The 72,089-nt window shown below is 36.4% G+C and overlaps 2 protein-coding genes and 1 long non-coding RNA gene across 3 annotated transcripts; all 3 read left to right on the top strand.

The window, feature by feature from the left end:
* Positions 1-18,745: 18,745 nt before the first annotated feature.
* LOC147525197 (uncharacterized) lies at positions 18,746-19,873 on the top strand. Its single transcript, XM_086578565.1, has one exon. It carries the CDS (start codon positions 18,746-18,748, stop codon positions 19,871-19,873), a length of 1,128 nt encoding a protein of 375 aa, XP_086434691.1.
* Positions 19,874-44,660: 24,787 nt separating this feature from the next.
* On the top strand, positions 44,661-45,051 carry LOC147525196 (uncharacterized). Its single transcript, XR_015197820.1, has 3 exons — positions 44,661-44,711; positions 44,807-44,911; positions 44,998-45,051. It is a non-coding gene; the product is annotated as an uncharacterized LOC147525196 (long non-coding RNA).
* A 14,688-nt stretch (positions 45,052-59,739) lies between these two features.
* On the top strand, positions 59,740-60,315 carry LOC147525195 (uncharacterized). The gene is made up of 2 exons (XM_086578545.1): positions 59,740-59,985; positions 60,100-60,315. The coding sequence occupies exons 1-2, from the start codon at positions 59,740-59,742 to the stop codon at positions 60,313-60,315; spliced, it is 462 nt and encodes a 153-aa protein (XP_086434671.1).
* Positions 60,316-72,089: the final 11,774 nt, after the last annotated feature.

Raw genomic sequence — 72,089 nt, 5'->3', positions numbered from 1 at the left:
GAAAGCATAATAAAGGAACTTGAAGTAAGAGGAGAATTGGATATGATAACTAAAGTTTTTTATTGAATGGTTTAATGGAGGCTATAAACTAAATCTAAACTAAACTAAAAAGGAGAGAGAGAGAATCCTAATTTATTCTATACTAATGAGGGAGTAGCCAATCTTTGTTTTAGCCTTAACCCTCTTTATATAAGAGAGGGTTAGATTACTGCATGGGTTTTTAGTCTAGGTTATGGACCCATAAATCAAGTCCATAACCCAATTGGGTAAATCCAAGACTTCTAATTCTGGTTGTGTTATTATAGTATGCAATTTCACCAACTTATACTACTATGATCGAGTGAAGGCCTGGACCATTGGAAAGAGCATTCTGCGCCAGTCATTTTGATATAAAAAGGACCTAATTCCAAGGCCTGAGTCTAAAGATATGGCCATTTGAAGTTTTGGTGATTTTTCTTCAGCTTTCTAATCCGATTTGACTTTTACTAAACAACTTTGACTTGGACTTTTTAAGGGCTTTTTCTCCATGAAACTTGGGCTTTCTTCATAGCACTTTGATAGCAATCACTTTAGCTTCCTTTTAGCACATAATTAGTAACGAATTTACATTTATTCAACTCCGAAGCCTGAAATACTCAAAAGCACGTAATTAGTGATAAACCTATATTATTAATAACATAATTGGCTAAATAGAAATACTATTAAAGGGTTAAAACTACAGTTTTGGGCTCTTATCAACCACTTTCTGTTATTTATTGCAAACGTCAACGCACACACTTATCTAGAATACCACATATTACACCTACACCAATGGTTGATGAAACAGAGACTCCTCTCTTTGATTTTTACAAGGCCCTTAATGATAGCCCTACGTCTTGCATCTTTCTTAGGGCTATCATTCTTTCATGAGTTAGACCATGAGAAGCTTTATCAGCATATGTGTAGGATAGAACAAGTTCTTACCACATTTCACATCCTACTGCTGGTTCGGAGAAAATTAAATTGAGGGTGTTTCATTTTACCCTTGCCGATAAGGCGGCATCTTGGTTAACTACCCAAGCGCCTAATTATGTGGACTCATGGGCAAAACTTGTTCAATTATTCATGGAACAGTTTTACCCACCGCTAAAGACAGATGAAATGCTTCAAAAGATTCATTTCTTCTGCCAGAATCCTTATGAATCCTTTTCAGAGGACTGGAATCAGTTTACTGATTTTCTCATCGAGTGTCCACATCACAACCTTGCGAAAGACACGCTTGTTCGTGCTTGTTTCGAAGGGCTTTTACATCACCATAAAGAAGTTCTTAGCATAATGACTGGGGGTAGTTTTCTTAGTAAAGGTGCCTCTGACGCTTATAGGTTTTTGGAAGATCAATCTAAACGTCAGGATAACTGGTGGGTAATGACATCCCCGCTCCAGTAATTTTTCTTCTACAGTTAAGGCTGACATTATGTTTGAGGTTAAATCTGATCCTGAGCTTAAAACTTTAATCGAATCTCTCACTAAAAATATAGAAGCCATTTCTATCCAACAACAGCCTACTCTTGTCATGAACGTCAACACTTTTCCATGTAATTTATGTTACAGCCTTGAGCATCCCGACTCCTATTGTCCTCTTGTCTATGAACAACCATCCGCTCAACCGGACAATGCTTGTTCCATTAATAGCGAAACTAACGCACCTTGGAGACAACATCCCAACTTCGGTTGGAGAAATAATCATCAAGTTACACCTCCAGGGTTTAATAATCAAAATGTTAGGCCAGCAAACAATTACAACCAAGATCCAGCACGACAAGGACAATGACAAGTTAATTATAATAATTATAACAATAATAATTATAATGCTAATAGAGTATCGTTCTAGTTAATAATAACTATCACAACCCACCCGTTATTAATCAGCGTGAGATAGTTCCTGTCACACCACCGGTAACAACTACCCATCCACAACCAGATCGTTTCGACGCTGTAACTATGCTCATTGTTACACCACCAGTGGTCATACCAAATGAAAACTTATTAGATACCGAAATAGAAACTGAAGATCCTACCCTTGTAGAGGTACTAGTTAAACCACAACCTAAAAATAAAAAGGCCAAGGTTAAACATCATGTTGATCCATATGCTAAATATAGAGAGAAACCACCATTTCCCTAGCGATTAGCCATGTTAAACAAAGATACCAATTTTGATGAGATTAGGGAAGTTTTTAAAAATCTAACGATAAACCTACATTTTCTTGAAGTTATTAAAAAGTTACCACAACATGCTAAGTTTCTAAAAGGGTTATGCACTACTGGGAGTAAAACAAATATTCCTAAAGACGCCTTTTTAATTGAACAGTTTCCAACTTTATCCGAACATATAGGAATCGTTAAGTACAAGGACCGTGGTCTTCCTACTATACAATGCACCTTAGGGGATACTCACACGACAACTGCTCTATTATACTTGGGGCGAGTGTTAACTTACTCCCTTATTATCTGATAAGAGCCCAAAACTGTAGTTTTAACCCTATAATAATCATACTTTTAGACCAATTATGTGAATAATAAGTAAGAATTAATACTGATTACGTGTTTTTATGCATTTCAGGCTTCAAAGTCCATTATGTGCAGAAATGTACCACTTTAGCGAGATAAAGGAACAATGGTTGGTTGCTAAGGAGTTCTATGATTAAAGGCCAAGATTCAAGAAGACAAAGCCTTTCTAAAGCCCGGTCAAAGCTGAAAAGTCAAAGTCAACGCGGGCAGAAACAACACACAAAGTCAGCAGAACTTCCGCAGACTATATCTTTGGACTCAGCCTCAGAATTGGGCCTACCTTATGTCAAAACAACCAGCTCGGAAAGCTTTCTTATGGTCCAAGCCTTGACCCAATCAGAGGAGCAGAAGTAGACGAAACATCTGTCGAAGCTAACTGCAGCTGAAGAGCCCATTTTGGACTAAAGAAATTGGGTTTTGGGCCTGATTCTCTGGCCCAAAACATGGCTCCAAGCCCATGCACGATTTTTGGATCTTAAAGTATAAAAACAAAAGCTTAGCTCTTTGTTAATGGTAAATAGTTAGACCTAGATTAGAATAAGATTAGTTAGCCTCCATTAATGAGTTTTAGAACTTAGTTTTAGAATTTCATTTCTTGTTTTAGATTAATTTCTTGAATCATTGAATATCATTCATTAGATAAATAAAATAGTTATTATTCTTGTCATTTCGATTTTTGTTATTTCAATCTATTAGATCTAGTTTTAATTATTGTTGGTTACCATTTCTTAGTTGGTAATTAGATTTTCATTATTGTTTAATTTATATTAGTAAATTTCGAATCTTGATATTATGTTTAGTTTAGATTCATATGGAAATAATTGCGGAATGATTCTCAGCTAAACCTCCATTAGAGGGGGTTGAGAAGCCTTGATGAAAGCTTGATTCCGATTATCGTAGAGTCGTCGTAATTTCTATTCCACTCTAGAAACGATTAATTCGCCATGAGAATGGGTTTAATCATTCACATGCTAGTTATGAATTGGTAGAAATGTCATGTGTAATTAGGGATTAGGAAGAACCAATTGTTCTGCGTAGCGACTTCAATTCAGATTCTGACGATTAATTTGTTAGTGAGTTAAGTTGAGTTAAGGTGGAATCAATCCCCCTTAATTCCTTATTATAGAATCAACGTAGTATTTCCGTAGTTGAATCAATTATAGTTTGTATCTTGTGGGTAGTTGCATCGTAGTATAATTCCCCCTCGTAAAACTCTCATTAGACTTAAGACCGATTAGTTAACTAGAAAACATCACATGCTAAAGAACTAGGAGTGGAACGAATTTGTTACTCCACTCTATTTCGATAGATTTAAGAGTAGAAAACTTGATAGCTTCCCGTAAAATTAGTTTAGTTTACTTACGTTTTGAGTTCATCGTTCATTTCGTAGGTAAACTTTTACATTTTTATGTTTATCAAATGGCGCCGCTGCCGTCTTAGTTTCACTTTAGCATTGTTTTCATAGTATAATTAGTCATTTTTAAGTCCCATTAAACCCACCCACCCTTGTTTGATTCATACTGTGGTTGTCCGTTTCAGCATTGAAAAGTTTCGCGAAAAATTACACTGAGCCCGACTGCGCCCTAACCGAATGCACCTGCGCCCAAACGCCTGGAACCTTGGGCACGACCCGCCCTAAAACACTGTAACTTGGAGTTACACGGAGCGCGACCGTGCCCTAAGCTAAATTTTTCGGATTTCTACAGGTTTGTTTCGAACTTCGATTTTTAAATTTTTCAGTGTTCTAACTTGTTATTTACACTGAACACGCGTAAACAAGACGCTATTCATAAGCGAAGCAAGGACGCTATCAGGTATTCCTTTCTTCCATACCTCGCATCTCCAGTTAGAGGTTTATACTAAAATATCAAGACTGTTTGGAGTGTTGTCGTGTTTAGACTTAGACTTGCATGAGATTAAGGTCTGGTCGAAGAAAAACAACTAACGTAATTACACGGCAATGTCAACAAACAAGTCTATCTAGTTTCCCACCCACTACACCTCTAGCTACTACTTCACACACACCACTTGATATTATGGCTGAAGAAAGAGAGACTCCTCTCTCTGACTTTTATAAAGCCTTGAGCGATAGCCCTAAATCTTACATCATTCTAGCAGACCCAGTGGGGGATTTCCGCATCCCCCCAAATATATTTAGACCATGAAAAACCTTATCAGCACATGTGTAGGATTGAACAAGTCCTTACAACATTCCACCATCCTACGGTTGGTGCGGAACAAATTAAATTGAGGGTATTCCCTTTCACCTTAGTTGATAAAGGCGCCTTGGTTAACTCCCAAAAGCGCCTAATTCTATGGACTTCGTGGGCCAAACTTGTTCAGCTGTTTATGGAACATTTTTACCCACCCCTAAAAACGGATGAAATGCTTTCCAAGATTCACTTCTTTCGCAAATCCTCATGAATCATTTTCGAGGCTTGGAATCGTTTCACCGATCTCCTTATAGAGTGTCCACACCATCACCTAGCAAAAGACACGTTAGTTTGTGCCTTTTTCAAAGGACTTCTACACCACCATAAAATGGAAGTCCTAGACATAATGAATGGGGTTAGTTTCCTAAAGTAAAGGAGCCTCGAGGCATATAAAATTTTGGAAGATCGGACTAAATATGTAATAATAATTGGGGTAGTGACGATTACTCTACTCCGACTAGTTCTTTTATCTTCAACAGGTTAAAGGCTACCAATATGTTTGAGGTTAAAATTTTGGAAGATCCTAAGCTTAAAACTTTAATTGAATCCTTCACAAGAAAGGTAGAGGCCATTTCACAAGAAAGGTAGAGGCAACAAAAGCCTATCCCCATCATGAATGTAAATTCAAATCAATGTAGTTTCATTTGAGTCCCGGCATCCCGACTTCCAATCGTCCCCATAGCCTATGAACATTCTTTTTCTATTAATAGTGAACCTAACGCCCTTTGAGACAAAATCCCAACTTCGGTTGAGAAATAACCAACAAGTCACACCTACGAGTAATAATAATCAATATATTAGGCCAACGCACAGTTATAACCAAGCTCCACCACAACAAGGACAGGGTCAGGGTAATTATAATAATTATAACAACCAAGCGCAACCTCGACAAGGTCAAGCACAAGGTCAATGTAGTTATAATAATTATAATGCTAATAGAGGTATCGTTCCTAAATAATAACTATCACAATCTGCCCATAAATAATCAACGAGAGATAGTTCCAAATACACCACCCGTGACTACTACACCCACACAACCGGATCGTCTTGACACCTTCATACAAGTGAGCCAACAACTTTTCCAAACCATGGCTCAATCTAACCAACACATTCTACAATCTGTTAATAATTTAAACCAACAGTTAGCCCAAGAGAAAGCCAACCAAAAGGCGTTTTCGGGCCAAACGATACCCAACCCTAGAACGGCAAACACAGCCTTTGAGGTAAACGGTAATACTAGTAATGGAAACTACAACCGAAGGTGAAGCTAAATGCCATCACCACTCTCCGTTCGGAAGAGTGGTTGATAACAAAGTAACTATGCCTATAGTTACCCCATCGATACTCTACACCGGATATCGAACTAGATACCAAAATAGAAACTCAAGAACCTACCACCGTAGAGGTACCGTTAAACCACAACCTAAGAAACGTAAAGCCAAGGTTACACATCAAGTCGAGCCATACACTAAATATAGAGCTTAAACCACCGCTCCTCGAAAATTAGCCATGCTAACCGGGGATACTAACTTTGAGGAGATTAGGAACGCGTTTTCAAAAATCTAACGATAAACCTTCCTTTTTTTCTCGAGCTATAAAAAGCTACCTAACCACGCTTAAGTTTCTTAAGGAGTTGTGCACTACTAGGCGAAGAGCAACATACCTAAAGACTTTCTAACTAAACAGCTTCCCAACTTTATCCGAAAATAATGGAATTGTTAAGTATAAGGACCCTGGTTGTCCTACTGTACAATGCACCTTAGGAGATTCTCACACGACGACCACGCTACTAGACCTGGGGGCTAGTGTTAACTTACTCCCGTTTTATTTGTATAAACAAATAGGTCTAGAGGAGATGCAACCTAGTAAAAGGACATTGCAATTAGTTGATCGGTCTATTAAGTATCCTAAGGGTGTGGTTGAAAACGTGTTGGTTAAAGTCTAAAATTTTTACTACCCAGCCGACTTCATTATCATCGACACAGAAGTCACTAACGACTCTGTACCTATCATTTTAGGGCGTCCCTTCTTGGCTACTGCCAACGCGCTCATAAACTGCCGCGATGGTTCGATGTCCTTGTCCTTTAGCCATCTTTCTGTTGAGGTAAATGTTTTCAAAACGAGGACCGCGATATCGATTCATCTACAAATGGAGAGGTTAGTATGATCGAGAGCTTAGCTCAAGATTACTTCAAAAACATGTTTCCGGAGAAATAGATTAACAAATTCCTTTCCTTTGGAAATTCCGACTTTAACAATGACTCCCTGGTAGTACATGAAATCGAAGAAGAATTCCTACAACTCTTTTGCACCGCTTCTTTACCACTTTACGAGTCCCCCCTTGACAACAACCATTCATCCCTTGATGCTATGACGGAAGATGAATTTTTCAATCTCTATCCCAGTGATCCTTTTGACCCACCTATTGAGGAATGTCTTGCATATATCAAGATTTCTGATGATATGGACTTGAGAGCTCTAGCTGAGAATCATTCACCTTCCATCACCAATATTCCCCACCCTCCATCTTTTCAAAGGAACCTCGAGTTTGCACTCGATCCTTTAGTTTCTCCTGTGCTTCATGATTTTTAAATCCACCTAGTAAACAAATACTTCCCAAGGATAAACCACTTGACACCTTCATTTTCAGACTTGAGACAGTCCCTAACTACACCATGAATGAGTTTTGTGCTAAACCCACATCCTCATTTTTTCCATGTTTTCCCTCTAAAACTTATCCCAATCCATCATATCTTCCACAACCATTCACTTTTCCACACTTATTCACTAGGACACCCTCTCGTTCAAAAATGAAACATAAGGTGCATGCTCGGTTATGTTATAGGTCTATCCGACTTTGCTTTCATTCCACTAGGTTGCGTCGTAGGAAATCTTGGTGCTTGATTGTGTTTGGATATATTTTCTGTGATATTTATTTATGGAACGATCCACAACTATTTCGATTGTTGATATATGATAAACTGCATATTCATATATATGTTTAGATAAAGTCTCGAGTATCTGACTATAAACGACTCAATTTTTGTGTTTGGTGCATTTCCTTTCATTTCCATATATTGGTGAATGGACCATTCAGGTAACCGGGCCCTCCCTATGGAGTGTGTGGCTGTAAGTACCGGATCCTAAGTCCACATTTCACATAATTCACGTTTTCCACTCTTGCATGTTTTCTTGGTTTTTGATTCATGTTTCTCTATGGTGTGAATTATGTCTTTACTACTTATTGTTTTCCTTTATATTAAACCTAATTCATAAAAAGTAAAAAAGTTTAAAGCTATAAAAATAGTAATCTAGCAAGTTTCGGGATCTGACTTTAAAAGACCCACGTTTTAAAACAAATTTTTACAAACCTGTTTTCAAAAATTTGTTTGGGGTGTGTTTTTTTCCATTCTTGATCACTCAAATTCCTATTCTTACCCCCACCTCACTCCCTTGAAGAGTAGCTAGATTTCTTCTTGTTTGTTGTTTTGATGTTGTTTTTTATTATATTTAGTAGATAGGATGTTACGTTGTTAAATTCCGTAGTTAATTTTGATTTTTGTACTGAAATGTTGTTTGAATGACAATATTAACAAAATATGGTTATTTTCATTGTGCGTGGTTGTTTAATGTTGATCCCACTTTCCCAAATTGTTTGGGGGTGGTATTATGTAGTCTAGCATGATTTTTATATGACCTCCTTTTTTTTTTTTTAGAAGTTATTTCGGAGTTAGGGTGAGAATATTGCCGAATAGGCATATCTATGAATAAATATCATGGTAAGATGAAATCTCGATAAAATAGCACCTCGGAGCGCACTCGCGCCCTACACATTTGTCAGAATTTTGTACAGAGCGCACTCGTGTCCAAGGTGAGCGCGACTCGCGTTCAAACACTGGAATTCCAAATCAGTCGAGGAGCGACTTCAGCGCTTCAAACAGAGCGCTTCGCGCACCCCAAATAGAGAGCACTCGCGACTTCGACTTCCGTGGACCAGAAAAATTCCAGTTTTCTGCGGGGTTGTTCGGGTCATTCGCAGCTATTCCAGGCGTAATTTTGAGATGACATCTCCTACATTGATACCGAACAGTCTTTTGAAGATTTGTTCCAAAGCACTACTTATGGTGCTTGGTTTCATGGGCGATCACATCGTTAGGCTGGGAACCGCTTATGGTAAGACCCAATGCACTTTATTCTCCAACACTAGCATCTTATTTTTATGATAACTGCATTTTTTTTGAGAGACCGGATGGAGAACAAGTGTTCTCCATCAACATTGATGATGAACCAATAGAAATTACCGTGTTCTTGCTAGCATTTGTTCTTGGACTTGCTATGCCCGCTAAAATACAAGACCCATGGTGCTATTGGGTAGATAATATGTATGTCTACACTTATGAGTTTTGCATGAGTCCTATGGGGCAGGTATTTTCCGTGATCGAGGACCAAGGGGAATATAACGTCCGCTTTGGTAGCGTCCATGAACATAGGAACTGTTATGTTTTGGATCATGCTAAATATTTTAGGGAATGACGTTTTCTTACGTGAATGATGCCACTTGCAGCCGTCTTCCTTGCTTTAGCCACTCGGGACGTATGTGCCATGACCTTCCCCGAACCTTGATGTCTAGTTTAGCACGAGCCCATAGCATGAGGCATAAGTATCTTCTTATGCCCGTTCTAATTTCCCCGTATTATGTTATGTTTCTTTCCCTGTTTTTGTACACATTTCACGGATTGGATTACGATTCGCATTTATGCGACCCACCAATAATATTATTCGATCTTTCCGTGCAATGACTTGGCAAGGGTGGAGGATACAACCTCATCAGGTTGCACCCTACACCCCGTTAGACCAAGTGGTGCTTAATAGGTTAGCAATAATAGATGATAAATGGCGGGAAGCCTGGCAAATTATCATTGCATGGCAGGACGCGAAGGAACCTCACTTCTTTATAGAAGAAGATGATGAGCAGGATGACGAATAAAGCGGGAGATAAGGTAAGTTTTAATTTTACTTAGTGTCTGCTTATGTCCCAAGCAATTTGATTCTTGTTAACCCCATAATGGGTGGAACTCTTATAGAGTTAAGTCAGTTTTTATTTTCTATATTAGTACGTTCTAACTTTGTTTTGCAAATATTCCTGAATTTCACGCGTTTCAATGGTATTTTTCCTACCCTTTTTATTTAAAATACTTTGAGGACAAAGCATGCTTCTTGTTTGGGGGCATAGAAACACGTGTAATTAAGGCATCTGCTAGGATATAAAAATGTATAATATGCATTTGTTTTCTAGTTAAAATTTCAAAAATTCAAAAATATAAATAAATAAGTTATGCTATACACTTAGGAATATTGGTATTGTTTTCTTTCTCTATGCTCTTAACAATCTAGAAGTCTCAATGTAGCTTTTGCATTAGAATAATTTTTAGAAACTTAGGTTAATATGTAGGTAATAATCTTTGCATCTATCTATAAATATATTACATGAGTATCTATGATTGTTAGCGATAAGTTTAAAATCTAGGCTAGAGTACTTATTCTACAAATCCCGGTGAGAATATAGCCTAAAGCCTTATAAGAGTGAAACATTTGAGAAATGACACAAGGGAGAAGTAAAAAATCCGGATAGGAAATCACACGTCCACTTGCTTGATCACTAAACCATATCCTAAGCGAGAATTTAGGCCCTCTTTGGATCGATATAGCCAAATTCAAACCTATGAATTATTTTTCGCTAGTCAGCCCCTCTGAGCCTTTCTTTAGCCTTTCATAAACCACAAATCCTTTACCCTATTACAAAAACAAAACAAAATAAAAAAAATCAACCTACCCAATTTAAAATAAGTCTGAGAATAGAATGAGGAAGAAAGAAGAAGAGAAAAACCTGTGTAAACAAAAATTAGTTAGTTGCTTTAGAAAATAAAGAAAAGAAGTTTCCATCCAAAGAAAATAAAAATAAAAATAGAAATAAAATAAAAACTCCAAAAAAATAGAATAAAAGGAGTCAAAAGCCAAAGAAAAAGAAAAAAAATATGGCTAAGGATGGAAACAAAGTGTAGAAGCAAAAGTAAATAACAAGGTTTTCTCTAGTTACATATTATGAAGACTCTATTATCTCAGACTTGTCCTTTTTGAATATCCATTTCCTTCCTTCTTAAACCATCTCCTAATCCCCGAAACACCTAATAAAGACCTCTAGCTCAATTAGGAATAGGTTAGTGTGATAGTAAGTGGCAGATGTGTTTGATCGACTCGGCTTCCTTGTGTGTCATTGAGATTGTAAGGTAAAGTGTGCATCACTAGCACTAGAGTAAATAAACTTGAGTGGAAAAATCAGAGTGTTGTATCTTGACTATTATTGTGAGAACCTACTTAAGGACGCTATTCCGAGATTCAGAAATGGACCTGCTATTGCATTTCATAGTATTACTCATTGTATATATGTTTATTGTAGATGATTGATTATTATGCATATATTAGCTTAGGTTTTTGACTTGGTTATTCTTGTTCATAGCTAGTGAGATGTATAGATAATTTGGAGCATGAATAAGAAAACAATAGTTTTCTTCCTTAGTCGTTATAGTATAGATGAAGTTTGTGAGTACCTTCACTGAAAAACTCTCACGAGGCTATAACTCGTCCACTAGGGAATTCCTAGTGGTTTAAGGCCTTGTTGCATATGGTCAATGCAATCGCACTCAGCGAAATGAGAGTAGATAGAACTCCATTTTTGGTCACTTATGCTAATTTCTCATATTTTCTTGAGGACAAGCAAAATGCTGTTTGGGGGTTGTTGATAAGAGCCCAAAACTGTAGTTTTAACCCTATAATAATCATACTTTTAGACCAATTATGTGAATAATAAGTAAGAGTTAATACTGATTACGTGTTTTTATGCATTTCAGGCTTCAAAGTCCATTATGTGCAGAAATGTGCCACTTTAGCGAGATAAAGGAGCAATGGTTGGTTGCTAAGGAGTTCTGTGATTAAAGGCCAAGATTCAAGAAGACAAAGCCTTTCTAAAGCCCGGTCAAAGCTGAAAAGTCAAAGTCAACGCGGGCAGAAACAGCATACAAAGTCAGCAGAACTTCCGCAGACTATATCTTTGGACTCAGACCTCGAAATTGGGCCTACCTTATGTCAAAACGACCAGCTCGGAAAGAGCTTTCTAATGGTCTAAGCCTTGACCCAATCAGAGGAGCAGAAGTAGACGAAAAATCTGTTGAAGCCAACTATAGCTGAAGAGCCCATTTTGGACTAAAGAAATTGGGTTTTGGGCCTGATTTCTGGCCCAAAACATGGCTCCAAGCCCATGCACGATTTTTGGATCTGAAAGTATAAAAACAAAAGCTTAGCTCTTTGTTAATGGTAGATAGTTAGACCTAGATTAGAATAAGATTAGTTAGCCTCCATTAATGAGTTTTAGAACTTAGTTTTAGAATTTCATTTCTTGTTTTAGATTAATTTCTTGAATCATTGAATATCATTTATTAGATGAATAAAATAGTTATTATTCTTGTCATTTTGATTTTTGTTATTTCAATCTATTAGATCTAGTTTTAATTATTGTTGGTTACCATTTCTTAGTTGTTAATTAGATTTTAATTATTGTTTAATTTAGATTAGTAAATTTTGAATCTTGATATTATGTTTAGTTTATATTCATATGGAAATGATTGCGGAATGATTCTCGGCTAAACCTCCATTAGAGGGGGTTGAGACTTGAGAAGCCTTGATGAAAGCTTGATTTAAATTATTGTAGAGTCATCGTAATTTCTATTCCACTCTAGAAACAATTAATTCGCCATGAGAATGGGTTTAATCGTTCACATGCTAGTTATGAATTGGTAGAAATGTCATGTGTAATTAGGGATTAGGAAGAACCAATTGTTCTGCGTAGTAGTTCAATTCGGATTACGACGATTCGTCGTTAGTAAGTTAAGTTGAGTTAAGGTGGAATCAATCCCCCCTAATTCTTTATTATAGAATCAACGTAGTATTTCCATAGTTGAATCAATTATAGTTTGTATCTTGTGGGTAGTTACATCGTGGTATAATTCCCCCTCTTAAAACTCTCATTAGACTTAAGACCGATTAGTTAACTAGAAAACATCACATGTTAAAGAATTAGGATTGGAACGAATTTGTTACTCCACTCTATTTCGATAGATTTGAGAGTAGAAAACTTGATAGCTTCCCATAAAATTAGTTTAGTTTACTTACGTTTTGAGTTCATCGTTCATTTCGTAGGTAAACTTTTACATTTTTATGTTTATCATTATCCCTATAAATAAATAGGTCTACAAGAGATGCAACCAACTAAAATGACGTTACAATTAGCTGGTTGTTCTATTAAGTATCCTAAGGGTGTGGTTGAAAATGTGTTGGTTAAGGTTAAAAAATTTTATTACCCAGCCGACTTTGTTATCCTCGACACAGAAGTCGTTAACGACTCTGTTCTTATCAGTTTAGGGTGTCCCTTCTTTGCTACTACCAACGCACTCATAAACTGCCGCGATGGTTCGATGCCCTTGTCCTTTGGCCATCTTTCGGTTGAGATAAATGTTTTTAAAACGATGAAATAGTTCCCAGATACGACTATCGATGGAGAGGTTAGCATGATCGAGAGCTTAGCTCAATAATATTTCGACAACATGTTTCTTGATAATCAGATGCCCAAATTTCTTTCCTTTGGAAGTTCCGACTCCCGCTTGTGTCCCTACACTTGTTGATACCCATTTTATGGACGAGGACGAAAATCATAATTTTGACTCCTTTGACGAGATTGATGACTTTCTCAAAGATGCAGAGGTATACCATAATCATGTGGATGCAACTAAGCTAGATTTAGGAATTCACCGAGTTTCTTAGAGCATGTGACGATGCACCCTCTCAAGAACTACCTAGCACACCACCCACCTCGATTCCCCGCCCTCCACCCTTTCAAAAGGCCCTTGAGTTTGCACTTGACCCTCTTCTTTCTCCTGTGCTTCATGATTTTCTAAATTCTCCTAGTACGAAATTACTACCTACAGAGCCACCTGATACTTTCATTTTCAGTTGTGTGATTATACTAACCCACTCCACCAATGAATTTTGTGATAAACCCACTCTCTCATTTCTTCCATTTCTTACATCTACAATTTATCCATATCCACCATATCTTCCACAACCATCTATTTTCTCACAATCATTCACTTTCCCACCCTTTCGTTGGAAAAACAAGAAGACTTTGCATGCTAGGTTAGGTTCTAGAATCGACAGTATTCACTCTCATTCCGTTATGCCACGTCATGGGAAATCATGGTGCTTGATTGTGTTTGGATGTGTTTTTTGTGATAATTATTTATGGCAAGATCCACAACTATTTCGGTTGTTGATATATGGTAAACTGTAGGGTATGTATATATATCTATTTATTTGTTAAAGTCTTGAGTATCTGACTATAAACGACTCATTTTATTCTTCGGTGTACTCCATTCCACTCTTATATTTTTGTAAGTGCACCATTCAGGTAACTGGGCCCTCCCTTTGGAGTATGTGGCTGTAAGTACCGGATCATAAGTCCATGTTTAACATAATTCACGTTTTCCACTCTTGCATGTTTTCTCAGTTTTTGAGTCATGTTTCTCTATGGTGTGAATTATATCTTTATTGCTTTATTGTTTTCCTTTATATTAAAACTTATTCATAAAAAAATAGAAAATGTTCAAACCATATAAAATTATAATCTAGCAAGTCTCGGGAATCTTACTTTAAAAGACCCACGTGTTTAAACAAATTTTCTAAACCATGTTTTCAAAATTTGTTTGGGGGTGGGGTGCTGGTCTTTCCATTTTTGCTCGCTTAACTTCCTATTCTTGTTGTTTATGCCGTTAAGTCATATTTTGATTCGGGTTGACACTATCTATGAATTTAGATTCATTTTGCTCACATAATTTATGTTATGCACGCATTATGAGGCATTTTCCATTTTCTTATATGTTAACCACAGTTAGATTTGAGTTTTTTATAGATCATTGGATTGTACTCTCTGTGCTGATCGTTTTCATAACTTTTTCACAAAAATCAGACCGTTAACGAATCGAGGATTTTAGTTTTAAGTTTACGAGGCATAGGACAGGATCGGAAATTTGGAATTTGTTTTGGGCTTGGGCCAAAAGGGTTACCGCACGTGTCTTGCACGTGCGTCTCCAAAAACCAAAAGAGGATAAAAACCCTTCGCAAGTCATCTTCTTCACGCCTCGACCAGCTCAAGAACACCAAACCTAAAAATAATAAATAAAATAAAAATAAACCACCGCGTCATAGCTTCCCCCCCTCCCCACTCCAATTTCATTATTTACTTATTCCAAATCATCTTCTCCATCTCCACACCTCCATTAAACCACCAAAAAAATAAAAAAAAAAAAAATATATATATCCTACTGTTTCAATTCAAATTCAATGTGGGAAAAAGTTACCTCCAAATTCTCGAAAAAGCTTCAATTCAAACTCGTTTCCCACATTGCATTAAAAACCAAATTCGACTTCCACACCTCAATGGCTCAAACCCAGAAAATTCTACCAGAACAAGCTTTCACTTTAGACCATTTTACACCCTTTTACAGTGATGAGATGATTAGTAGGAAGTGGCAGAAGTAGTGATATTTGATGAATGATTTTTATCACACCAATTTGGTGTTGAATTTCTATAAGAAGAGGGAGATTGAGGATCGGAAGATTTTTGTGAAGGTGAATGGTACGAGGAGAGAAGTCTGTATACAACTATGTTGTCTAGGATTCTGGACGTTGAAGCAAGACACAACCTCGTAATCACAATGCAAGAATCGCAGTAGGGTGGGATAGAGGTATTGATGAAAGAGACTATATTGGAAGGACAATACAATGTGAAATTGCATTGTGTTCGACAGTCGTCTTTGAGAACCAACCAGCTGGCTGTAGCTCAGTGGCTTGTTAAGAACATCATTGGCACCTCGAAAGTCAGTGACATCGGCTCATCTTGTCTGCATGTTCTTTGGGTCCTTCAGGAGAAGAGGTATGATTTTTGCATCCTCGACTTTTTGATTGCTGAGCTTAGAGGCGTTGGCAAATATATTGCACCCTTCACTATTTTGATTACTAAGATCATGCTGAATTTTGGGGCTGTTCTGAAAACTCAGTGGATTATGTTGAAGTTGCATGCAAATGCAAAGATTTATATGGATTGTATTCAGAAGACGTGGCGGTTGCCTGAGGATAGGGGTGTTGAGATGGAATCAAATGAGGAGGATGAGGAAGACACGACATGTTTTGAGGTCGATGGCATTGCTTCATCATGGCCTACGTTCTCTTAATACCATTTGTGAGGATCTACAGACTAGATAGGTTAATATCCATTAGAATTTTGAGGAGCTCAATGCTAGTATTCGGGAGCTCTAAGCTAACATGAAGACCCTAGTCTAGCGTGATAAGGAGAGTGAGGACTCCATGAATGTACATATAGAGGGACAGTCGAAGTTCCAAGTAGAAGTTTTACGACGCTTGCCACCTTATTAGAGTTCTACTTCTGACGACTATGAGAGGCATGAGCGTCGTCAACGTAGGATTGATGACTCTGGCCCATCCTCATCTCGTGGCTAGTAGTTTAGTTATATTATGTTAAGGAAATTTCCCTATTTTTAGTAGAATTTTATTTTTTAGTTGTTTAGTTAAGTAGTTAATTGTGGATTATGTAATTGTTTTCGAATATTTGGTTGTTAGTTGAATTTTAAGTTTAATTAAATTTTTGTCCAGGCATGCTATTGTTTTTCATGAATTCCACCTTCCCGATTTGTTTGGGGGTGGCATTAATTGTTCAACATTGTTTTTTTACTCTATCCACCGTTTTGGAAGTTCTCGTTGCAAGATTGTGAGAATATGATTATGGGAGCATGTTACTAATTTGGTGTAGCTAGGATTAGCTATTGTCAAATTTAGGCAACTTGTGGAATTAGATTGATAAACTAATCCTCTATAAATCATTGGTTCACTCTAAACTTAACACCACACCTCTCCCTTTGCACCTCTCATTGTTATCTCTTACTTTTATTTTTCACTTTTCAATTCAGAGCACTCAAAGTACTCGGAGTGCGCACGCCCTCTGTTTTGCATATACTCAGAGCACGCGCGCCCTCAAATCATTGGACTTTGAGCAAGGCAAGAGCGTGCTCGCACCCTTCACAGGCAATTCATGAACGCGCCTCGCGCCTTGGCATTTGCAGCACTTCCACTTCTGATTTTTTGTGTGGGTTTTTCTAGGGTTGTTCCAGCAATTCTAGAGTGTGTTTGTTTGATATGAAGTCTCCTCCGATCATACCAGAGTAGTCTTTTGAAGATTTGTTGCAAGTAACACCTATGGGTCTTGTTTCCGCGACTTGATCATAAAGGCATGGTGGCAGCCTCTAATGGTAAGCTCTAATGAACTTTATTCTCATGAGCTTACTTTGTATTTTTATGACCATTGTAAGTTTTTCTATCACATGGATGGAGAACAAGTGTTCTCCGTCACTATTGAGGATGAAATAATGGATATAACCAAGTTCTTATTGGTGTTTTCCCTTGGACTTTCTATGCCTGCTGAAATTCAGGACTCATGGGGCTATTTGGTTGATAATTTCTATGCCTACAACTATGATTTTTATATCTTACATGAGACCTATGGGGACGGAATTTTCCGTGTAGAGGACTAAAGGCAATATAACGTAGCCCTTGGTAGCTTGTCCCTAAACGTGGGCACGGTGATGTTTTTTATCATGCTAAACATATTAGGGGAATGGAATTTTTCTTCTGCGAATGATGCCACTTGTGACGTTTTCCTTTCTCTAGTTGAGGGACGTATGCTCTATGACCTTCCCCAGACCTTAGTGTCTAGTTTAGCCCGAGCTAATAGTATAAGGCATAATTATCTTCTTATGCCTGTCTTAGTTTGTCATATCATGCTATGTTTCTTTCCTACATTTTGTGCCTGTTTCACGGATTGGATTAGGGTTGACATTGTGAGACCCACCAACTGCATTATAAACTTATTCCGTGCAATGACTTGGTCGGGGTGGAGGATAAAACCTAATTAGGCTGCCCCTTACACCCCATTCGACCAAGTGGCGCTTAACCGGTTAGCAAATGTAGATGATAAATGGCGTGAGGCCTAGCAAATCATTATGGCGTGGCAGGATGCGAAGGAACCTCAATTCTTTATTGAGGAGGAGGACAACGAGTAAATACTGGATATGTGGTGTTCTTCAATTTTCATGCATTTCTATGGTATTTTCTACCCTTCTTATTTTAATAATTTGAGGACAAAGCATGTGCTTGTTTAGGGTTGGCATAGAAACACGCGTAATTTAAGGCACCTATTAGGATAATATAGGTATAATATGCACTTGTTTTATAGTAAAAATTTTAAAAAATTCATAAATATAAATAAAAGTTTATGCTATACACTTAGGAATATTTGTATTATTTCTTTCTCTATGATGATAATAGTCTAGATATTTTACATTAGCTCTTATATTATAATAGTTTTTAGAAATTTAGGTTAATATGTAGGTAATAATCATTCCATCTTTCTATAAATATATTGCATGAGTATCTATGATTGTTTGGCAGTAAGTTTCTAAAATCTAGGCTAGAGTACTTATTCTACAAATCCAGTGAGAATATAGTCTAAAGCCTTATATGAGTGAAATATTTGAGAAATGACACAAGGGAGAAGTAAATTTCGAATAACGAAATAACACGTCCACTTGCTTGATCACTATATCATATCCTAAGCAAGAATTTAGGCCATCTTTGGATTGATATAGCCCTAAATTCAAACCTTATGAAATTATTTTCCGCTAGTCGCCCCTTTGAGCCTTTCTTTAGCCATTCATAAACCGCAAATCCTTTACCCTTTTACAAAACAAGATAAAAAATGGAGGCAGTACTGAACTTAACATTCGAAAGTTTGAACTTAACATAATGGGGATGCTGGAAACAAGAGTGAAGGAAGTAAATATGGAGGCAGTACTGAACAAGGCATGTACAGGATGGCTTTGCGAGAATAATTACAATAGTGATGACTTGGGAAGGATTTGGCTGTGCTGGAATTCACATGAATGTACGATGACTTTGATTCTAAAAGATGACCAAAGTATAACTATGGAGTGTACGCTGAATACAGGGAAGAAGTTAATGGTGACTATGGTATATGCATCAAATAGCATGAGCATCAGAAGAGAATTATGGAATAAACTAGTGAACATCTCTGATACTACTCTACCTTGGATAGTATTAGGTGATTTTAATACGATTAGCAGTGCCCAAGAGAGGACCGAGGGGCGCGACACAAGAACATTACACTTCCAAGACCTATTGGATTGTGGAACGATGGCTGGACTAGTAGATTTGAGATACAAAGGCCACTTCTTCACATGGAGTAATAAGCAAGAGAACAGAGCATGGAGGAAACTAGATAGAGTGTTAGTGAATGCAGAATGGATGATTGAGTTTGGAGACACACAAGCTGAATTTCTGAATCAGGGAGCTATATCAGACCATACACCAATGGTGGTCTACAAACTGACACAGAGGAATTATAAGAAGAAGATGTTTAGATTCTTCAACTACTGGGTCCAAGAAGAAGGATTTGTGGAAACTGTAGAGAGGGCATGGGCAATAGAAGCTGTGGGAAATCCGATGTATACGTTCATGAAACGCCTGAAGAATGTGAAGATGGATTTGGTTACTTGGAATAGAGAGAAACGAAGTCAAAGGCAAACAAGGGCAGATGTAACAAAGGAGATAATGTTAGAGGTGCAAACAAAGCTACAAACGGACCCTATTAATCAAGTACTGATGAGGGAAGAAAGAAAAGCAATAGGCGAGTATGTGAAAGAAGCCATAGAAGAGGAGTCAGTGTATAAGCAGAAATCGAGGGATAAAGTAATAACACTGGGGGACAATAACACAGAGTATTTCTTCAAGTCAGTTAAGGCAAGAAGGAGCACGAATAGAATTACATGCTTAAAAGATGATCAATGGAAAGCATTAGAAGACATAAATGAGATAGGAGAGGAATGTGTGAAATTTTACAAGATCTTTGTTTAGTCCGGAGGATATCACGAGGGGGTAAGGTTCTATCGAACCGGAAGGTATACAGCCAAGGGAAACACTAAGCCGAGAGGAACAAGAACAGATGCAAGTAATGATTTCTAGGGATGAGATTGTTGAAAGCTCTAGCAGATATTGATAATGAAAGAGCACCTGGCATGGATGGATTCAATTCAGTGTTCTTCAAAGTATGTTGGAGGATAATAGGAGATGACTTCGTCAAAGCAGTAAGGAATTTCTTTAACTCTGGGAGAATGCTTAATGAGGTAAATGCTACATGTATTACTTTAATTCCTAAAGTGCAATGCCCTATAACCCTTGGTGATTACAGACCTATTGCTTGTTGTACGGTAGTGTACAAATGTATAACCAAGATACTAACAAGAAGAATGAAGGAGTTCATGCCTAGAGTTGTGACACACAACCAGTCTGCATTCATTACTGGAAGAAGCATACAAGATAACATCCTGCTGTCACATGAACTGGTTCACAACTATCACAGAGAGTCATATCCTCCAAGATGCATGGCCAAGATTGACCTAAAGAAGGCATATGACTGTGTAAGATGGGAAGCTGTGACATTGGCACTGGAGAGAATATGAGTACCCGGAAAATTCATCAACTGGGTTAAAGTGTGTATGGAAACTACAACCTATTCAGTTATGCTAAATGGCTCTCCATATGGCTATTTCAAAAGCACTAGAGGAATTAGACAAGGAGATCCTATGTCGCCCTATCTTTTTGTGCTAGTGATGGATCTATTTATAGATATGATGCAGAGAAGTGTAGAGGAAGGAAGGTACAAGTTACATCCAAAATGTCATGATCTAATCATTACTCACCTCTCATTTGCAGATGATCTACTAGCCTTTATGCATGGAGAAGTGGACACAGCTAGATGTCTGAGCCAAAATCTGCAAAAGTTCAAGGAATGTTCAGGGCTTGAAGTTAACATGAACAAAAGTCAAGTCTTCTTCTCAGGAATGAGTCAGGGTTTGTGCAATGCCATGCAGAATGCATTACAATTTCAAGTGGGAACCTTGCCAGTGAAGTATTTAGGGTTGCCGCTGATTAAGACAAGACTGAGATCATCAGACTACCTGTCTTTATATGAGAAAGTGGAGAAAAGAATACAGAGCTGGAAAGGGAAATCACTCTCTTATGCAGGGAGGTTACAGCTCATAAAAGCAATACTCAATAATCCGAGCATATATTGATCACCTCATTTAGGCTTCCAATGAAGACTATTGAAGATATCAATAGATTATGCAAAAATTTCTTATGGAAAGGGCCTGACCTAATGACAACTCATGCACTGGTAAGCTGGGAGGATGTGTGCTTCCCATATGATGAGGGAGGGCTTGGGATTAGGGATCCGAAAACTCGAACAAAGCCAAAACCTGAAACAAGTTTGGCATATTGCAAGTAACAAGGAAACAATATGGGTTGAGTGGTTTAAAAAGAATCTTATCAAGCAAAACAACTTCTGGGACATGAAAATTCCAAGCAACTGTTCATGGAGCTGGCGGAATGTGTTGAAGCTAAGAACAGAAGCTGCCTCGATGATATTATACAAGATAGGAGATGGCAGAAATACAAAATTTTGGAGTGATCCTTGGCATCCGGAAGGAGTCCTAGCAGCAAAATTCCCTCAAGTGCTGAGATATAGATCAACAGGTAATTTAAATGCGAAGGTATCGTGTTTTATAGAAGATGGGAAGTGGAAAGTACCGCAAAACATAAGAGTGCAAATGAATGAACTAGTGGCTGTAATGGAAGAAGAAGTGGAGATTGAGGGAGGAGAAGACAGAGTGGTGTGGGTAGAAACACGCACATGAGAGTTTCAGCTAAAAGAGACTTATGAAAGTATGAGGGCGATAAAACAGGCACCAGCTTGGCATAAATTGATCTGGTTCACCAACAGAATCCCAAGACACTAGTTTATAGGGTGGATGTTCTTTAACCAAAGTCTGAAAACGCGAGATAAAATGAGGCAATGGGACATTATAAATGATGATATCTGTGTTTTGTGTTGGTGGGAAATTGAGACACATCAACATTTGTTTTTTGAGTGTGCGTATTCTATGAAAGTATGGGAAAAGCTGCTGGAGTTTGCAGGTTATAAAAGGAATAACGTCTTAACAAGTCAGGAGGAAGTGGAATGGCTGCTTCAGAAGAGTTAGGGGAAAGGTAGCAAACAAGACGCCCTAAAGCTGGTAGCAAATGGGTTTTTTTACTGGACATGGCGAGAGAGGAATAACAGAATATTTGAGAGGAAGACTTGCTTTGTAGATCAGTTGGTACAACTCATAATCCAAGATGTGAAAGTAAAGTTGAATACGATAAAGCAGAGAATGGAAGAAGGTCAGGAGCGAAAAGATTTTATGGAGAGATGGAATATATATGTGGAACCGATACATACAGTAGTGCAAAAGTGCAAATGGGAGAGTGGGGGAATAGGAATTATGACTCTGAACACTGATGGTACGCTGCAAGGCTTGATAGGAGGATGGGCAGCTAGCATACGGGATGAACAAGGTCAGGTAATAGCAGCAGCAAAGGGGAGTTCAAAGCTCAAATCAATAGATTTCATCGAGCTTGAAGGACTGCAACAAGGAATGAGGCTAGCCAGCATACACAATATAAAGAGGATCAACGCCCAAACCGACTCTTCAAGTGTGGTATCGTTTATAAAGAACAAGCAGAAACCATGGAGAATAAAGAAGATAATAGAAGACATAAAGACAGAGATAAATAAATTAGAATTTTTTGCAATTGCTCATGTTTTTAGAGAATGTAATAGGTTGGCGGATAAATTAGCATAAAATGTACCTACTGTTAGCTTTATTGAACTTACCCCAAGCTCATTTTCTGAAAATATAAAGAAAATTGTGTTTGAAGATGCTACTGGGGTAGAGTATGTAAGATTGTAATAACTCAAGTTTTTTTCTCTATGAGAAAGGGGTAGGGGACCTCTTAATTAAAAAACCCCGCTTGCCCATCAAAAAAAAAAAAAAAAAAAGATAAAAAAATAAAAATCATCCTACCCATTTTTTAATGAGTTTGAGAATAGAGATGAAATGAAGAATAGAAAAGAGAAAGACTTGTGAAACTAAGAATTTGTTAGTTGCATCAAATAAAAAATGAAATTTCTATTAAAAGAAAAGAAAATAAAAGAAAAATAAAAAGTTAGAACTCCGAAAACAGAATCAAAGGAGTCAAAAGCCAAAAGAAAAAGGAAAAAAATGGCTAAGGATGGAAACAAAGTGTAGGACCAAAGTAAGAACAAGGTTTTCTCTAGTTACATAATATGAAGATTATATTATCTCAGACTGGTTCTTTTTGGATATCCATTTCCTTCATTCTTAAACCATCACCTAATCTCTATAACACCTAATAAAGACCTCTTGCTCAATTAGGAATAGGTTAGTGTGATAGTAAGTGGCAGATGTGTTTGATCGACTTTGGCTTCCTTGTGTGTCATTGAGATTGTAAGGTTAAGTGTACCCACTGTGCACTGGAGTGAGCAAAACTTGAGTGGAAAAATCATAGTGGTTTTTGTCTTGACATATATGTGAAGACCTACTTAAGGACGCTATTCCAAAGTTTTAGAAATAGGCCTGTTATTACATTTCATAGCATAGTTCATTATATATATGTTTATTCGTAGATGATTGATTATTATGCACGTATTAGCTTAGATTTAAACTTGATTATTCTGTATTCATTGCTAGTGAGATGTATAGATATCTGAGAATAAAGTAGGAAACAGTAATTTTATTTCTTAGTCGTTTTAGTATAGATGAAGTTTATGAGTACCTTCCCTGGAAAACTCTCACGAGGCTATAACTCATCTACTAGGGAATTTCTAGTGGTTTAAGGCCTTGTTGCATATGGTCAATGCAATCGCACTCAGCGAAAAGAGTTAGTTAGAACTCTATTTTTGGTCACTTATATTAATTTCTCATATTTGTTTGAGGACAAACAAAATGCTGTTTGGGGGTGATTTGATAATAGCCCAAAACTATAGTTTTAACCCCTTCATATCATTATATTTAGACCAATTATGTGTATAATAAATATAAGTTAGTACTGTTTACGTGCGTTTATGTATTTCAGGCATTGGAGTCAAATATGTGAAGAAACGTGTCACTTTTACGAGATAAAGGAACAAAGGTTGGTTGCTAAGAATTTCTATGACTAAAAGCCAAGATTCAAGGAGAAAAAACCTTTTTAAAGCCCGGTCAAAGCTGAAAAGTCAAAGTCAATGCGGACAGAAATAGCGTATAAAAGTCGATATAATTTCCACAGGCCGTATCTTTGAACTCAGATCTCTGAATTGGGCTTATTATATGGAAAACCGACCGGCTCGGAAAGAGCTTTCTAATGGTCCAGGCCTTGACCCAATCAGAGGAGCAAAAGTGGACAAAAAGGCTATTGCAATAATTTCTAGTAGAGAAGCCCTTTTTGGACCAAAGTAATCAAGTTTTGGGCTCAATTTTATTGCCCAAAACATGGCTCCAAAGCCCATGCATGAATTTGTAGACCTAGCCTCTTCTATATAAAGAGGACTAAGGCCAAACTCTTACTCCCTCCTAAATTAGATTCATAATATAGATTAGACTTAATTAATTAGTCAGTACTTAGTTTTTAATACAGTTTGAATCATTAGACTCCTTTTCATTAGATTAATAAAATAATTTTATATTTATTCAAAGATGTCTTCTTCTTATTCTTCTATTAATGATAGTTTGATGAATCGAAGCTAAACATCTATTAGAGGGGTTTGAGGAAGCTTTGATGAAAACTTGATTGTATTAGTGTAGAACTAGTTGTAATAATCTATTCCACTTTAGAAGGTAGTTAATTTACCATGAGAATGGGTTTAAATTGCCTCACATTCTAATTATTAGTTGGTAGAGATTGTCATGAATAATTTTGGATTAGAAAGACCCAATCTTTATGTGAAAACATAAAGATTAGGATTACAACAAATCTATGCTAGTTTATTAAGTTTAAATCAAGGTAGAATCAAATTCCCCTAATTCCTCTTCTATATTCACATCTTAGTATTGAATTGTCGTAGTATAAATTAGAACATTTTAATTAGTATTCAATCACCTTATTAGTATATTTTCATTTCATTACTCTCATCGATTTTGTTAGAATTAATTAAATTAGGAAATCTTAACGTCTAAACGACTAGGAGTGGAATGAATTCTCTACTCCATTTATTACATGATTCATGAGAGTAGAAGTTTGATACATTAAAGTAAATTAGTATAGTTTTACTTCTATTTAAGTTTAATTAGTTAAGTAGGAGTAAACGATAGATTTTACTTTTATCATGGCCAAAATTTCATTTGGTTGATTTTTGTCTGTCTATTTATCCTCATCTCTTCTCTTCGTCTCTCTCTCTCCTCTCTCCCTCTCCCTCTCCCTCTCCCTCTCACTCCCCCCCACTACTACGCAATATACTAGTTAGCCCAATGCTACTATGAGTCAACGTATGCCAAAAGGATCAATTCTGCTCACACGGAGTCAATACACTTAATTACGGTGACAAGTTTTTTACAAATAAATAGGGTTAATTGGTAATCAAATAAAATAATAATCTCTAATTCGACAAAATCGTCAATTTCTTACATGTAATTAGAGCTAATTTCTTGTTCAATTGCAATAACAAACATTAAGTCAACCAAACCCCCAATTTCTTATAAGCAATTACACTGAACTTGTGTTCAATTGAAATAATAAATCATAGTTGGAAAAAACAATCCCCAATTTATACTAGTAAGTACGGTTAATGACTGTTTAAATTGAAAAGTACACCATAATTAAACTAAAGCCCTAAATTTTGACATATAATTAGGGTTTGGTCTCAACAATCCTTATTAAAAATTATGGGGTTTGATCTCCACATTATTATATTATTTTATATTAATTCAATTAAGTAGACAGAAACATGCAAATGATAACATAAAAGCCATACCTTTCGACAAGCGATACTAAACATGGTTGTTTCCCACATTCTAACCAATCTTTTCATTGGATCCAACTTCGCCAACTAAAAGTATCCAAATGGACTTGATACAATAACTAATTAAAAGATGAGGAGATAAGCTGGGGCTATAGAGTAATGAACTAATGTAGTGTGATTACGTGATGGATGATGGACTTATGAAATGATTAGGTGTGATGAGAAGATAGATCGATCAGGTGATGGAGGACTAGGGCTTTGGAATGGCTTCTTCTGTTTCATTAGCTTACAATTGTTTCCCGCACTCTTGAAATATTTCACCATTTAACAACTTGGAATCTCACTAGAATTTGAAATAAAATATCAAATCAAAATTTAACTTAACAAACCAACAGGAAATTGTCACTTTCATCCAACTCAGTGACTTAGAAGATAATACATGTACTACTACTGCTTAGACCCTCGATCTCATTCAAGTACTACTACTACATTTGACCTTGTAACTCTAGATGGACTTGGTTGAACCATCCATACATCCATGCAACTCTTGATGAACTGGAACTACCTTATGCATTTCTTGCCTCCTGTTCACCTTCTTAGCCTTGGACTTGACCTTGGTGGAGTTCCACAACAGTTAACCTCCTAGGTAGTGGTGGAGTTGTACTTGAAGGTGTTGGTGCATTTGAAGTCTGACTTGAAGTTTGTGTTCACTGTGGAGGTGCACTTGAATTCTAAGTTGAAGCTTGTGTTGACTACGGACTTGCATTTGATTTTGCCTTCGTTTTTCTACTTCTTGGTGGTGGTGGTGGAGGAGCATCTTTCTTTATCCATCTTCCCCTTTTCTGACCATGTAACTGTGGACATACAAAAAAATTGTATTACTACTTGTATGTATTTAATAAAAAAAAGTTTAACAAAACCACTCTAAACTTACTAAAAATTCACTAACCTTTATGTATGTATCCCCAGTGTTTTGACATTCAATCACTCCAAACCCAGGTGGTGGCTTCACCCCTTTTTTTGAAGTGGTATCACTCACATTTGGGGTAGCATCACCAGTTGGTGTTGTCTCTGCATCTGAATTGGTTCTTTTCTTTCCCTGTAATAATTACACACATTTACATTATTCAAAAATAATGTAATACTTACATAATTAAACACATTTAAATTATTAAACACTAATGTAATACTTACATGACTCTTTCTTTGTTGTGGGGGTGCTGGAACAAATTCCTTGTTAAAACCTTTCATATTGTGTCCAGCCTCCTTGCAATTAGAAAAATGCATTTCTGCCTCCCTCCTTAATGGATGTGAAGGTTTCTTTGGTGATTCATGTGAATCCTTTCTTCTATTCTTTCTAGATCTTCCTGTCATTCTTCTATCAAGTGGTGGTAAGAATTTCACCATCCCCTCAATATTGGTCTCCTCCATATGATATTGGCCATTTAAAGGTTTCATACTTACTCCTTAAGCCTTCTTGATTCTCCTTACCTTATAACAAGATTGGACATAGTCATCTGGATTGGCACTACTGTGTAGTGGTTAATGGTTGTAATTGCATGACAACATAGAATGCCACTCAAATCCCACCCTCGGCATGCACAAGTTCTAGCTTTGGTGTTAACTATATAAGCATCTACACCATTTACATGCCTAACTTCAAACTCATTGTCAACTAAAATCACTTCCATGTTCGGATACCATCTCTGTTGGGTGTTAATCGTTTTTTCAGTCTTTACATTTTCCAGAGCCATTATCCAACATTGGTTGCACACCACCTTCATTCGTTGGATTGACACCACCATTTCCCATAGTTTTACACAAATAATAAAGAAAACACCATACTTATTCAACAACGATTGGGAGAGAGTTACAGGGGTTAGGGGTGGCAGTGTGTTTTAAAGTTGGTTGGCTTCGAGAGCGAGAATTTTTGTTTGTGCATCTTCCGTCCACAAATGTCATCAAAGCACAACAAGTCTTATAAAATTTCTTGAAGCCAACTAACATTAAAATGCACCGCCACCGCCACCCCAAACACAATAACCCTCTCCCAATCATTGATAATCGTAACATGAAACCGTCTAAGCATGAGACTTTAGGTTAAATGTTTGATAAGAGAAAAAATAGATATGACAATTTTTATAGTACTACATGACAAAAAATGATTAAGCCTTGTGACAACAATAGAGAAATGCCAATACATCAATATGATTTACAGATATGTCTTAACATTTGACTGTTTAAGATTTTTTCCTTATTATATTTGTCACGATGCTAAACCATTTATAATGTGATGTATCACTATGACAAATATTTATCTATATCTATAGAACAATCTTTTACCCAAACTTAGCCTAAAAGGTAAGGAAATAATTGAAAAGTTGGACATGATAGAGTTAGCTACCTTCTGTGGATGTTAAGTTATAATGATTTGTCCTCTCAAATTGAATGTTTTTTTCAAATTGAGAAGATAGATCATTATAACTTAACAGCCACTAGGATAGCCAACTCTATCATAACCTTCTTTTCAAATATTTTCATACCTAGAGGGACATCGGTGGGTCATTGGCTTGGGACTGCACTAACAATGAAATATCGTAACATGAAACTATCTAAGCATGAACCTTTAGGTTAATTTTTCAACTAGAGAACACTAATAAAAAAATGACATATTATGACGCTTGTTTTTTATCTATCTTGACGGCTTTGTTAAAAACCGTCAAGATAGGTGTTTTAGTAATATTTTTATGACAGCTATTGCAACATTATGTTGTGTATGACACAAGTGCCACGAAATTATGATAAATTTATAACGGCTATTGCAACATTATGTCGTGTATGACACTAGCGTCAAGAAAATATATTAAATTTATGAAGGTTGTTGCAGCATTATGTCGTATATGACACAAGCATCAAGAAAATATAATAATGTTATGACGGCTGTTGAAACATTATGTCGTGTATGACACAAGTGTCAAGAAAATATGATGGTGTTTCCTAAAACAATCAAATTGGCAATAGAATAAACCGTCAACATCCTCACAATTTTTTGGGCACTGGCTAGGTTGGACCATTTTGCCATTCAATTAAACCTTAAACCGTCAACAACTTAATCGAAAAAAGGAATACCAAAATCAATACTCCTCACTTAGAATTGAACCGTCAATAGACTCCTCACTTATGGAAACAGCTTTATCAAAAAAAAAATTATGGAAACAACAATAATGAGAAATCCAAGTACCCCTCGCGATGAAAATTCTCCCGCTCACCCCAACTATTTTTCCCTCTCGCCGGATATTAAGGGATTGATGTTAGGGTTTCGCCTATTTATATTTCTTCCCCTTCCATTGCAAACCCTACCAGTTACGCCTTTTTTTCTTTGTCTCATTGGTTTCTCACACGCTTAAACTTGTTTGAGAAGTGATACTACTACAACAAAAGGTTTCTGAAATCTAAAAGTAAGTTTTTTTTTTGTTTATTTCTTTTTTCTTGTTTCAAATTCGCACGCATGTTGTTATGTTTAAACTGGTTAAGTTCTGGTTTACATGCTTACTTCCATCATCTTAGTAAGTTGATACTTTCATACTGTGATATAGCTCTTTCAATGTGTATTAATCTATGTTTGTATTTATTTCGTATTTTGCCTTCTAGAAACTGAAAACACTAACGGAAAACACTAACTTCAAGAGAAACACAGTTGCACCCAACACATTTGTATTTGACTCCACAATTAAACTTGCCGAATGAACTTCATTGAAAAAAAAATGTAGTGATTCATTTTATTTAACGAACAGATAGGATATGCATGAATTTGTTAACTTGATCCCAACTCTTCATGGTGCATTTTTTCCATGTACATTGGTCTTGTGAGTTTATTAATCTATCTCATCAAAATGCAAAACTATGACCTCTAAAAAAGCAATGTAATAGACTATATACTAATAGATGATACCACAGAAAAACCAATCCATTAAGATGTAAAAAGGGATCCCATGTAAGTGCCAGCTTTAGCTTTTCGGTGGAACTATAAATCATAGAAGGCTGTAAAGAAGGTGGGGCTAGATCATGGAAAGATAGAGTCTCTTTAAAATGTATGTAATATCGGGTTCAGTTATTATTGCCACTAAAGCACCTTTTTCTTAGTTTAATGCGCATTATGAAGGGAAGCATGTCTTCTCCCCTGTGCCATTATATATAGTTAGTCTATTCTTCACATGGACAAGTTGTTGTATACCTTGGCATTTCGAGACCATTTGAGAGAATGCAAACCACTTGCACTATGGATTGCCTAACTCTATAACTTTAGGCAACCTAGCCAATTTCTAGCATATATAAGAAGCAATTCTTCAGTGCAGTTGCTTCAGCATTGTCATGGGTTTATGTCCTCGAATCTTATTAGGTGTAAACTGTAGTTACTCATAAAGATAGATTATCTTGCACAAGGAATGAGCAGAATCAGGAGATGATGCACTAAATTTCCAGATTAAAAAAAATGGATAACAGTAGCAACTTAAAGAGTATGAACGGTTTGCCCAACTATTCCACCCTTCTTTTCCAAGCACGAAGTATAAAATTTGGTTTTTCTTCAACAACATGTCATCATACTTTCAACCAAATGTAGGCATGTAGCCAAATGAAATAAAAGTGAATTAACTTAAGTAAGATAAACCTCTTACGTGCTAACGATCATTTCTTTGCCTTAACAAAGTTGAATATTAATTGAGTATGCTTAGACTTTGTATTTTGCCTTCTAGTTATTACTTACGTGTATTGTCATTTACTACGTATAAATATTTTCTTGTAGTATGGTCATGTTATTGGGATTCCTTGTATGTTTTTTTTTTAAATGTATGTATGTCTAGTGTAATTAGGATTTCTGAAAAGCAACTGCTTTCTCTTGTCGATCACCACATTCGTTCATTTTGCTTGGAATTCCTAAATATGGTGTACTCTCTCTTTCTCCACATATCCTTTTCTCCACATGAGTAACAGTTAATGAAGTGATAAGGTATTGATATTATTAAGCTTTAGTTTAGGTAGTGAGGAACTTTTTCACCTTGATAAAGAAATCCTTCTCGTTGTTAGCTTTTGTGTGACTCTAACTTTATCATAAAAAATTGAATTAATTGAAATCTATGTTCCCTATACCATTCTCCCTTGACTCTAAAAGTAAGGTTTCTAAAGTTTGACTAATTGATAACTTGTATTGTATACTAGACCACACATGCGGAAAGATTAATTGTTGATGTTGCTATTGTATATCTTACTTGAGGTTGATTTTATTAACCTTTTAGTTCTTAGTGTTGGTTTCATATTTAAGCTAATATGGTCAATTAAAACTGTAGGTGAAACTATCCTAAAACATTTAATTTAAAGGTCATAATTCATCTAAGTTATTTCCTTTATATACTTTTGCATTTTTTATTTATTTATATTTTTAGCAAAATTGAGTGCTCTGTTTGGATGTCTTGAAATTTCTTGTCACATACGTATTAGATACTAAATGGACAAATTATGGATGTCCAAGGATAGGTTGTCAAATGAATATATTCAAGGGGTTGCAAATTTTCTTTTATTTGCAAACCCCACAGAGAATGAGGAGACTTGTATGAGATGTCCATGTGAGCACTGTGTCAATCTATGCGAGTTAAGTCAAAAGGTGGTTAGAAATCACCTTTTCCATCACCGTATTGATAAGCAATACACGAGATGGGTATTTCATGGGGAGTAAATTCTTAGTGCAACTCCTTGTTTTGATAGACAGGATGCCTTCCTTCACGGGATGGAAACTCTAGACAATGTAGCGAGCACAAAAAATTTGCTACAAGTTGGACTTGAACAATATCCAGGGGATCCTGGAGAGTTTGGAAAACTGCTTAAAGATGCTGAGGAACCATTATATGAAGGGTGTTCCAAGTAAACCAAGTTATCAATGGTGGTGAAATTGTACAATCTAAAAGCGGAGGGTGGGTGGTCTGACAAGTCTTTTCCTAAGTTATTGATATTGTTTGGAGACAGGCTTCCTGAAGGTAATTTACTACCCTCTTCAATGGGGAAGGTGAAGAAGATGTTGTCTGTTTATGGAGTGAAGTATGAAAAGATACATGCATGTCCTAACGATTGCATACTATATAGAGGTGATGCTAATAAGGATCGCACTACGTGACCTACTTGTGGAGTGTCAAGGTTTAAGGAGAATAAGAATATGACTGAGACAAGCAAAGGTGTGCCCGCAAAAGTTATGTGGTACTTTCCACCCATCCCGAGATTCAGAAAGATGTTCCAGTCTGTAAAAACTGCTGAGGATTTGACATGGCATGCCAATGAAAGAGAAGTTGATGACAAACTTCATCACCCAGCAGATTCCCAGGCATGGAAGTCTGTAGATGCTATGTGGCCTGAGTTTGCAGCAGATTCGAGGAATCTTCGTCTAGCCCTTTCTATAGATGGATTCAACCCACATGGTTCTTTGAGCAGTAAGTACAGTTGTTGACCTGTTATGTTGATCACTTATGATAATCGTAAAAAGATAGTCTTACTCACAAATAGAGCGATGAAACTCTAAATGAAAGTAAAACTATAAACTGTTCTTTATACTAGACTTATCAAAGATATTTGTTTTCTACTCTCGAATCTATTGACGTAGAGTTGGAATAGAAGATTTGTTCCACTCCTAGTCCTTTAGTATTAAAGTTTTCTACAATTGATGGTCTATCCAAGGTCAATGAGAGATTTACGAAGGGAATTTATACTACTGGTGAATTCAAATAACAAGATACAAATAACGGAATGACAGAATGCTAAGAGTTGAATCTAGATAAAGAATTAGGAGAATTTGATTCCACCTTGAATCTAACTTAATAAACTAGCATAGATTTGTTATAAACCAATTCTTACGTTCTTACGGTAAGAATTGGTCGTTCTAATCCCTAATTATACATGGCATTTCTACCAATTCATAACTAGCATGTGAGGTCGTCCACCCATTCTCATGGCAAATCAACGACCTTCTAGAGTGGAATAGATTTTTACAACGATTCTATACTATACAATCAAATTTTCATCAAGGCTTCATCAAACCCCTCTAATGGAGGTTTAGCCTTGATTCATCAAACTATCATTTCCAATTGAATTAAAACTAGACATAATATAAAGATTTAAACTTTACTAATTTAACTACTCAAGAATTCAATTCGAAATTAAACACCTAAGGAATGAATAACAACTAAGAATTGAAATGAGATCTAAACAAATGTAAATGACAAAATCAAAAAGATCAAGAATAAACTATTTTATTTATCTAAATAAAGGATAATGATTCAAATAATTAATCTAAAACAAGGAATGACACTAATTAATTAACTAATTCAAATTCAAAAACTAGATCTACAAGCTATTCTAATGGCTACTTTCTATTCTAAGATATCTAACCATATCTTTCTTAAGAGCTAAGTCTTGTTTTATGTAAAGGAGGAGACCAGATCCACAATTTCGTGCATGGGCTGAGGAGCCATGTTTTGGGCCGAAAAATCGAGCCCAAAGCCCAATTTCTTCAGTCCACAAAGCCCGTTTCAGCTTGCTTTAACTTCATCAGATTTTTCATCTACTTATGCCCTCTGATTGGGTCAAGGCTTTGACCATTGGAAATCTCTTTATGAGACGGTCATTTTGACATAAGGTAGGCCTAAATCCGAGGCCTGAGTCTAAAGATATGGTCTTCGGAAGTTCTACTGACTTGTGCACTATTTCGCCCGTGTTGACTTTTCAGCTTTTGACCGGGCTTATATAAAGGCTTTGTCTCCTTGAATCTTGGCCTTTATCACAGAACTTCTTAGCAACCAAACTTTTGCTCCTTTATATCGCCAAAGTGGCATATTTCTGCACATAATTGAATTCCATGCCTGAAATACATAAAAGCACGTAATTAGCATTAACTCTTATTTATTACTCGCATAATTGGTCTAAAAGTAGTATTATTAAGGGGTTAAAAACTACAGTTTTGGGCTCTTATCAAACCACCCCAAACAGCATTTTGCTTGTCCTCAAGCAAATATGAGAAATTAGCATAAGTGACCAAAAATAGAGTTCTAACTAATCTCGTTTCGCCGAGTGCGATTACATTGACCATATGCAACAAGGCCTTAAACCACTAGGAATTCCCTAGTAAACGAGTTATAGCCTCGTGAGAGTTTTCCAATGAAGGTACTCACAAACTTCATCTATACTACAAGGACTCAGAAATAACTATTGTTTCCTTATCTATGTCTCAATTATCTATACATCTCACTAGCAATGAATATAGAATAATCAAGTCGAAACCTAAGCTAATATATGCATAATAATCTATCATCTATAAATAAACATCTATACAATGAGTAATACTATGAGATGAACTAGCAGGCCCATTTCTGAAAACTCGGAACAACGTCCTTAAGTAGGTCCTCACATAAATATCAAGACAAAAACCACTCTGATTTTTCCGCTCAAGTTTCGCTACTCCAGTGTGCAGCGGGCACACTTTACCTTACAATCTCTATGACACACAAGGAAGCTAGAGTCGATCAAACACATCTGCCACTTATTATCACACTAACCTATTCCTAATTGAGTTAGAGGTCTTTATTGGGTGTTGGGGGATTAGGAGATGGTTTAAGAAGGAAGGAAATTGATATTCAAAGAGAACAAGTCTGAGATAATAGAGTTTTCATATTATGTAACTAGAGAAAACCTTATTCTTTACTTTTGCTTGTACACTTTGTTTCAATCCTTAGCCATATTCTTTTTCTTTTTCTTTGGCTTTTGACTCCTTGATTCTATTTTTGGAGTTCTAACTCTTTATTTCCTTTTATTTTATTTTTTTTTATTTGGATGGAAACTTACTTTTCCCTTCTGAAGCGACTAACGAATTCTTGATTTCAAAGGTTCTTCTCTTTTCTATTTTTCATCTCTATTCTCAAACTTATTCAAAGAATTGGGTAGGTTGATTTTTTTTATTTTGTATTGCTTTGTAACAGGGTAAAGGATTTGTGGTTTATGAAAGGCTAAAGAAAGGCTCAGAGGGGCGACTAGCGGAAAATAATTCATAGGTTTGAATTTCTGGCTATATCGATCCAAAGAGGGCCTAAATTCTCGCTTAGGATATGGTATAGTAATCAAGCAAGTGGGACGTGTGATTTCTCTATCCGTTTTACTTCTCCCTTTGTGTTATTTCTCAAATGTTCACTCATATAAGGCTTTAGGCTATATTCTCACAGGATTTGTAGAATAAGTACTCTAGCCTAGATTTCAGAAACTTACTGCCAACAATCATAGATACTCATGAAACATATTTATAGATAGACGCAAGGATTATTACCTACATATTTGCCTAAGTTTCTAAAAACTATTCTAATGCAAAAGCTACGTGAGACTTCTAGATTATTGAGAGCATAGAGAAAGAAAACAATACCAATATTCCTAATTGTATAACATACTTTTTATTTATATTTTTAAAATTTTTAAATTTTTTTAGCTAGAAAACAAGTGCATATTATATATATCTATATCCTAAAAGATGCCTTAATTACACGTATTTCTATGCCCCCCCCCCAAACAAGAAGCATGATTTGTCCTCAAAGTATTTTAAATAAAGAGGGTAGGAAAATACCATTGAAACGCGTAAAATTCCAAAACATCTGCAAAACAAGGTTATAACATACTAATATAGCAAATAAAAATGATGCAATTCGATATGAGTTCTACCTGTAATGGGGTTAATGAGAAACAAATTTGCTTGGGACATAAGGAAACACTAACTGAAACTAACACTTACCTGCACTCTCGTTTAAACATTGTCCTCCTCATTTCCCTCTTCAAAGAGATGAGGTTCTTTCGCATCCTGCCATGCCATGATAACTTGCCAAGCCTGCCGTCGTGTGTCGTCAACTTGTGCTAACCTGTCTAGTGTTACTATGTCTTATGGGGTGTAAGGAGCAACCAAATGAGGTTGCACCTGCCATCCCGGTCAAGTTATTACTCAAAATAAGCGAACCACCCAATTGGTGGGTCTCATGACTTCAACCCTTTTCCAATTCGTGAATTGGGTACATAATTCTGGTAGACAATTGAGCATGATACGACAAACCAAAATAGACATAAGAAGATACTTATATCGCATGCTTTGGGCTCTCTTAAGACTAGCCACTAATACTCGGGGAATGCCATATTGGTGACGTCCCTCAGCTAAAGCAAGGAGAACGTCACCAGCGGTACTATTTGTAGAAGTAAACTGCCACTCCCCTAGAATATTCATCAGAATGAATAACATGGTGGTGCCTTTTAGTGCACAACTCTTTGACAAACTTAGCATGGTGAGGTAATTTTTTAATTGCGTCAAGAAAAGGTAAGTTTATCGTTAGATTTTTAAACACTTCCCTAATCTCGTCGAAGTTTGTATCCCTGTTTAACATAGCTAATTTATGGGGAAACAGTGGTTTCTCTCTATATTTAGCGTATGGATCAACTGGATGCCTAACCTTTGCTTTCTGTTTCTTAGGTTGTGGTTTAACTGGTACCTCTATAGGGGTAGGCTCTTCAGTTTCTATTACGGTATCTAGTACAATCTCCTGTGTAGGAACAACTGGTGGGGTAACTATAGGCATAGTTAGTTTGTTATCAACCACTCTCCCAGAACGAAGAGTGGAGATGGAATTTAGCCCACCTATATTTTCATTTTCCGTACTAGTATTACCATTTACCTCAAAGGCTGTGTATATTGCTTTAGGATTAGCTATCGCTTGTCTTGGAAACACACCTTTGGGTTGCACTTTCTCTTGAGCTAACTGTTGTAAGAAAAGTTGGATGGCTTGTAAAATCTATTGTTGAGATTGCATAAAGGTATCAAAACGATCTGGTTGTGGAAGAGTGTTAGTTATAGGTTGTGTGACAGGAACAATGGCACGTTGATTATTAATGGGTGGATTTTGATAGTTATTATTTATCGGAACGATACCTCTATTAGCATTATAATTATTATTGTTATAATTATTATAATTACCCTGATCTTGTGCTTGACCTTGTTGTGGTTGTGCTTGGTTGTTATAATTATTATAATTACCCTGACCTTGTCTTTGTCGTGGTGGAGCTTGGTTATAATTGTTTGCTTGCCTAACATTTTGATTATTAAACCCTGGAGGTGTTACTTGTTGATTATGTCTCCAACTGAAGTTGGGATGTTGTCTCTAAGGGGCGTTAGGAATAGGAAAACTATTAATCGAGCAAACATTATCATGTGGTGACTGTTGTTGTTCATAGGCGAGAGGACAATAGGAGTCGGGATGCTCTGGACTCAAACAGAAATTACATGGATTGGTGTTGACATTCATGACGGGGATAGGTGTTTGTTGAACAGAAATAGCCTCTACCTTTTTAGTTAGAGATTCGATTAAATTTTTAAGTTCCGAATCGGGTTTCATCTCAAACATACCGGTGCCCTTTACTGTTGTAGAAGAACTAGCATTGCGAGATAACGTCACTACCCCCCCCCCCCCAGTTATTATTACGCTTAGTCTGATCTTCTAAAAATGTATAAGCCTCTGAGGGTCCTTTACTTAAGAAACTACCCCCATTCATTATGTCAAGGACTTCTTTATGGTGGTGTAAAAGTCCCTTGAAAAAGGCACGAACTAACGTGTCTTTCGCGAGGTTATGATGTGGACACTCTATAAGTAGATCAGTGAAACGATTCCAAGCCTCTGAAAATGCTTCATGAGGATTTTGTCGAAAGAAATGAATCTTGGAAAATATTTCATCGGTCTTCAGTGGTGGGTAAAAATGTTCCATGAATAGTTGAACAAGTTTAGCCCACTAGTCCACAAAATTAGGCACTTGGGCAGTTAGCCAAGACGCCGCCTTATCGGCTAAAGTGAAAGGAAATACCCTTAGTTTAATTTGTTCACCACTAATCGTAGGATGGTGGAATGTAGTAAGAACTTGGTCAATCCTACGCATGTGCTGATAAGGTTTTTCATGGTGTAACCCATGAAAAATGGGTAACAAATTAAATATATTTGGGGGAATTCGGAAATCCCCCACTGGGTCTGATAGAATGATGCAAGATTTAGGGCTATCGTTCAAGGCTTTATAAAAGTCTGAGAGAGAAGACTCTCTTTCTTCAGCCATAACTTCAGGTGGTGTGTGTGGTATATTAGTTAGAGGTGTAGTCGATGGTATACTAGAAAGGCGTGTTTGTTGCCGTTGTCGGTTAATTACGTTAGGTGTTTTTCTTCGGCCTAACCTTAATCTCATGCAAGGCTAAGACCAATCTTAATGAAACACAACAACACTCCAAACAATCCTGATATGCTAGTATGAACCTCTAACAGAAGATGCGAGGTCTGGAAGAAAATAGTCATGAAAGCTTCCTTGCTTCACTTATGAATAGCGTCTTGTTTACGCGTGCTCAGTGTATATAACAAGTTAGAACACTGAAAATCTTGAAAAAATGGAAGTTTGAATCAAACCTGTGGAAATCGGGCAGTTTCAGTAGAGGGCGCGGTCGCGCTCAGAATAGACCTAGGTTGGGCGCAGGTCGCGCTCAGGTCAAACTGGAGTTCCAGGCGTGTGTGCGCAGGTCGCACTCCAAGTTAGCCTTGGTAGGGCGCAGGTCGCGCTCAGGCAAAAAGTGGAATTCCAGGCGTGTGGGCGCAGGTCACACTCCAAGTTAGCCTTGGTAGGGCGCAGGTTTCTCTCAGGCAATAAGTGGAATTCCAAGCGTGTGGGCACAGGGTGCGCTACAATTTGGCTTGCCTAGGGCGCAGGTCGGGCTCCGAGTAATTTTTTGAGGAAAATTTCAGTGCTGAAACGGAGAACCATAGTGAGAATCAAACAAAGGGTGGGTGGGTTATGGGACTTTGAAAAACTATCAATTCTAAAGAAAACAATACTAAAGAGTACTAAGATGGCAGCGGCGCCATTTGATAATCATAAAAAGATAGTCTTACTCACAAATAGAGCGATGAAACTCTAAACAAAAGTAAAACTATAAACTGTTCTTTATACTAGACTTATCAAAGATATTAGTTTTCTACTCTCGAATCTATTGATGTAGAGTTGGAATAGAAGATTCGTTCCACTCCTAGTCCATTAAAGTTTTCTACAATTGATGGTCTATCCAAGGTCAATGAGAGATTTATGAAAGGAATTTATATTACTGGTGAATTAAAATAACAAGATACAAATAACGGAATGACAGAATGCTAAGAGTTGAATCTAGATAAAGAATTAGGGGAATTTGATTCCACCTTGAATCCAACTTAATAAACTAGCATAGATTTGTTGTAAACCAATTCTTATGTTCTTATGGTAAGAATTGGTCGTTCTAATCCTTAATTATACATGGCATTTCTTCCAATTCATAACTAGCATATGAGGTCGACCACCCATTCTCATGGCGAATCAACGACCTTCTAGAGTGGAATAGATTATTACAACGATTTTATACTACACAATCAAGTTTTCATCAAGGCTTCATCAAACCCATCTAATGGAGGTTTAGTCTTGATTCATCAAACTATCATTTCCAATTGAATTAAAACTAGACATAATATAAAGATTTGAACTTTACTAATTTAACTACTCAAGAATTCAATTCGAAATTAAACAACAAAGGAATGAATAACAACTAAGAATTGAAATGAGATCTAAACAAATGTAAATGACAAAATCGAAATGATCAAGAATAAACTATTTTATTTATCTAAATGAAGGATAATGATTCAAATAATTAATCAAAAATAAGGAATGAAACTAATTAATTAACTAATTCCAATTCAAAAACTAAATCTACAAGCTATTCTAATGGCTACTTTCTATTCTAAGCTATCTAACCATATCTTTCTTAAGAGCTAAGTCTTGTTTTATGTAAAGGAGGAGACCAGATCCACAATTTCGTGCATGGGCTAAGGAGCCATGTTTTGGGTCGGAAAATCAAGCCCAAAGCCCAATTTCTTTAGTCCACAGAGCCCGTTTCAGGTGGCTTGGACTTCATCAGACTTTTTGTCCACTTCTACTCCTCCAATTAAGTCAAACCTTGGACCAGTGGAAATCTCTTTCCGAGACGGTCATTTTGACGTAAGGTAGGCCCAAATCCGAGGCCTGAGTCCAAAGATATGGTCATCAGAAGTTCTACTGACTTGTGCATTGTTTCTACCCATGTTGACTTTTCAGCTTTTGACCGGGATTATATAAAGGCTTTGTCTCCTTGAATCTTGGCCTTTATCATAGAACTTCTTAGCAACCAACATTTTGCTCCTTTATATGGCCAAAGTGGCACATTTCTACACATAATGAAGTTTCATGCCTGAAATACATAAAAGCATGTAATTAGCATTAACTCTTATTTATTACTCGCATAATTGGTCTAAAAGTAGTATTATTAAGGGGTTAAAACTACAGTTTTGGGCTCTTATCAACTTACAACCTTCCACCTTGGTTGTGCATGAAAAGAAAGTTCATGATGTTAACTATGTTAATATCAGGTCCACGATAACCAGGAAATGATATAGATGTGTACTTGTAGCCTTTGATTGAAGACTTCAAAGTTCTATGGAATGCTGGGGTTGATGTTTATGATGCTTACCGACAAGAAACCTTCACATTGAGATCTGTGTTATTATGGACAATAAATGATTTCCCCGCCTTTGGTAATCTATCTGGTTGTTGTGTTAAAAGTTATTATGCTTGTCATGTATGTGGTGAAAAAACACGTTCGTTTAGATTAAAGCATTCTTGTAAAAATGTATACTTGGCCACCAGAAGATTCCTCCCAAAGAACCACCCATTTAGAAAACAAAAGAAGGCGTTTTATGGCAAGCAAGAGTTTGAGTTACAGCCATAAGTGTTGGATGGTGATAAAGTTAAAGCAAAGGTTAGCATAATCAAAGTCTCTTGGGGGAAAAAAGTGAAGAACACAGGTTTAAGCAAATCAATAATGCCAAAAGGGGGGGAAAAGGTCACAGGAGGAAAATCAGTAAAGCAAGTGGGTAAAAGGAAGCGACAAGGTGTAGGAGGACAAGCAAAGAGGTCAACCACACCAAGGTCAAAACAAGTTGATGATGGAGTCAACGAAGTTGTTAAGAAATGTTGGAAGAAGAAGTCAGTGTTTTTTGAATTGGACTACTGGGAGTTTTTGCTTGTCAGACACATTTTGGATGTCATGCACATTGAGAAGAATGTGTGTGATAACATTATTGGTACATTGCTTAACATTTCCTCAAAAACAAAGGACACTGTAATGGTCGTCTTGACCTTCAGGACATGGGAAAGGATGAACTAGCACCAAAGATTGGTAAAACTAGGACATTCTTATACATTGTCTAGAGCTGAAAAACATAGGGTTTGCCAAACATTGCATGAGATGAAAGTCCTAGAAGGATACTCTTCTAATTTCAAGACACGTGTTTTAATGGAAGACTTGAAGTTACAAGGCTGAAGTCACACGATTGCCATGTTTTGATGCAGCAATTGCTTCCAGTGGCAATACGGTCTGTCTTGCCAAAACATGTGAGGTATACAATTATTAGATTGTGATTCTTCTTTAATGCACTTTGTGCAAAAGTAATAAATGTGATGCAGTTGAGTAAAATTCAAAGGGATGTCGTCGTCACACTATGTTTGTTGGAGAAATACTTTCCACCGTCATTCTTCGACATCATGGTTCATCTCACTGTCCTTCTCGTTAGAGAGGTTAAACTTTCTGGTCCAGTTTTCTTCCGATGGATGTACCCATTTGATAGGTAAAAAAACTTCATCCCACCTTTTTGTCTTTATAATGTATGAAAAATGGAGAATCATCCTATCCTTTTGTGTTATAATGTCTTAGGTATATGAGTGTGTTGAAGGGTTATGTACAAAATTGCAATCATCTAGAAGGTTGCATGGCTGAAAATTATATTGCAGAGGAAGCAATTGAGTTTTGTAATGAATTCTTATCTGATTTGGACCCAATTGGAGTTCCTGCCAACTCTAAAATCACAGCTAATGATATGCTTCTGGAAGGAATCACTCCAGTGGGAATCACTCCAAAGGTCCTGACCTTTAAGGTTATTCCAAAGATAAATAGTATCAACAGTAAAGATATTGACTTAGTCTCCTTCTAAAAGTTAAAGCAGTGCAGGCATGTTCAAAACAACAAACAAGAAACTTCGCAAGTATATCCAATCAAGTAATCCCCAGCCTATTACAATATATGATCACCAAAAAAGTCATACAGAAAAAAAATATGCAAATTCTGAAGTTGTCGCCACCACAAACCACAGGCAATCCTAACAAGTTTTACCACTTGCCTCAAGCCATGTTTGCAATGTTGTTTGATAGCCAATCTAGGCCCTCATAAAGGCCTTCTCCAGAGGTTGCACAAGTACTATGATAAATGGCTTATCTAGCGATGATATATATTGGACTGATAGAGTATAAGACCCCCTTAAGTTTCCTTTATGTTCTGATTGTCACTTTAGTTAAGTAAAAGTTCAACTGACATGCAGGACCAACTAAAAAAAGAAGAGGCTAATGGGAAATTAGTAACCAAAGGAAGCGACGATGTTCTTGCAAAGGCACTAGGGACTCCAGAACATTGTGGAAGGGTAAGAGTAGGAGGTAAGTATGTCACTCCAACAACTTACTTCAATATCCTGAAGAAGGGGTCGAAGGCACATAGAGCAAAGATGGAATCCATGATCCATAAGAAAGAAGATGAGAACAAGGTGTTAAAGGAAATAGTGAGGCAGTTAAAGGCATTAGGTATTATACAAGGAATTACCACCAACTTGCCAGAACTAGAGAAAGTTGCTTCCAACAGTTCTAAAAATGAGGGAAGAAAGTGAATGTCAAGCCCATTGGGTGACCAACTATCTAATGGTGCTAACAACAAGACAAATTATGAGTGTCTTAACATTGAACTTGAAGCAAATGTGAGAAAGAAGTGCAAACAGGTAAATTTTACGCTTGTGATTATATAATGCAAATAGGTAATTATATTTAATAACTCAAACTATCTAATGCGTAGACAAAGAGCAGTGCTAAATCAAAAAGCGACGAGGCAATCTCAAAACTTAAATATGGAAAGGAGCAGGTATATGTTACTTAATGTTTAAACCGTAAATGTTATTTTATGTATATAATTGTTCAATTTTACTTTTATTTTTTTGTTAGGCTATAGGCTTGAAAAACAAGAGTGTTGCTAAAACCAAATGCAAAGTGGTGGTCGTGAAACCTACTCTAGGAAATGAGCAGGTACTTGTTATTTTAGTGTAAACTACAATAAATAGTTGTACTATCAATATTAGTGTATGATTTTCATTGTGTGGCTATGGGCTCAAAATGTGATGTGGCAATCTGAAAACCTATATCAGGAAATATGACGGTAAATGTTGTGTAATTTCTATAGTGAGTTATCATGGTATTCTAGGATATGTGAACTTATCATTATTGTTATATTTGTCATTGATATCAAATGTGTAAGCTGGCTTTGGAGTCAAAAGACAATGTTGTTGCTGATGCTAGTCTCAATGAGGGGTCAGGACTAGACGAGAAGATCCATAACGTTACATTGGGGGAAGGATATGTACGTGTTCATATTATACGTGCAATTTTAGCAACTGCCATTTTGCCAAGACGAGTTATTGATGAGGATGTTGCCAAGACCAATTCAGCAACTCCCATTTTGCCAAGACCAATTTCAGCAACTGCCACTGTCGGAGGAGCGGTTGGTTACAATGTGGCTTGGCCTCGTGAATTTGTGCTACTTTGCGATAATGCAATATCAAAACCTAAGTCGGGAAATGAGCAGGTATTTGATATTAACATGTTTACTAAAGGTTATACGCTCACCATATTACTAAAAACATTATTATTATGCTTGTTAAGCTATTCGCTAGAAGGACAATAACAAGGTTCTCGAAGCCTAAAAGGACATGTCAATCTCTAAGTCTAAATCAGGAAATGCGAAGGTAAACTCTGTGTAAAGTCCATAATTAGTGACCATAGTACTCTATTGTCTCCAAACTTACTATTATCGCTATGTTTGTCGTTGTTTCCAATGTGTAAGTTAATTTTGGAGTCAAAAGGGGCAATGTTATTGATGATGCTAGTTTAATTGAGGGGTCAGGAGCAGATGAAATGATAAATGATGTTAGATTGGGGAAAGGTTATGTGCGTGTTCAAATTATACGTTCAATTTTTTGCAACTGCCCTTTTACCAAGACCGATTTTTGATGATGACATACCACTGTTGGAGGTGTGGTTGGGTACCATGTGGCTTGGCCTCATGACTTTGTGATGCTTGAAAATATGGTAAAACATTTAACACTTTTTACATATATCTATAACTATTTATTCTTATTATGAGTTGTTTGTTTTTGTTAGATTGATGAAGTTGAATGTGATGAGTTCGATGAATGTACGCTGAAAGAGTTTGGGGTTTTGGTGGGAAGTGTAATGAAAGGAAATCACATAAGTCAAATGGACACTAAGGTTTTTGAGCGTGAGTTGCAATTTTTTATCGCCAAAGATGAGATCATGGATGTTTGTCAGCCTAAGAATTTGTTGAATGCCAATAGCATTATTGCTTATATCAGGTGTGTCAAATATTTTTGATTAATGGGTTGTTTGATTACTCCTCTTCGATATGTAGATGTACTAATGTTTACATTCCCTTTTAGATATTTGTTTGAGAAATATGAAAGTTCTCAACAAAGGTTTGGATTTTGCTATCCCGCTGATTTCAGTCGTTATGCTGATAAGAAAGATGAGCCATTTTGTCTTGAATAGATTACAGGCAAGACAAAGAGACCAAGTTATTTTCCTTCCTTACAACCCAGGGTAAACATGTTAGCTATGTTAATTAAGATATGTTGGATCTCATTAATTTTGTTTTATATTATTTTGTGATGCTCTTGTTCTATATATGATTTTAGGAATCATTGGGTCTTGGTAATGATTGACGTAAGTGCAAAAGAAGTATATTATCTTGATTCAATTGGATGTGAACCGAATATAAACCTAAAAGTGATGGTGAACACGTGAGTTGATTTTTACTTTTAGTTTTAATTTTTGTATGATACGTACATATGCCTACATCTTTTAACATATTGAAATTCTTCTTTAGTGGGATCAAAACACTAGCATTGGGTGAAGGAAAGAGAGTGGAACCAAAATGGCAACGTGTCCAGGTAAATAAGCATTACTTGAATATACAATGTAAATTATAGTCCATTATCGATCGAATGTTGATCAACAATTTTTTGATGTTGGTGTGTAGTGCCCTAAACATCTAGGAGATTTTGAATGTGGATATTACGTCATGCGGTTCATGAGACACTTTATGAAGAACCCTAATCAATCACTTAAAACAAAGGTTAATAGTTCTTATTTCACATACTAATTGCAAGTATATATAAAAAGAACAGAGATGATTGTAATTTCTTTGTTAACTTATGTAGCTAATGGAGTTGGCTAACACTAAAACATATACAAGCGCAGACCTTATTGAAATTCGTTTAGAGTTTATCGAGTACATCGAGAAATTTATCTCAGCATAGGTATGTGCACCATTTATATATCTTTTATGTTTGATAGGTTTTTGGGGGTTGTATATGAAGCTTTAGTTTGAAGATTTTCCACCATACATTTCGAATTTAGGTCTGATTTCTTATGTTCTTTCCTTTGTTATAGTTGATTGCATCTCTTTCATTTAGTAGTTATTGACTTAGTGTGCTAACACATTGTTTGTGTATTTTTTAATATTGTGTAGAAGTCGTTACATGATTATATTTTTAGTTTACTTATTAAATAAACTAACACATTCTTCTTCATATTGTTTTTTAGGTTATAAGTGAGATAACACGGTAGCTCAATTAAGTTTGTTTGAGATGGATCGATTGATTATCAATTTGTTGGATGAGTTATGTAAATTGCATTGTTGTTGGATTATGAGACTTGATTTTGAATAAAGTGTTTAAGTTATTTAATTTTTTTCTCCATGAATAAATCATGTAATATGAACAAGTTCTTGGAATGATTTATGTTGGTAATAAAAGTTTGATTTTTGTTTCCGTAATGGACTCCAGCTGTCAAGTGTCTGAATGTATTGGTGGTGTTGGAATGTATTGGTTTACAGGAATTTCAAATTTATAGGAATCTTCAGATTTACAGGGGAAAAAAAAGGAGTTATGACAGCTTCCAAAGAACTGTCGTGTGGCATACCAATTATTTACAGTTTTAGTGTTAATTTCTTGACGTTTTTGTTTCTCAAGGTGACGCTTAAATAAAAACAATCATAAATGAAGGTTTAGTTCTTGACACTTTTTCTAATAAACTATGATGGTTAAGTAAAACATATCATACAAAAGGATTCAGTTATGACGTTTATAAATGAATTTTTGTCATATTAAGTTCGAGCATTGATGTCAGCTTTTCCAGAACCATCATCAACTTTATGATGGTTTTTGTTAACTTTTATGACGGGCTCTATAATGACGGTTGTCTCTTAAACAAAAAATGTCATTAAACCTATTTCATGACAACTAAAAGCCGTCATCACAAGTCATTTGTTTAGTAGTGGAAAAATTAGATATGACTATTTTCATAGTACTACATGGCAAAAAAAGATTAAGCGTCGTGACAGAAATATCTAAGGAATATCTTAAACAAAAATAGAGAAATGCCAAAACATCAATATGATTTACTGATGTCTTGATATTTTACTATTTAACCTAAAACGTAAGGAAATAATTGAAACGTTGGACATGATAGAGTTAGCTACCTCCGGTGGATGTTTACTTATAATGATTTATCCTCTCAAATTGAAAGGTTTTTCAATTTGAGAAGAAAAATCATTATAACTAAACATGCACCGAATAGCCAACTCTATCATAACCTTCTTTTCAAATATTTTCATACCTAGATCGAGGGACATCGGTGGGTCATTGGCTTGGGACTACACTAACAAGGAAATATCGTAACATGAAACCGTCTAAGCACGAGCCTTTAGGTTAAATGTTCGACAAGAGAAAAAATAGATATGACAATTTTCATAGTACCGCATGACAAAAAATGATTAAGTGTTGTGACAACAATAGAGGATGCCAATACATCAATATGATTTACAGATATGTCTTGACATTTTACTGTTTAAGATTTTTCCCTTATTATATTTGTCACGATGCAAAACTATTTCTAATGTGATGTATCACTATGACAGATATTTATCTATATCTATGGAACAACCTTTTACCCAAACTTAACTTAAACGTAAGGAAATAATTGAAAAGTTGGACATGATAGAGTTAGCTACCTTCGGTGGATGTTAAGTTATAATGATTTGTCCTCTCAAATTGAAAGTTTTTTCAAATTGAGAAGATAAATCATTATAACTTAACAACCACCGGGATAGCCAACTCTATCATAACTTTCTTTTCAAATATTTTCATACCTAGAGGGGTAGCATATAAGGATTGCGTTTGCGCGAACCATGAAATCTCATGGCATGGAATAGTCTACACATGGTATTGCTATTTTATTACCTATCTATACTGTGAGTTTTAGCGAGATAGTGTATGTTCTGCATACTAATAGGAATGGCGGGTATAAGAAATCCACCCACTTGCCAGTAAGAGTGGCGGCCAAAATTTTAAAAACCATTCTCCACATGCCACTCGCAATAGCGGTATTTGTGTCCTTACTGAATTGACCAAATTCATTTTAAAACATTTAGTTTGTCCAATTACCTCTCTATCCCTAGTCTTTTACATTATGTACATATTTATTTGTCTAAGAGACAGAGCTGAAGGAAGAGGAAAATAGTAAAAGGATTTAAAATGAAATTATACACGCCTTTGTAAGTGGCGGCTACCAGATATTTTTTTCTCTCATCCACCATTGGTACTGACAACTACCATGGGTTGATATTTCTGGTGGGTAGAAGAAAATCCATTGGGTCCTTAAACACTATCCCCCTAACTGTATCCACTGTACTATTGTGGTTTAATGTTTTAGCTCTCTAAACCATTGGACTTAGCCTTATTTGGCTTAGGATGGCAATGCGCTTTAACGTTTTTTGTGGTGTAGAGAAAATTTATCAACCACGACAAGTCTTGTAAATTTTCTCTAAACCAACCAACATTAAAGCGCACCACCACCCCAAACCAAATTACTCTCTTCCAATCACTGATAACGTCAATTGTTAAATCACTCCTTCCAAGCCTACACGTAAATCAGATATTTAACTGATATCCTTATTACAATTATGGTGGTCTCTAGATGGCCTTAATGTTAAGTGGTTTCATGGTTCCTTTTGGTATAATAGAACCCCGATAATTTAATACACAATAAAATAATTATCATGCTTAAATAATAAAATTGTAAAGTTCTGAGACTAGAGAACTAAATTAATAATTTTGCTAAATTTATAAGATAGAAATGCTTCTAGTTGAAGAGCAACTTATAGTTACAACATATGTTACTGTTACTAAAACATTTATAATAAGCAATATCTCATGAACGGATTTAGAAAGATTTGACTATATGACTACATGAAAACATTAAAAAGGTATTACATTTTGAAACATTTGTTCTGGAGTAAAAGTATGGTTGACAAAGAAAAATGGAATGGCGGTTCAACTAGTAACTAAGCTAACATATCAACACCACTATATTATTCACTGAGAACCCATACATATTGTATAACATGGTGTTGCACTAATAATTAGTCATAAGAGAACAAAATGTGCAATTGAAATTGTACGTAAAAAGGGATTATCCACTTCACTGAGATAAAAAAAAATGATATGGAAAAGCTAGAAATCATAGTTAAAAAGATTGTCATATAAGTAACGCTTGCTATTTCCTTTAGCATATCTACATTTAGACAAGAGATTACATGTCTTAAATAAACTCCATGTTATAATGAACTCAACGTTATAAACTCTGTACCAACTAACTCTGTACTCACAAATCTTTGCAATATCTAATAACTTCTAAAGATATCATATTCAAATTGCAAATGGTAACCAAGGCCCATATATATATTGGTCATCTTTGTTATTTACAAACGAACTCAAGTTAAAACTCCATGCTAGCTTGGACACTCTACTTATTAGCATACGACCAGCACAAATTATCAAATATATTGTAACAACGGCTATAAACTGCTATAAATACCATGCCCTAAGCACACATTTGATGGTCTTATTCAAGTAGTTGTAATCACGCCTACTATGTAAAAGTAACACGAGATCTGAAATGTACCTGCATACAAGTAATATAGGTGCACCCCACATGACAACATAATGGAGAAAAATGTAGTAGTGAATCAACCATAGAGCTTCCTGGTTTCACCGTCAAGAAGATGGATACCACTTGTGTATTTCGACTTAAAGTAAGTTGAAAGAAAGAGATAGAAGAAAAAGTGTGATTTATTCTTAGACCTATCTTCTTCTTCGACCTATCTTCACATCTTCACTGACTTTCTTCTATTCTCTAGCTGCGTTGGAGAGGGAGGCTCCCTTATAAAAAAACATAAGTGAAGGAGGCAACTGCTGCTTTAGGGTTTCTCTCTTGAATAGTTTGACTCAAGTTAATGGGCTTATTGAAACTTAAATATGGGCCTATTTTAAATCAACTGTAATTGCTAATTGGGCTGGACACATAGTGCCATAATACCACTGGCTATAATTTCACACGTCATGCAATGGTGCTTTCGGGTCTCGGTGGTTCTTACTTTTTGTAGGTGAACTTTATTTCATTCAGTTACCTTCCCTTCAAATGTAATCCTTTGAGCAATTTGGAGTGGCAGACCAATTTCATTCACTTCAACCTTATATGAGTCTCAATACTCATGAAAATTCTTAAACAAGTGGAAATTATAAATACCTCTCTTTATAATTACATATATCTACATCACATCTTCTAAATGTTTTGCAAATAGCAGCACTCAAACCTCTCAAAATACCAAAAGAGTGGAAGTAGACAGTACATAAATAAACAATGCTCCAAACTAACTAAATCTGGTTCAGATCGGCTATATCTATTGGATCCTCCACAACGTTTCCCCTTCTTCGTTTCTTCTCCATTTCATCACCTAACATCTTCTTCAATCTATTCGGAGCAATAGAAAGTGCATCAACATCTTCCACTACTTCACATATAGGTGGTGCGAGTGTACTTTTAATATCTCTGACCTCAGCCCGTACAATGATTAACTCCCTCTGCAGAGAGTTAATAGTGTCATATATATTATACGACACGTTTGGTTCAACTTTGCATTTTTCTGAATCTGGGATTTTCATATATAAAACAACAGAAAACACAAGATCATCTTTACCAAAACCCTTGGTAGAAAGTTATTAACTCACCAACAATTATTGTATTTCATTTTTACACCTCTTGTTAATTTTTCTGACACTTCAGCCATCATCTTAAATGCTAGTTCTAGAATTATGGAGGATATGGGGGAATATATATGGTGACAAAAATATAAGGTATTAAGGAATGATTTGATATAATAATCCATCTCATATAATAATATAAAGGGAATAAATAACTAATGGAAATGGGGATATTTCATGAGGTGAAAATGGTAAGAAAATATGGGGGTAGTTGCAATTATCCTTTGTAGATTTCCTTCCATTCTTGATAGCACAATTTATTCCATGAGCGCGCTATTACTTATTGATTATTTAAATGATCATCTTTGGCTCATGGGCTCGGGCTTTGACCAACATCTTTATTTCCTACAAAAAAAATTAAACCAAATTAATAATCCAAAACATTCACTGTAGCCACATTTTCAACATACAAATAAATTAAGGCCACATATTATATAAGGTTACCCCTCAACTATACATGTTTTTTTTTCGATAATAAACTATATATACACGGTTTTAAAGTTCCCACAAGGGGTATTTTTCTAGCTCTCTTAAAATTCCACGTCATTAGCTACTATCAAAATGGGAATTCCTCTCCTATTGAAAAGAGAAATTCTAGCACATCTAATTAAAATGGGAATCACACTTCTAAATTAAAACGAGATCCCTCCCCCAATTAAAAAATGGGTTTTTAACACTTAATTAAAATCATTTGTTGAGAAATTAAAATGGGTTTTTAAGACTTGATTAAAATAATTTGTTATGAAATTAAAATGGGATAGCGACGAAAATAGGAATCACAATTTGTTAAAAAATTTCTATATGTATAGTTAAAAAAAATCTATATGTTAAAAAATTTATAGATTTTGGATAGTTATAATTGTTGAACAAGTTTTTAAAAAAGCCCATCGTCTACACTGGTATACTTTCTAGTTTAAAGAATAAATATTTTTTTAAGAATAGGGTATGTATTTATTTATGTAAAATATTTTTCTTGAAGAGTACAATTTGAAATTAATAAAGGGAAGAAAATAGGAATTAAACATTCCAAAATCTATAAACATTATCCAAAATACAAAATCTACTGTGGGCGTTGAAAATCTACTATTAGGGGATAGGTGGAAAATCAAATGCCAAAGGCACGGCTGTGAAAGTGGATAGGTGGGGAGTTAAAACAGTTATCAAGTGGCCTATTTTAGGGGATCCACACTCTTAAAAAAAGGGGAAAAATCACAAATATATATTTACGTGTTTTTATGCAAGTGTAATCATTCGTACAAAGCATGGGCTGCAAACCATCTCAAGATTTGTGCCAAGTGACAACTGTTAGTCTCTGAGAAATCCATTTTGTGAGGTTTTGCAATTCATTTCGGAAAATAAGTTGGCAAAGATGGTGAAGAGGATGGTGGTATTCATTTCTGCGACTTGATCATCAATAATAAAAGCTTTTTTTTTGTTTGGGATGGTGGTGTTCAGGTGAGGACATACCTTTTGAGTAAGCAATTCTTCCAGATTTCTTTCTATTTCCATTGGACAGGCTTGGTACTTTTTCTTATCTTCATTTTTTCTTAACCTTGCTTTTTAACCTTGTCATTTCAACTTGTATATGTATCTCATTTCAAAATTTCAATCATTAACTCTGTTGCCAAAGTCGACACCCTGATGTTAAGTACAAAACCTTGTGCATTACCAATTTCTCATAGACTGTACACAAAAATAAACAGAGAGAAAGCAAAAGAGAGATTCTCATGTATGTTTTTTTTATTCAATTCGGATTGGATCTTTGATACTTGTTTGTTTGATCATATTGAATATATCTATTGAATTCCATTTACTTTAATTGTTGTTGTTGTTGTTGTTGTTGTTGTTGTTGTTCTAGATCTTGGCTTGTTTGTTTTGTTTTGATCCATAATTTAATTGATCTAGTATCTGATTGAATTTTATGATTTGATCTATTTGATCACACAAAATGATCATGAATTAATATAAATACATTGCCACATGTTGTTTGTGTATAGTGTGGACAAGTAGATCTTATGAAATTGAACGTGTATAATTTCTGAGCTTAGAATCTGATGCTAGTATTGTTTGCTGTGGACTTGATAATTCTTTAAAGGAATATTCAGTGTAAGTTAAGAGTGTGCACACTTTGGAAAAGTTTAGAGGACTTGGTTAACAAACAATGTGTTTTCCATTGTGAAATTTGGGATTGAATTGTACTATTTGAATAGAGTTTATTGCTAATAGTTTAATGACTTTGCTAATAGTTTATTGCACACATTTATTTGTTTGAGAGGTGCACAAGTGCGTGTATTGTGTCTATTTTTATATAGATTTTAATCACACTCATTGATGATCATTACTTTCATTCTTCTAGATATGTTTCTTACTTTTGCTTTCTTCAGCTACAATTTGTGTAATTATTTAGGCTGCCAAATTTCAAAAGTTACCACTTACCAGAAATTTGAAAGGCATTCTCTTTATCTTTGTAGTAAGAAAGGGATTGATTGAGAAGATTCTCGAAAGATGGCTAGTTCTACGAAAATTTTGGATCTTGCATTTCAAGGAGTTGGTCAGAGAGTGTATCCTTATTATACAACTGAATGTGATACTCCCCCTCCCCTCTTTTCTTATACTTACCATTTCAAAAACTTAATTGTAGAGAAAAAAAAATAGGATTTTCTTTTTTAATATTTATACCAACCAATATTTTTCTCATTCCTTTGTGAATTAGAAATAGTGTTAACAAGCTTTTTATTGTCATTTTGATATGTACACAAGTCTATGAGAAACTGGTAATGCACAAGGTTTTGTACTTAACATCTACCAATAGATCATGAAGCACATTTCTTTCCTCCTTTATACGTCTTTATACTATATGGTCATATTAAAGTTAAATTACAACCTAGCAAGAGGAAAAACAAGAAACGAGGGATACAATACCATTCTTACCTGTCTTTCCTTCCCAAACCAGCTAGCTACTAAAGCATCTAGCTACTAGGTAGGACCAACAAAAGCTGCAACCTATTCCTTCTCCGATGCGCTTATCCCATCTTGTTCATGCTCTTCCTTGATAGGGGATAGTATAGGTAAGGAAAAAAAACTTCCATTCGTCCTTCCCGAAGGCATCATTTGCTCAGGCAAAGAATGGCCATAGAAAGCCTTTTTGGTTGATCATGTGGATCTATTTTCTCTTATCAGAGGAATTGGTGTCAGTCTATTACTTGAGCTATCCTACATTCCCACTAGCTACCAAGACCTAAGAGCTGGGGCGGATAAAGATACAATGCATAATAGGTGATCTATCCTAGGTTGAGGAATCAATCAGGGAAGAAGTCCTTCAACAACAAGCAGAGATTAGATCCTAGAGTCTAAGCCTTCTAACTCTCGTTTAAAGACTTCAATTGGATAGCTTATAATGGCAAGTTCGCCAACTAAAAACAAGAAGCTGGGAGGCCTTATCCTACTAACAGAAGAGTAAGGAAACTTTAGCTACTATAAAGCCAGGAAAGAAAGACCTACAGGAAACGACCTTAGGCTCCTCCCTCTGCTCCTACACCCCTGGGATACAGTAAAAAAAACCTCAGGTAAACCATTCAAGAACCTAGCCTTCACACATACAACTGCACTAAATAAGAGGTTTAAACACTACAGGAAAGAGAAAGCTAATTCGCTCCGCTCCTACGCTCTTGACCTAGCAGCAGCCCATCTAATTTTAACATGTCTTATCGTGTTATAACCTTTAACAACTAGCATAGAAAAAGAAGATTATAAGGGACTTAAGAACAACACTTAGTTCACTAGCATGGAAATAACTACCTTCCCGCTCCACAATTGGGAAACGCTCACTACATTCCGTAGCCTTATTTAGGAATAGCGCAAGGTAACTAATATCTTGTCCTTGCTCCACTCCGCTCTTCGTCTAACAGCAAGATCTACTACCAAAGGAAATAAGAGAGCTACAACCTAACAACGGATGAAAGAGCGGATAAGTGGACCTGATGATATCGGTTGCATTAAGATAGCCATCCAAGAAGATAGCAACTAGCTACTAGGAACTACCTAGATACCTAGCTACTAGGAACAACCTATAGCTACTAACTCAAAGCTTGGGAGATGTTTCTTCTAGAACGTTTGAGATGTTTCCTCTATTAGTGTTTTGCAAATTACATAGTATGTACGAAACTGTAAATAGATGTTTTTGGTTGTTAACTACTTCTAGAGGTGTTGACGAACTGTAGTTGGTCTTGGCCCTAAGTAGAAGAGGTACTAATCGGATGATATGTTCTTTTTGGTTTGATTTGAGAAGAAGAAAAGAGTAGATTTTGGTGGATTTTTTGGTGGTTATTAGTTTTGAGAAAATTTGACCAGTAGAGGAATTGAGTGATGGTAAATCTTAATTTTTTGAGATTAACCCATTTATTTCAATATTGGCTCCTGAAAAAAAATCACACTATAGCTTGCATCCTTATTAGTATGTATCATGATAGAAGTCGCTTGTTGTTTTCGGTTTTTCATAAAGTTGTTTCTTTGCTAGTTCTTTAATTTTCATGTCTCTTATAAATAATGACCTTGTGTTCTCTGTTGTTTTATATACGAAAATCCCAGATTAAGAAAAATGCAAAGTTGAACCAAACCAGTCATACAATATATATGACGCTATTAACTCTCTGAAGAGGGAGTTAAGCATTGTATGGGTTGAGGTCAGAGATATTAAAAGTACACTCGCACCAGTTATATGTGAAGTAGTGGAAGATGTTGATGCACTTTCTATTGCTTTGAATGGATTGAAGAAGATGTTAGGTGATGAAACGGAGAAGAACCGAAGAACGGGAAGCGTTATGGAGGCTCCAATAGATATAGCCAATCTAAACCAGATTTAGTTAGTTTGGAGCATTATTTATTTATCTACTGTCTACTTCCACTCTTTTGGTATTTTGAGAGGTTTGAGTGCTGCTATTTGCAAAACATTTAGAATATGTGATGTAAATACATGTAATTATAAAGAGAGGTCTTTATAATTTCCACTTGTTCAAGAACTTTCCTGAGTATAGAGACTCATATAAGGTTGAAGTGAATGAAATTGGTCTTCCACTCCAAATTGCCCAAAGGATTACATTTGAAGAGAAGGTAATTGAACGAAATAAGGTTCACCTACAAGAGTTGGTCGACAAGAAGTAAGAACCACCAAGACCCGAAAGCACAGTTGCATGACTTGTGAAATTATAGTCAGTGTACATAATACCACTAACTATAATTTCACAAGTCCACTAACTATAATTTCACAAGTCATGCAACGGTGCTTCCGGGTCTTGGCGGTTCTTACTTCTTGTCGACCAACTCTTGTAGGTGAACCTTATTTCGTTCAGTTACCTTCTCATCAAATGTAATCCTTTGGGCAATTTGGAGTGGCAGACCAATTTCATTCACTTCAACCTTATATGAGTCTCAATACTCCGGAAAGTTCTTAAACAATTTGAAATTATAATGAGCATTATAATTTCCACTTGTTTATAATTAATTTTGAAGGATCGTGAATTGTCCAAATTTCAAAAAGGTTTTGAGTCTAATGACCTACGTTTTGAGTGAGATGACTTGTTCTTGATCCTAGTTAACTAGTAAACTATGAAATATTTACACTTTATAGATGCCAAAATCTACTGTGCGCAGGCTGCTATATAATATGTATCATTCTGACAAATGTATTATGACAGGATGTTATATATTATGTATCATTCTGACAAATGTATGCTGAGAAGGACGCTATATATATTATGTATCATCCTAACAAAAGAATGATACATTGAATGTATCATCCTTACTTTAGCCAACCATAACTTCCAGTAAGAATGGTTAGCACCAAGTGATACTGGTGCTCAATAAAATGTTATATATTATGTATCATCCTGACAAACGTTTGATACATTAGATGTATCATCCTTACTTTGGCGGACTAAAACTTCCAGTAAGAATGGTGAGAACCAAGTGATAACGGTGCTCAACAGGATGCTATATAATATATATCATCCTAACAAATATATGCTACATATTAAGTAGCATCCTTACTTTGGCAGACCAAAACTTCCGATAAGAATGATGAGAACCAAGTGATAACGGTGCTCAAAAAGATGCTATATAGTATGTATCATCCTGACATACTTTCACTATGGCATCCTTAGTTGAATATCTTTGCCCATGCTCCTCTTTACGCTCTTGGGTGGCTCCACTAATTCTACACTTACACAGAAAAATGACATAGTCAACTGACACAGTGACGTGGAGAATGATACTTATGATATTTCTGATATAATTGATGATATTTTCGATATATTGACACACAAAACAAAATTTTTACCGGTCAAAGAATATATATCCACCTATATATCTCGGTTTCTGGGGTACACGATATATTGCTCGAAAAAACAAAAAAAAAACAATATAACAAAACAGAAAGGCAGCATAAAATTAACCAAAATCTAGACATCTTATTTTATTCGAAATAAATAAATAGACCAATTTGTTGCTCTTTATTACATTCAAAAGCTACACGAAATGTATATTCGTAAAAAAAACATTATAACCTCATAGAACTGAGTCATGTACTGATTTAGACAAATTCTTGAATATTTAATTATGTCGTATAGAACTTGTCAATCAACAAAAATCTCAAAAACAGCAAAATAATCAATAAAATATGATTAGAATAGTGGTAAGTGATGATTAGAAGTTATTGATGGACAACAATGGGGACCATTTTTGGGGCGACTGGGTGTGATATTACATAAGTTGCGCTTAGGATCCAGTACTCCTTTCTTTTGCGCTTTTAGTTAAAATCAAAGATAGGAGGCTCTTCTCTATCTTCTCAATCTTTTTTCTTTTCCATTTCGAGTAAAATCCTGCACTGCTCAACAGTGTGAGTTCCAAAAAGCTATTTTCTTCCTACCTTTTTAGGTCAAATCCTTCACTGCTAACAGTGAGAATTCTGAAAAGGTTAGGCATTTAGGCTTCTTAATCCTCATGCTCTCTTTATTTTGGGTAAAATCCCTTATTGATTTACAGTGAGTGTTCCAGAAAAGTTTGTCAAGGATAAATCTTTATGAGATTGAGAACCCAACTCCCTCGGGGGTGGTGGGCAACACGAGTGCTGCTAATAGCACGGTACCTTCCAGGAGTTATGTAGAAGCAAAGAAGCAAAGCTCTCTGCCACAGGTGGTTATGAATGAGTTTCCACCTCCAGAACAGATGGGAGACTACCCTTCCATCACTATCTCCCCCCGCCTATGAAAGAGGATTGTAGTATTGCAAATACTGTCTCATCAGTTGAATTGATCTGGTGAAGATGCCGCTTGAGAAGGTCAGAAGAATAGCAAAGGAACAATGGCAACCAACTGGGGAGTGGCTTATCACGCCAATTAGTAAGGGTTTTCTCTTCCTCCACTTCTCTAATGCAGAGGACATGAATAGAGTTTGGGCTCAGGGGGCCTGGAACTTTGAAGAAGTCCCTCTCCGTCTAAGTCAATGGAGTCCCAACTTCAACCCAAATTTGCAATGACAATCACATGCCTTGGTTTGGATTCATTTGCCGAAACTTGGACAAGAATTCTGGGTGCCAGACACTTTGCTCTCTATTGCATGAAGGGTTGGTTACCCAATGCAAATAGATGAGAAAATGTTGCGCAGAGAGTATGGGTACCACACAAGCATTCTGGTGGATGTAGACCTGTCGAAGCCTTTACCAGACCAGATATATGTTAAAATGCCACACTTTAACTTTTGGCAAACATTGGAAGTGGGGAAGTTGCCTAAAATATGCAACCACTGCAAAATTGTCGAGCATCTAGTAACGGAATGCAAGAAGTCCCTCTCCGTCTAAGTCAATGGAGTCCCAACTTCAACCCAGATTTGCAACGACAATCACATGCCTTGGTTTGGATTCGTCTGCCGAAACTTGGACAAGAATTCTGGGTGCCAGACACTTTGCTCTCTATTGTATGAAGGGTTGGTTACCCAATGCAAATAGATGAGAAAATGCTGCGCAAAGAGTATGGGTACCACACAAGCATTCTGGTGGATGTAGACCTGTCGAAGCCTTTACCAAACCAGATATATGTTAAAATGCCACACTTTAACTTTTGGCAAACAGTGGAAGTGGGGAAGTTGCCTAAAATATGCAACCACTACAAAATTGTCGGGCCATCTAGTAACGGAATGCAAGAAGCTTAAGAGGGCTCATGAGTGTAGGTGGGAAGACTGTGGTCACAGACTTGACACCGCCTCCTCCTCCCACAAAAGTAAGTCATCCCAAGAGGAAAAGGGGACACAGGCACAGGCGAGAACATAGGCAAACAAGCTCTGAGGTCTAGAAAATTAAGGAAGGTAGTACCTCAGGTACGGCTAATGGACCTGCAGTAAACAATAGTTTCGAGGCCTTGAACACAATCAGCGAAGAGGTGGAAGGGGCTGCCAAAGAAGTTTTCTTTGATGCTACAGAACCACAAGTGGTTAATGAAACTATGGATGTCGATAAGGAGGACTCCTCGACTACACTGGCTATGCTGATTCATGATACGAGTGGTAATCACACCACTCCATCAGCACCGGCAGAGTATGAGAGAGAAATTATAAATGTGGAGGCTGATATGGTTCTTCATATGGTTGTTCATCAGGGTATTTCATATGGTGATCAGGAAAACATAAACAATATGAGCCCGCAAAAGGATGCACCAGAGAGAAACAATGTAGTGATAAGTACTCCTCCACAGCCAAGAATTGGGGGTACGCAGCATGCGGAAAATTCAGAGTTGAAGAAAGATTCGGGCTTCACTTCCAATAGCTGGGTAGAAATGGCAGAGGAACATTTACCACCTGACAAGGGGGACAACCCAGCAAAGAAAAGAGGCTATATGCCTCAATGGAAGTTGCAAAATGCTTCTCTACCCAAGACAAGGCTTCAGTCTGGGGTGAAATCAGCAAATAAGAATTAAGGCTTGCCTCATTTGATAATAAACTCATCTCTTTTCCTAACGAGGTGCATATTTTGGAATGTTCGAGGTATCTCGAATGATAAAACAAAAGCTAGGCTGGCAAATCTTGTGGAAAAATGGGAGCCATATATCATTGGTATAGCTAAGCTTAAGATTGATCCCTCTAGTTTTTCTACAGCTTATCTCCGTTCGTTGAGGCTTTGCACCAAAATTATTCACAATTCTAATGATAACAGAGTGCCTAATCTCTGGCTGCTCTGGAAGAATGACTTGTTGGCTCCAACTCTACACAATCAATCGAACCAACACATCACGGTAGAGTCTTCGAATGGTTTGATCACTATCATCCATGCAAGCTCAGTGTATGTGAAAAGAAGACAACTCTGGGTGGAGTTGAGCAGCTTAAACTCTCAGTCTAGAGCATGGCTCATTATAGGCGACTTCAATGCTTATCTTAGCCCAACAGAAAAGAAAGGTGGAAGAACTCCCCTGTCTGTGGCAATGTCGGACTTCAGAGACATGTTAAGCTCAAACCAGCTGATGGAGGCGCCTCACTCCCTGTTCGAATTCACTTGGTGGAATAAACAGATGCGAGTGGACAAGGTAGTAGGGAAGCTGGACAGAGCATTTGTAAATAATGAATGGAACCTTTTGCACCCAGGCTGGAGGTATAGGGCTCTGAGTAAATTGTGCTCTGATCATTCACCCCTTGTTAATTGGACAACTACAATTCTAAAGCCCAGGAATGTACCCTTCAAATTCTTCAAGATGTGGACCACCCATCCAAGTTTAAAGGACCTGGTGCTTTAGAGTTGGCCAGAGCCCATAGAAGGTCATTTAGTTTTCGTGCTTACACAAAAGCTCAAACGCCTGAAAGGTAAATTGAAGTTCTGGAACAGCAATATCTTTGGGAACTTTGGCACAAAAGTGAGAGAGGAATCTGAGGTTCTGGAGAATATGCAAAAGGAGTTGGAGAGGAATTTCACTGATGCTTTAGCCAATGAATTGATTAATCAAGAGAACAAAGTCGAGGGCTTACTAGACCAAGAAGATTCTTTTTGGAGGCAGAAGTCCTAGGTTAAATGGGATAATGATCTGGATAAAAGCATGAAGTTCTTCCATGCCTTAGCGGATATGAACAGAAACAAATCATACATTACTGAACTTAAAAACAAAGAAGGGGTGATTCTCACTAATCAAAAGGAGATTGGGGATTTCATGGTGCAGCAGTTTTCTAAGAAACTAAAGAGGGTCGAGTTGCCGACTGACGAAGATCTTATCAAGCTGATACCAAGGTCTATAATAGAAGAGGATAATGAGATCTTGACTCGGTTGCCCTCCCTAGGGGAAATAAAGAAGGCGGTATTTGATTTGAATCCAGATAGCTCTCTTGGGCCGGATGGTTTCTCAGGCCATTTCTTTCAGACATTCTGGGACATAGTGGGGTTGGACATGGTCAGAGCAGTACAACACTTCTTCATCAGAAGTCACATTCTGAGTAGCTTTAATGCAAATTTCTTGGTAATGATTCCAAAAGAAAAGGGTGTGAATCAACTAGACAGATTCAGACTGATATGTCTGGAAAATTTTGGTTTCAAAGTCATTACAAAAATCTTGGCTTCTAGGCTAAATATTCTCTCTCAGAGGATTGTCACAAAAGAACAATTTGGGTTCATGGCTAATCGGAACCCCTCTCAAGCAGTGGGGTTGGCTTCTGAGCTCATCAATGAGCTGAATGTCAATAGAAGAGGTGGTAATATAGGCATCAAACTGGATATATCGCAGGCCTTTGATACTCTGGATTGGAATTTTCTTTGGGCAGTTATGCAAAAAATGGGATTTGATGGGAAACCGATAGGGTGGATACAGGGAATTGTAACAAATAATACCATTTCTATTCTCTTTAATGGATGCCCTATTGGATGTTTCACAGTGAAGAGAGGGATCAGGCAAGGAGATCCTCTTTCTCCGATATTATTTGCCTTTGCAGAGGATTTTCTGAGTAAGGGTTTGGAATGGCTTTGTGTGAACAAGAAAATACAAAGAATGGTGATACAGAGCAACTATTCCATCCCTACACATCTTATGTTCGCTAACGATATCTTCATCTTTTGCAATGTAAGAAGGAGGCAGCTCATTAATCTCATGGAGCTTCTAGATTCCTATCAGTTGGCATCGGGATAACTCATAAGCAAAGAAAAATGCAAGATTTTCTTGAGTCCAATAACGTATAGAAGGAAATAGGACATTGAGGATATCATGGGCATAAAAGAAGGGTTTCTTCTAGAAAGATATTTAGGTGTTCCCTTAACTGTGGGTAGGGTTACAAGAGCAACGCTAGCTCCTCTGGTTGACAAGATTAGAAAAAGGGCAGCTAGTTGGGCGGGAAAGATGCTATCCTTCAAAGGTCATGTGGTTCTGGCAAAGCAAGTCCTCAATAGCATACCGGTGCATAACATGGCTATTTATAAATTGTCAGTGTTGGTGATCAAAGAATGCGAGGGCATTATCAGGAATTTCATTTGGAGTGGTAGTCCAGCAGAGAGGAAATTCATCACAGTAAAATGGCAAAAGATTTGTCGGCCAGAGGAAGAGGGTGGACTTGGTCTCCGAAAGCTCAGAGATATAAATCTATCTATGCTCATGAAACTAGCCTGGAGTTTACTGAATGACACCTTGGATTAGTCAGAGTTTATAAATGGAAAAAACAGGAACAAATCGGGGGGTTGGTCGAGCCACAAGAAATCTATAATATGGACCGGTTTACGATGGGCCCTCAGAGAGATGGATACTTATCAAGGGTGGATCATCGGAAAAGGAGAGACTATAAGCTTATGGAGGGACAACTGGATAGGTGAGGTGATCATTAGAAACTTTATCCAGGACAAAAGGCTCCTGCAGAAACTCAAAGCACCCCTCAGTGCTTACATCCAGGGAAATCAATGGAAGTTTCCCGAATCCCTGAAACAAATTCTTATCAATCTTGGGGTGGATTTAAGCTAGTTGGAGCTTCCGGATCAGCACAGAGAAGACAGAAGAGTTTGGCGTCAATCCACTAATGGCTTGTTTTCGGTTAGATCGGCATATGAAGCAATAAGAGAGAGGGCCATTGGGCCGCAGATGACCAAGTTTCTTTGGTCAGCTGAGGTGTTGCCAAGGACACTTGGGACAGGCTGGAAAATTCTCCATGGTGCCATGCATACAGACAAGAAACTAAAGGGGAGGAAATTCCAGTTGGCATCTCGCTACTGCATTTGTACGGTGGCAGAGGAAACTCAAGCTCATATTTTATTTGAATGCAGGTTTGCACAAAGATGCTGGGAGCTCATAGCAAAGAACATGCAGCATCACTCGAGGATTGCCAATAGGGAGGAAATGTTCATAAAATGTCGAAATGAAAGTCCTCTCTTACAAGATCTGTGGAAGGTAGCCGTAATCACATGTTTAGTCGCTGTTTGGAGAAATAGAAATTGGGTCTTATATGGCAGCAGCAAGAAGTCGAGTATAAGTTTCGTCATGTTTCAAGTTCGAGGAGCAGTTAAAAGAGCTTATGACCTATCAAAGAAACATATGAATAACTCCATCAGGGACTTGGAAGTTCTAAAGGCTTTGAAGTTACCGGTCAAGCTAAGAAAGGCTCCACGCATCCTTGAATGCTATTGGGTGGCACCTCCCAATACCATGATAAAAGTGAATGCTGATGGTTGTTCACGAGGAAATCCCAAAAATTCAGGTTAGGGCATGCTTCTTCGAGATAGTACTAGCAATGTTATTGCCGCATATATAGGAGGCCTGGGTATTGCCACAAAATTTATAGCGGAGAGTTTCGCGATAGTGGTGGGCATCTCAAAAGCGGGGGAACTGGGATGGAAACTTATCTGGGTGGAATCCGACTCTACTGCGGTAGTGAAATCTTTTCAGAATGATCAGGTACATTGGCAAATTCGTGCAGCTTGGGACATAGTGAAAGGGCTAGCGGACTAGATCATTATGACTAACACTTGGCGTGAGGCTAATTTTGGTGTGGACATTTGCTCCAAAGAAGCAGCTCACCTAGCAAAGGGAGAGAAGAAGTGGTGGGATGGTAGGCCGACTTCTTGCACAGAATTGAGGATATAAACACCACGTACTATAGATTTGTAAATTGAGCTTTGAGATAATGATTTACTATCAATCCTATCCATTCTTTGTACTTCGAAAAAACTTTTTTATTAATATAATTACCCTTAACAAAAAAAAAATCCACATCTTGAATTGAATAAATAACGAGGGAGAAGAGATTTCATAAACTAATATCTAAGTTTGTAATTAATATTAGGGTTATAGTGACATACCCCCCAAATTAACGGTCAAACAACTTTTTTCATCCTTTGACCAGACAAGGCACAATAAAATACATTTATACCTTTTTACTCTCCTAGATTTTGGTTTATTTAATTTTAGTAGTTCTAGAGTACGCAGGCTGCACCTGTATGCAGGTATGAGGGACCTTGATTGCAGTACTTCTTGGGGCAATACACACGTACCCCTACCTGATAAGTGGCCTAGATTCTCGTGCACACCTCTTTCTTACGCACAGTAGATTTTCTCATTTATTTTTCATTATTCTATGGGCCCAACAAAACAAAACAAAACAAAAAACAACAAAAAAAATGAAGTGGGGATTAGTGTGTGTGGGACACACATTTGTTAAGAGAATATTTATTTTATTATGATGGACCCACAAAACTAAAAAAAGATATATATTTTTCTACTGTGTGTCCCACTTATTTTTAGTTTTCTAGTTTTTTAAAGTGAATAAAAAATAATATAAAATGATGTGAGGACTTAGTGTTTGTTGGGCCCAAATTTTTTATTATTTATTTTTCATTATGATGGGGCCCATAGGAAAAAAATCAATTTTAAAGAGAAAAATTAAAATTTCTTTTTATTTTCATCTGGCCCCACAAAACTAAAAAAACATATTTTTTCTACTGTGAGCCCTACTTATTTTTAATTATTTTATTTTTTCGGTTTTATTAACTTATTAAAAAAATCGAGAACATTTGTTTTTGTGGGCCCATAGAATAATAATAATAAAATAAATATGGGAGAGTAAAATGGTATAAATGTAATTTTAAGTATTTTGACTGGTCAATAGATGAAAAAGTTAGTTGTTTGTGTTTGACAGTTAATTTGGGAGGGTAATCCTAAGTACAACTACTGATTGGGGGTATGTCAATATAACCCTTAATATTAACTCACCAACAATTGTTGAGAATTTCTAATTTCTTATCTAACTAAAAATAAAAGTAACTTGTAAGGAAATAATGACCAATTAAACACATTAATTTGCAAAGATCAATTTATCAAAACCCTTGATAGAAAGTTACAAACTCACCAACAATTCTTGTATTTCATTTTTGTGAATTCATTTTTATACCTCTTGTTAGTTTTTCTGAAACTTCATTAAATCTTGAACGCTAGTTCTATAATTATGGAGGAAATGGGAGAATGTATATGGTGGAAAAAATATATATCAATTAAGGAATGATTTGATATAATAAAATCAAGGGAATAAAAAAATAATGTAAATGAGGATATTTCATGAGCTGAAAATGGTAAGAAAATATGGGGGTAGTTACAATTATCCTTTGTAGATTTCCTTCCATTCTTGATAACACAATTTATTCCATGAGCTCTCACTTATTCATTGTTTGTTTATCGGAAAAAAAAAAAAAAAAAAAAAAAATAACTTATTGATTGTTTAAATGATCCTTTTTGGCTCATGGGCTCTAGCTTTGATTGGGCTTTGACCAACATCTTTATTTCTTACAAAAAATATTATAGAAATATTAAACCAAATTAATAAAATAGCCACATTGTATCCTACACGGATAGAGCCACATTCACTATAGCCACATTCTATCCACAATCCTACACGGAAGCGTTGTGGAGGATCCCATAGATATAGCAGATTTGCAGCCTTCCTACAATGAAGAAGATCTTCATACACCACCTTTAAAGAAAGGCAAGGTTCTATTCTCTTCTCCAATGACCCCCAAAGAGAATAAGGTAACTTCAACTAGAATATAGAAGGCATACCCTTCAATTAGCGTATAAGCTGCAATTAGTGTATAATTTGGGTTGCATTGTAGTTTGTAGTTAGCTGTGACATTGAAGACATGCCATTTACGGATATAAATCCAAAGTGGTTAGAACCTCACTGGCTGCTAACAACTGACGAAGAAAAAGTCTTCCGCTGGATATTTTTAGCTACTGGCCAACCTGGGTAAACGGTCTCATTGAATTGCCTGCATGTTATTTAGTTACCTCATCCACTAATTAATGTTATTCTTTCTTGTCACAGGGATTTCATTGCAAACTTTCCTACGTGGCACGAGTCACGATCTACCTTTAAATGTTTGTTAGGAACTAGTGAAGTGTCGCTGCACGTATGTTACTATCATCGTGGTGTTTGATTTCATAAATTTAGTATGTTTATCAAATATAAGGTGTTACTAATATGTTATTTGTTGTAGCTTGGGTTTCTTTGGTGTGCCTATCTGAATGCACACCAAAAGCATAGGTTTATGAATAAGGACTACTATTATTTGGTGCTCATGAACACAAATATAAAGGTATCAAGCTAAATCTTTTATGTTCCAAACTATAAGTTAAATTATGAGACTGTGAATCAATAACTAGGAGGATTTCAAACAAGAGACATTCTACGCATCCATCATTGTTTAGGAGTTCCAATTATATTTTGTAGGAATGGAGAACTGACCCATTGAAGCTTGTTGCTGCCCCAAAAGCAATGAATTTAAATTCAGACATATGACAATATCGGAGAGTAAGATGATTTTGTCATGAATCATACGTTCTATAACATAGGTTGGATTTGAAAGATGGGAACTAATTCGATTGTTATTGTGCAGTGGTACATACCGATATTGAAAGATCATCATTGGTGGTTATATGTTATTGAGCCGAAGAATTGCACCGTACTTATGATGGATTCTCTGTCAACATCGGCTAATAATATCTCTGGTGGTTTTGAGTTTACCACCAAACTAGTTAGATTAATGCTAATGCCAAACTAATTATTGTTTTTTTTTTTTTTTTTTTTGGTTGGCAAGCGGGGTTTTTAGCGAGGTCCCCTACCACTTTATTGATAATCAAAAAATAACTTGAGTCACTTACATCTCATGTACTTTTTCCCACTAGCATCTTCATTTACAATATTCCTAACAACTAATGAGAATAAGCTAGGGTCTAGGTTCATAACACTTACTGCAAGTACATTTGATGCTAATGTATCTGCTAGTCTACTAGATTCTCTAAATACATGAATTAAATAAAAAAAATCTAATTCTTGAATCATCCATTGTGTGGCTCATTTTGCAAAATTTTGTATGTTATGTAGCTTAATGTCAGACGGATGGTATATATTCCATATCATTTACAAGGAAGATATATAAAATATAGCATCCATCATTTGGAAACTTGAATGTTTCTGGTACACTCCACTAGAATGCTACAGGAAATGTATCATCTCCTACAAGTCAGTGAACATGTTAACTATTTACACTTATTTATGCTTATGCTTTATTTTTTGTTTCCTTAGGTGTTGTATATGCATACTTTGTTGTGTTCTCTTGGCAATGTGGATGCCAAAGCTTCTCCAGTCACAGATTGGGCAATTACACAATGGGAAGTTCCACGACAAGCCAATGGGTAAAACGTTTAATTTCATATTTATTAGAATTTTACCATCTAGACCATCTAGAGTGACTAAAATGAATTTCTCTATGTAGGTATGACTGTGGGGTGTTCACCTTTAAGTTCATGGAGTTATGGGATGGGCAACAGCTGGACTATAATTTCACCCAGCTAGACATTCCATACTTCCGACATCAAATGGCAGTTTCAATGGTGATGTCCGAATATAATCAATCAAAACCAAATTTAAACCAGATTTGAACGAATATATTTTGGGAGTTTGAAACATAGTTTTGTGTAGTTGAAGTGATCTATGATATTACTATTTCGAATGCACCGTGACTTTTGTTTTGTAAGTGTTAGTGAATCACTTACAAATGAATGTAGATTTTGGAATGAATGTATTATTACTGTTGTTGATACATACAATCAAATTAACAATTTAAAATTATTGTGAAAATGTATATTTTGTTGTATCATTAGCTGCTTTAGTTGTTTATGAGTCCCATTTAGATTTTAGAATGTGGAGACAAGAGTGATGATCCATTTTGTCTATGTTGCTGAAGATGTCAATTGTGTTAAGGATAATTTCATTACTCATTAGGATTTATTTGACTTAATGAAGTTAGATTTTATTTTGGATGTGGTACTTCTTGTTGTTATGTTCTCTTTCAAAGCAACCCTAGAAAATTTCTAGTATGCATACAATGTATCATACAGTTGTCTTGATGATACATATTATATAGCATCATGTTGAGCACCATTCTCACTTGGTTCTCACCATTCTTACTAGAAGTTTTGGTCTGCCAAAGTATGGATAATACATGCAATGTATCATACAGTTGTCTGGATGATACATACTATATAGAATCCTGTTGAGCATCATTCTCACTTGGTTCTCACCATTCTTACTGGAAGTTTTGGTCTGCCAAAGTATGGATAAAACATGCAATGTATCATACAGTTGTCTGGATGATACATACTATATATCATCTTGTTGAGCACCATTCTCACTTGGTTCTCACCATTCTTACTGGAAGTTTTGGTCTGCCAAAGTATGGACGATACATGCAATATATCATACAGTTGTCTGGATGATACATACTATATAGCATCCTGTTGAGCACCATTCTCACTTGGTTCTCACCATTCTTACTGGAAGTTTTAGTCTGCCAAAGTATGGATGATACATGTAATGTATCTGATAAAACATAAAAATGATAGTTTACCTATGAAATGAACGATAAAACTCAAAACATAAGTAAACTAAAACTATGTGCGAGTCTATATTTTATCAAAGATTATACTCTCTATCTATTGAAATAAAGTGGAGTAACAAATTCGTTCCACTCCTAGTCCTTCCGCATGCTGTGTTCTCTATGTATAAGTAAACTTAACTCTAAAGTCTAATGAGAGATTTACAAAATGGCAACTAGACTACGATGCAACTACCCACAAGATGCAACTAGTCGACTATTAGAACAACTATAGGAATGCTACGTTGATTCTATGATAAGGAGTTAGAGGGGGATTGATTCCACCTTAACTCGACTTAATCCTACTAACGACGAATCGTCGTAATCCAAATTGAACTGCTTCGCAGAACAATCTGGTTACTCCTAATCCCTAATTACACATGGCATTTCTCCCCATTCATAACTAGCATGTGAACGATTACACCCATTCTCATGGTGAACTAATCGTTTCTAGAGTGGAAAGGAAATTACGACAACTCTACGAAATCGGAATCAAGCCTTCATCAAGGCTTCTCAACCCCCTCTAATGGAGGTTTAGCAGAGAATCATTACGCAATCATTACCGATTAAATTAAAACTAAACATAATATAAATAATTGAATTTTACTAATCTAAAGTAAACAATAATCAAATTCTAATTAATAACTAAGAATTGAATAACAAGTAATAAATGAAATTAGATCTACACAATTGTAAATGGTAAGAATCGAAATTGACAAATAGTTATTTTATTTATCAAACTAATTAAGGACAATGATTATAAGAGTTTAATCTAAAAAAACAAGAATTTAATATAAACTAAACTTAATTTAATTAAATAAAACTAGATCTAGAATTATCTATTGTTTTAGGTCTAACTAGCTACCATTAACAAAGATTCAAGCTCTTGTTTTTATACTTTCAGATCCAAAAATCGTGCATGGGCTTGGAGCCATGTTTTGGGCCAAAACCCAATTCTTTCAGTCCAAAAAGGCCTCTTCAGTTGCAGTTGGCTTCAACAGAATTTTCATCCACTTCTGCTCCTCTGATTGGTTCAAGGCTTAGACCATTGGAAAGATCTTTCCGAGTCGGTCGTTTTGACATAAGGTAGGCCCCATTCCGAGGTCTGAGTCCAAAGATACGGCCTTCAGAAGTTCTGCTGACTTTGTGTGCTGTTTCTACCCGCGTCGACTTTTCAGCTTTTGACCGGGCTTTAGAAAGGCTTTGTCTTCTTGAATCTTGGCCTTTAATCACGGAACTCCTTAGTAACCGAACTTTGCTCCTTTATCTCGCTAAAGTGGCACATTTCTGCACATAATGGATTTTGAAGCCTGAAATGCATAAAAACACGTAATCAGTGTTAACTCTTAATTATTACTCACATAATTGGTCTAAAAGTATGACTGTTACAGGGTTAAAACTACAGTTTTGGGCTCTTATCATAGTTATAGTTAGTATTTTGTTATTAGAATTCACATCGTAATATAATCCCTTCGTAAAACTCTCATTGACTTTGGTAGGATTGATAGTCGTAGAAAACATTGAATACTAAAGAAGTAGGAGTGGAACGAACCTTTTACTCCACTCTATATCGATAGATTCGAGAGTAGAAATCTTTGATAAATAGTATTCATATAAGTTTTAGTTTTACTTGCGTTTAGACTTCATCGTTTATTCGTAGGTAGAATTATTCAATTTTACGGTTATCAAATGGCGCCGCTGCCATCTTAGTTCCCTTTAGTATTGTTTTCTTTTGAATTGTTAGTTTTCCAAATCCCATAACCTACCCACCCTTGTTTGATTCTCACTGTGGTTGTCTGTTTCAGCACTGAAAATTTTCCTCGCAGAATTACACGGAGTGCAACCTGTGCCCTAGGAAAGCTAAATTGGAGCGCCACCCGCGCCCAAACGCCTGGAACTCCACTTTTTGGCTGAGCGCGACCCGCGCCCTACCAAGGCTAAATTGGAGCATGACTCATGCCCAAACGCCTGGAACTCCATCTTGACCTAAGCGCGACCTGCGCCTTCTGCAAAAACTGCCCGATTTCCACAAGTTTGTTTCAAATTTCCATTTCTTCATAGTTTTCAGTGTTCTAACTTGTTATACACACTGAGCACGCGTAAACAAGATGCTATTCATAAGCGAAGCAAGGAGACATTCAGGTACTCGTTTTTTCCACAGCTCGCATCTCATGTTAGAGGTTCATACTAGCATATCAGGATTTTTTGGAGTGTTGTTGTGTTTCGTTAAGATTGGCTTAGCCTTGGATGAGATTAAGGTCAGGCCGAAGAAAAATGCCTAACATAATCAACCAGGAAACGTCAACAAACACGCCTTTCTAGTATACCACTCACAACACCTCTAGCTAATATACCACACACACCACCTGAAATAATGGCTAAAGAAAGAGAGTCTCCTTTCTCTGCTTTTACAAAGCCTTAAACAATAGCCCTAAATCTTGTATCGTTCTATCTGACCCAGTGGGGGATTTCCGAATCCACCCAAATATATTTAATTTGTTATCCGTTTTTCATAGCTTAGACCATGAAAAGCCTTATCAGCACATGCGTAAGATTGACCAAGTCCTTACTACATTCCACCATCCTACAGTTGGTGCTAAACAAATTAAACTGAGGGTATTTCCCTTCACTTTAGACGATAAGGCGACGTCTTGGTTAACTGCCCAAGCGCCTAATTCTGTGGACTTATGGGCTAAACTTGTTCAACTATTTAAGGAACACTTTTACCCACCACTGAAGACCGATGAAATGCTTTCCGAGATTCATTTCTTTCGACAAAATCCTCATGAATCATTTTCAGAGACTTGGAATCATTTCACCGATCTGCTTATAGAGTGTCCACACCATAACCTCATGAAAGGCATGCTAGTTCGTGCCTTTTTCGAACGACTTCTACACCACCATAAAGAAGTCCTTGACATAATGAATGGGGTAGTTTCCTAAGTAAGGGAGCCTCAGAGGCTTATAAATTTTTAGAAGATCAAACTAAGCATAATAATAACTGGGGGGGGAGTAGTGACGATTTCTCCCTTTCCGCTAGTTCTTCTACAACAATTAAAGCCGCCGGTATGTTTAAGATGAAACCCGATCCGGAACTTAAAAATTTAATCGAATCTCTAACTAAAAAGGTAGAGGTTATTTCTGTTCAACAAACGCCTATCCCCGTCATGAATGTCAACTCCAATCCTTGTAATTTCTATTTGAGTCCAGAGCATCCCGACTCCTATTATCCTCTCGCCTATGAACAACAACAATCACAACAAGATAATGTTTGCTCAATTAATAGTTATCCTATTCCTAACACCCCTTGGAGACAACATCCAAACTTCAGTTGGAGAAATAATCAACAAGTAACACCTCCAGGGTTTAATAATCAAAATGTTAGGCCAACAAACAATTATAACCAAGGCCCACCATAACAAGGTCAAGGACAAGGTCAGGGTAATTATAATTATAACAACCAAGCTCAACCACGACAAGGACAAGGTCAGGGTAATTATAATAATTATAACAATAATAATTATAATACTAATAGAGGTATCGCTCTGGTAAATAATAACTACCAAAATCCACCCATTAATAATCAACGTCACATAGTTCCTATCACACAACCAATAGCAAATACTACTCCACAACCGGATTGTTTCGATACCTTTATGCAATCTCAACAATAGATTTTACAAGCCATCCAACTTTCCTTACAGTAGTTAGCTCAAGAGAAAGAACAACCCAAAGGTGTGTTTCCAGGACAAGCGATACCTAATCTTAAATCACCAAACTCAGCCTTTGAGGTAAACGGTAATACTAATAACGAAAATGCAAACGTAGGTGAGATAAATTCCATCACCACTCTCCATTCAGGCAGAGTGGTGGATAACAAAGTAACTACGT

Source organism: Coptis chinensis, chromosome 1 (genome assembly GCF_015680905.1).
Source record: "Coptis chinensis isolate HL-2020 chromosome 1, ASM1568090v1, whole genome shotgun sequence".
Taxonomy (NCBI): Eukaryota; Viridiplantae; Streptophyta; class Magnoliopsida; order Ranunculales; family Ranunculaceae; genus Coptis; species Coptis chinensis.
This window is presented reverse-complemented; position numbering and strand designations above follow the sequence as displayed.

What these genes read in the sequence shown, in the direction of transcription:
- LOC147525197 (XM_086578565.1), top strand. Translation starts at nt 18,746, where the DNA reads ATGGGGATGCTGGAAACAAGAGTGAAGGAAGTAAATATGGAGGCAGTA.
- LOC147525195 (XM_086578545.1), top strand. Translation starts at nt 59,740, where the DNA reads ATGTCGGACTTCAGAGACATGTTAAGCTCAAACCAGCTGATGGAGGCG. An exon ending in CAATTCTAAAGCCCAGGAAT is followed by an intron (nt 59,986 to 60,099) that starts GTACCCTTCAAA and finishes CTTACACAAAAG; the next exon opens with CTCAAACGCCTGAAAGGTAA.